The 60,948-nt window shown below is 46.0% G+C and overlaps 4 protein-coding genes and 1 pseudogene across 5 annotated transcripts; 2 read left to right on the top strand and 3 right to left on the bottom strand.

Annotated features, from left to right (window-relative positions):
* Nucleotides 1-420: 420 nt before the first annotated feature.
* On the top strand, nt 421-13,974 carry LOC134406789 (ras-related protein Rab-35-like). The gene is made up of 6 exons (XM_063138364.1): nt 421-1,867; nt 8,335-8,385; nt 9,539-9,662; nt 9,983-10,107; nt 12,277-12,401; nt 12,557-13,974. Exons 1-6 carry the CDS (start codon nt 1,813-1,815, stop codon nt 12,683-12,685), a joined length of 609 nt encoding a protein of 202 aa, XP_062994434.1. The 5' UTR covers nt 421-1,812; the 3' UTR covers nt 12,686-13,974.
* Nucleotides 13,975-14,033: 59 nt separating this feature from the next.
* Nucleotides 14,034-21,561, bottom strand: HCFC1R1 (host cell factor C1 regulator 1). The gene is made up of 6 exons (XM_063138361.1): nt 21,502-21,561; nt 18,931-19,124; nt 18,076-18,126; nt 15,997-16,161; nt 14,954-15,130; nt 14,034-14,861 (listed from the first exon to the last, which is right to left on the bottom strand). Exons 2-6 carry the CDS (start codon nt 19,122-19,124, stop codon nt 14,711-14,713), a joined length of 738 nt encoding a protein of 245 aa, XP_062994431.1. The 5' UTR covers nt 21,502-21,561; the 3' UTR covers nt 14,034-14,710.
* THOC6 (THO complex subunit 6) lies at nt 21,303-31,678 on the top strand. The gene is made up of 14 exons (XM_063138357.1): nt 21,303-21,379; nt 22,726-22,809; nt 24,471-24,586; nt 24,677-24,741; nt 25,161-25,264; nt 25,351-25,388; nt 25,486-25,534; nt 25,625-25,696; nt 26,444-26,546; nt 28,434-28,483; nt 28,910-28,972; nt 29,357-29,467; nt 30,099-30,227; nt 31,056-31,678. Exons 2-14 carry the CDS (start codon nt 22,804-22,806, stop codon nt 31,137-31,139), a joined length of 990 nt encoding a protein of 329 aa, XP_062994427.1. The 5' UTR covers nt 21,303-21,379; nt 22,726-22,803; the 3' UTR covers nt 31,140-31,678.
* Nucleotides 31,679-32,203: 525 nt separating this feature from the next.
* LOC134406184 (uncharacterized) lies at nt 32,204-40,188 on the bottom strand. Of its 2 annotated transcripts, XM_063137477.1 has the most exons (9): nt 40,117-40,179; nt 39,027-39,113; nt 37,348-38,154; nt 36,858-36,939; nt 36,585-36,608; nt 36,354-36,416; nt 35,054-35,318; nt 33,752-33,902; nt 32,204-33,118 (listed from the first exon to the last, which is right to left on the bottom strand). In XM_063137477.1, exons 3-9 carry the CDS (start codon nt 37,858-37,860, stop codon nt 32,687-32,689), a joined length of 1,530 nt encoding a protein of 509 aa, XP_062993547.1. In that variant the 5' UTR covers nt 37,861-38,154; nt 39,027-39,113; nt 40,117-40,179; the 3' UTR covers nt 32,204-32,686. The 2 variants fall into 2 exon arrangements, with proteins under 2 accessions (XP_062993547.1, XP_062993548.1); XM_063137478.1 differs by lacking the exon at nt 39,027-39,113 and having other exon boundaries at nt 40,117-40,188.
* Nucleotides 40,189-43,669: 3,481 nt separating this feature from the next.
* On the bottom strand, nt 43,670-45,688 carry LOC134405661 (zymogen granule membrane protein 16-like; annotated as a pseudogene).
* Nucleotides 45,689-60,948: the final 15,260 nt, after the last annotated feature.

Below are 60,948 nucleotides of genomic sequence, written 5' to 3'. Positions count from 1 at the left end.
TAAGGTCTATAGTATACAGTGTACCTAGACGACAATTGCCAAAGGACATGAATGTTTGCTCTCCGCCCGATCCTGCCCTCGGATCGCTCCCCTAACGAGCCCTTTCCCACCCTAAGCCCCGCCCCGCCTTTATTCGCCTCCCCTGCCCCCGGAGGCCCCGCCCACTCCGCGCCAAGCACCGCCCATGATAAAGCAAGCCCCGCCCCTTCGGGCTCCCTTTCCAGCTGGTTCGGATTGTACTTTCGCGTTCCGCCAGCAGCAGGAGCAGGAGCCTGAGCGGCCGGGAGAGGCGGTGGCCGCAGCCGGGGAGGAAGGCGGGAGGGCGGAGCAGGAGAAGCCGCCGCCGAATGGGAGAGGCAGGAAGGAAGCAGCCGCCTGCAGCGAGCTCCGTGGTCATCTGATCCCAGCCCAGCCAGCGTCCGGCAGGCAGAGAGAGGGCAGCCGACAGCGTCGCCGTCCGCCTGGCCGTTAAAACTCCCCCTTCGCTTCCCTCGTTCCTCCTTTCTCCCCTTTGCAATGTCCTCCCTTAAGCCGCGCTCTCCCCTTCCCGCGATCCTTCATTGATTCCTAAAGGCCGGCGCCCCCTTGGCACAACTCCCCTCTGCCGCCTGCCTGCCTTCCCTTCCTCCCTCCCTCCCTCCGTCCCCGCCCCCGCCCCCCTTCCTCCATTTCTGGAAGAAAGACTGCCAGGTATTTGGGGAAACTTTCAGAGATTCTTCCTGTTAGCGTAGATCTCTTTGGCGGAGGGGAAACTCCCAGATTTCCTGAGCTGCAATCTCCTCTTTCTCTCCCCCCCACCCCCCGCAATCTAGTCTTTCTTTCTTGCCTTCCTCCCAGACCTTATATTGTCCTCCTTTTCCACCATTGAAAATATCTCCCAATTTCTGACGGCTATCACCCCCCCCCCCCCTTTTTAAGCATTTGTTTTTGAAGCCAGTCAGACTTTTGGAATAAGGAGCTGAGTTCCTGACCACTACACCTTCCTGCTTCTGTGGATAATCTTTTTGTGGTCCTTAATATTCACTTCACGTTTTGGTGGGGCAGAATCAAGACTTTTGGTTTGGGGATTTGAGTTTTGTTTTGCCTCCTTGGATGCTGGAATTACAAACATCACCCCCCCACTTTTTTTTTGGAAGAAGTCGATGTTCGTCTACCAGTTCCAAATTTGTCTTGTTCCAAATTGGATTCATTGGGGGAGTTCATCTTGGATTTCTTTGTAAATTGCAACATCCGTTGGCATCTCGCTTCTGAATTTGGGAAAAACTACCCCGCTTGGAAAGAAACACCATATTATTTTCTACTGCTGTTTTTCTCGTTTTCTTTCCCCTGTTCCATCCCAGCAGAGAAGAGGCCAATATCTTAATAAACTGTGGATCTGTGCATGACATCTGCACATTCTTTAAATTAAATCACACCCACCCTATAACGGCCAACATGCCTTCTACAGATCGCTGACATAGGAAGAAACACACTCCGCCGTCTGAGCTGTGTTCCTCTTTGACATTTGACTTTAAGGAAGTAACGCTTAGGAAGAAGAAGTGAATAACTCTGTCCCGAAACCTGTAGGAAACCTGGCTTTGCAGAAATAAAGACGTAAAAGTTGCATGATCTAGAAGAATCTCCTCCTGGAGGAAGACGGTGCCCCCTTGTTGTGGAGAAGACAGCTGGCGTGCTCAACCTCATGTCCCGACTAGGTGCCATGGGGCTTTGAGGTAGAACAGATTTCCCACTGGAAAGCGTGGGAGTAAGTGGAGAATCCCTTCGAGGAGGAAGTAGTGTGCGAGGAGGAGGAGGAGTTGACCTAGCACATGAATGGCTGCCAAGGATTATGACCACTTGTTCAAGCTACTCATTATCGGGGACTCGGGTAAGAATTGGTCCCCTCGGCTGTTCACCTCTATTCTTCTCTCTTATTGTATTCGATTATTCTCTTTTGTTGTTCTTTCATTCCTCTTTAAACTATTTTTCTTTCTTTTTTTAAAAAAAAATGTTTTGGATCTTACCATAGAATCATCCCCTTATTCTTTTCCTTCTCTCCACATTCTTCTTTTAACACCCCTTTCCTGTTTCTTATCTGTATTTATCACGTTTGTCTTGGTTCCTTCCTTCTTTTCTCCTCCTTTAATCTTCAACTCGCGATCGCAGGGAGACTTGGTTGTTGTATGGAAAGCTAACTGAAAATGCACTAAGCTGAATTTTGGCTACATGGCAGCTCGCAACTGCAGTTTTTCCACAAGCCTCTGTTGTGCTAACTTGTAGTGTTCCCAGCATCCTTTGGGCCCAGTTGTGCCAACCTGTGACGCTGCCACCTCAGAACATTCACACATATGCTCATATAGGCTGCTGCTTTGTAAACTGGCGTCAAATGAATTTAGATTACAGACAGCCAAGAACAATGCTTCTCAAAACAGCTTTTAAAAATGTTTCATACAATTGCCAAAGACAAGCCCCCTCCTGAATAAGTGTGATTAGAGTACGCATTCATTCATAGCTATATTCATCTCTGGCCCTTTAATGCTTTTAAGGGCCTGGTCAGCAACTAGTTGCTTTAGCAACTTGGGTCTAGGACACAGTTTAAAGCTGAGCCATAGTTTAAATCCAGGATGGGGGACCCATGGCCCTCCAGATGTGTTGGACTACAACTCCCATCAGCCCCAGCCAGCATGGCCAGTAGTCAGGGATGATGGGGACTGGCTCTCCAGATGGGGTCAGACTCTAGGTTCTCCACCTCTGTTTAAAACACCTCTGGTTTAAATTGTGGTGAGAAGTATCTGGTCAGTGAAGCCTCTCACCAAGGTTAAGAAGGACCTTTCAGGCTGCAAACCTGCGCCTACCTGTCCAAGAATAAGCCCGATTGATCCCAGTGGGACTTACTTCTGAGTAGACCAGTATTGGATTGTGTTACATCCTTTAAACCTGTCTTCCTCAACCTGATGCTCTCCAGATGGGTAGCATTACAACTCCCAGCAGTTCCAACACACCTGAAGGGCACTGGTGGGTTTGTTTCTTGGAAGGCTGCTTTATACATCTCTTTCGGCTGCTGAAAGAACCCTGCAGACTTCTCAGTTCGACCCTTTAAGCAGGCGTGCTCCTATCTCTCTTTCTCTCTGTCCTGTTGCGAAATTTTGCTACTCTGTGGCGTTTGGAGCCCTGATACCCTGTCCTCAGTCTGTGACCAAAAACGTTGGAACGAGCATTCAAAATTCTCCTACCAGAGGAGGGAGTTGTGCAAATGGCTGGCGTGCCTGCCATCAGATCCGAGGTGTCTGTGTGAATGCAGAGTTCTCCAGTAGAACTGGAAACTGCGGCTAACCCTTATTAATAAGTATTTTTTAAATCCCCCTCCCCCTGCCCCCAATTTCAGGCACAGGTTGGCTTGCCGGGATTGGAGTTCAGTCCTCACCAGGCTAGCCTCCTGGGTGTTTGTGTATACAAATGGGAAAATGAGACAGCAGCCCTGCCCTGGGGCTTACAAATGAAGAGACACAAAGACACCCCAGGGAAGGGAAGGGGAAGGGAAAAGGTCGAGGAGGAGGGAGAGCGGTTTGACAAGGCCCAGAACTGAGGGAGGAGTTTGCAAGCATTGATATCTGAGTTTGGGCCCAAACTGGTTTCCCATTGCTGGTGTTCTGGCAGGGATAGAAGTAAGGTAAAATCACCCAGCAGCCCTTGTTCCCCTGGCCAAGGATGGGGCCAAGGGATAAAGACGTGAAGGCCTGGAAACCCCCACAGAACAAATTGAGAGGGGGGGGGAACCGAGGGACTTTTTTGTCCCTGGGGAAATAAAGGGGTTCCCCCCTCTCCGCCAGCCTTTATATCTCTAGCTGCCTCTTTCCAACAGTCACAAGGCCACTGACATAGCTGGAGTACACAGTTCCCTGTCGGAGAAAGGGGGGGGGGAGAAGCACGTTTCCTGCAGCTGCTCATTCCGATGGCTTCCCATTGCGGTGGTCTTCCTGGAAAGCTCTCTCTCTGTGTGTGTGTGTGTATAAACTCTCCCAATGGCTCTTGTTCCTCTTGCTGGTTGAAGTCCAGAGTCCCTTCCTCTTATGATCTCATCTCCTAGCCTTCTCTCCGGGCCGTTGATGACTAGCTCTGTCAGTCCTTCCTGTGTAGCTTCTTGGCACTTGAAAGCATTTATTGCTTCCTTTGCTTTTCGTTGGAGGCCTCATCTAGTTTCATGTCTACCCCTTTTAAACACACACACACACACACCCCTATAGCTCCAAACTGGCTGTGAATAGAATTGAAGTTTAAAACACTTCAAAGTGTTGTATTTGGAAAACTAATACAACCAAAATGTAAAAATAGTAAATTACGTTGAAGCAGCCGCAGTAGTTTTTGGTGTGTTCATGCGTGACACTGCCTCTACTAGAACCAAAAACAGTGGTGTGTTTACCTCAGCCTTCCCTGACCTGGTGCCTTTGAGATGTTTTGGAACTCTGCTCCCATCAGCCCCAGCCAGCATGGGCAGTGATCAGGAATCCTGGGAGTTGTAGTCCAAAATGTCTGAAGAAAGGGCACTGTATTAGAGAAGGCTGGCTTACATGCTACACAGAGAGAAAAGCATGGCATAGTCCCCTGCCCCGGAGTGCTTACAATGTACAGTGGAGATGTGACACAGGGCAAAGGGTGGTTGCAATTAAATGGTCGCTGCTGGCAAGGTAATTCCTTCCCTACGTCTCCCTTTTAATCTGAAAGAGTTACTGCAACCTGCCCCAACCTGCCGCCCTCTAGCTGTGTTGGACTACAACCCCCATCACTGGCCATGCTAGCTGGGAATGATTGGAGTTGTAATGCAACACATCTGGTGGGCAACAGCTTAAGCTATTCGCTCTTTAGGCTTAGAAAGAGATAGAGAATCCAACACTAGCAGCATCGAACTGTGAGCCATTTATTTTTATTATTATTATTATTATTATTATTATTATTATTATTATTATTATTATTATATCCCACTTTTTTTCCTGTAAGGAACCCAAGGTGGTGTACATCCTCCTCCTTCTCTCTACTTTATCCCCACAACAATAACCCTGTGAGGTGGGTTGGGCTGAGAGTCTGTAACTGGCCAAAGTCACCCAGTGGGTTTCCTTTGCCGTGTGGGGACTAGAACTCGGATCTCCCGAATCCCAGTCTGACACTCTAGCCACTACACCACACCACACCGGCTCTTTTGGAGCCTGGTAAAATTCTCAGACTGGGAAATGAGTTTAAAAGGACCAAGATGGCCTTGCAATCCTTGGGACGTTTAGATCTCTTCCCTCCTTAACCCTTCCTGGCTTATTGGGTTGGGAAGCAAAGGGCCCGATTAGGTCAGGAGGGGCAAAGGTTATTTGCTAGGCCTAGGATGTTCCTGTCTTTGGCTAATACCTCTGAAGTGGCAGGCCTTTGAGAATTAAAGCTCCCATGAACCAATGATGTAACCAGTGAAACTGCCCAATTTGATTTACGTTGCAGCCATTTATTAAGTTAATAGTTAATTTTATGAAACAATTTATTTTTAGAACTGGGGAAAATATGCCATGGGGAAAATATAGTGTTGGAAAATGTTTTACCCCACATCCTGTCCCCTGTCGATGCTTAGCCACCTGGGATATGCTCCTTTCACCTCTGCTAAAAACCTGGCTATATGTTACACGAACAGTAACCAAAAGTAAGCAAGCCACTTGGTGACTGCATTCGCACACAGCAATAAGCCTGGAATCCTGGCTTAATAAACCATGATGGGAACGAGCTGCATCTTGCACATATTTGCTCCCGCTTTGCTTCTCCCCTCATGTGAGCGGGTAAACAAACCTAGAAAGTGGGAGGAGAGCTATGTGACATCTAAACATGGGATTAGGGTTAAATGTGGCCAAGTATGCCAGAATTTGTAAGCTTGTGTGTATGTACAACTCTGAGAGTATGTTGGTAGTAGGTAGACCAACTTTTCCCAACCTGGTGTCCTTTGCTTGTGTTGGACTGCGATTCCCAGCCAGCAGGAAGGTGGATGTAGACCGAGGAGGCCTCATTTCATCCTGGAATGGTGCAGGGAGCAGAGACGCCCCACCCGCTGCACCTCTTCAAGGGCCCCAAGATGTCACTGGGTGCAGGGAAGGGCCTAGCCCACACAACTCTGCCCAGGTTTAACACCTTTGGTGGAAGCCTTTCTCTAGGGTGGCAATATGAAAAGGAGGACAGGGCTCCTGTAGTTGCATAGAAAAGGAAATTTCAGCAGGTGTCATTTGTATATATGGAGAACCTGGTGAAACTCCCTCTTCATCACAACAGTTAAAGGTGCAGGAGCTATACTAGAGTGACCAGATTTAAAAGAGGGCAGGGCACCTGCAGCTTTCACTGTTGTGATGAAGAGGAAATTTCACCAGGGTTCCCCATATATACAAATGACACCTGCTGAAATCCCCTTTTCAATACTACTGTTAAAGATACAGGAGCCCTGTCCTCATTTTCGTATGGACACCCTATCTTCTCTCAGTCCTGCTGCCCTCAGAGGCATGTTTAGTGGGATTGGGAGAAAGGGCCTTGTCAGGGGCCACTCCCTAGCTCTGGCACTCCCCACTGAGGGAGGCTAAATTGGCTCCTTTTCTGTTGTCCTTCCACCCACAGGCAAATATGTTTTTAGTCAGGCAGGCCTTTGGCATACAAGATGGCCTGTTGCTGGATGTGGTTTTTTTTAATTCATAGAATCATAGAATAGTAGAGTTGGAAGGTGCATATAAGGCCATCAAGTCCAACTCCCCACTCAATGCTCCTGAATGTATCTTTAATTACATTTTTAATTGATTTGTTTTTATGTTACGTTCTTGTTCTTAATCCTGGTTTTGTTAGCTGCTTTGAGTGCAGGGGCAGCACTAGAAGCGAGGGTGCGGAGGGACAAGCATTTCCCCACCTCCACCCCCGAATTGCTGGACTCCTGTCATTACTTGCAGAAAAGGCACTTTTCACATATACAAGTGCATTCGTCTATAATCTCTGCAGTTCCACAGTTCAGACGCAGCTCCTGAGCCAACAAAGGCTGTGCATTTTGCAGCTGCTGACATAGTCTTCAAGTTGCCAAAAGACCAGCGACGATCCACTGAGGGGAAACATCTGACACGCAGGAGAGAGAATTAACTTAATTTATATACAGAGTGTTTAACAGTAAAAAAGAAAGAAAAGTTCTAACCATAAATTAATATTTTTCCAAAATTAAAATCAATTTCCAGTTCTGTGGTGTAGGCCTAAAGTAATATTTCCCCCCATTTATTTCAGAAATAATATGTTTAGGATGGAAGTTTTAATGTGAAATATACCATTATTTTTCCAGAGGACACAACTCACCAACCTAGAACTGTACTTTGCCCCTTTTGTGACCTCCCCAGAATTTTTTTGTTCTGGTGCCACTATTGCTTGAGTGCTGTTGCTTGGTTTCGTGTTTTGCAGTAAGCGAAGATATAAATTAATTAAATAACAGTTGCTTTGCAGCTGGTCTGGAGAGGCAAAACTCCCCAGATTTATGTATGTGTGTGTGTCTGCTCAGCGCACAGCCAAGACAAATACATGCGCGGCTTTCATTCAGTCTTGCTGTGCTGTGGAGACTGAGCATTGGCTGGGCTCCCGCTGCAGCTGCAGAGCTAGCGGGCTTGAAAGCTGCAGAGAGACCGTGTCTGTGTATAATTCCCAGCCTTCATGGGAAAGGCTTTTTTTTTTTAAAGAAGCGATGGCGGAGAGGTAGGCTTCATGAGCACAGAGGACTGGACTCATTTTTCCAGGGTTATGCCAACGGGCGACATCACATGTAGGCGGACAGGATTTGTGACACGTGGGCGTTTGGGGATGTGGTCCCCACCCTGTTACCTGAACCGATACCTTCATGATGTAGTGTGCACGTGGCCATAGCTGTGCTTATCCCTCTTCCTACTTGTAAGATACACAAATCCTATCTGTGTGCTTGTTGCCTATTCAGCGTAAAGATAACACGGTTTGCTTCTGCAATACCCCATCTTATCTTCTCTGGCACCCCCTCCCTACCCCCGGTCTACCATTCAGTGGAGTCATGTGAGGTAATCCACAATCCTCAGTGGTTTCCCCATAATCCCTTGCAAGGTTCCGTTGTCACTCTCTCTGCCTCCCTCCATGGGACACAATAGCTTTGGATGGGAAGGGCCATCTTGAGTCAATACGCCAGGGCAGGCGTGTTTGCTCTGGGTGGGGCGCCTGCCTGCCGCAACCTTTGCTGAAATTATCGTGCTTCCGTCAGAGACTGTTTTAAAAAATGAGAGGGGAGGGATGATAAGGGCTTGAATTGTTTGTACATTTTGTGTGACCTGTTCTTTTTCTCTCCCTCCCATTCAGGGGTTGGAAAAAGTAGCCTCCTGCTCCGCTTTGCAGACAATACCTTCTCTGGTAAGTAGCTGCTTGTCTGTGTTGGGGGTCTCAGCTTCTACCTTATACTCAGCATGCTGCAACATTGTTGCAGCACAGTCTATTTAAAGCATCCCTGGACCATGCGAACAGTTGCTTGTAACCCATTTTTATTTTTAAATTGAATTATAGGATCATGCATGATAGGAAACATGGTTCAATTCAGACAGTGCTCCTTGTGGCTACAGAATAAGCAAATAGCCCGTTCCAATCTAATTAAACCCTTTCATCCCTTGGTTGTATTTGCATTGGTGACAACGTTGCAGCTAAGTCCTTGACAGTTGCAGATTGGTGACAAAGTTGCAGCTGAGTCCTTGACAATTGCAGATTGTGTTTCCTTTCAAAGTGTTGCAGCATGAACATTTTTCTTTTCTTTTTGGAATGAATCCCTCCTCTCTCTCCCCCCCCCCTTTTGAATGTAGCTGCTTTTGTTGAGTCACCTCTTTCCACTTTATTTGGTTTCATTTCACTGGGCAAACCGATAATAATTTATGTAATGCCAGTTAACCAAATGGTCTATAAAATGGCCACACCAAAGTGTGTTTTGTGTACACAAGTTACACAGCGGTTGCTGCTATTTCCCCTGCTACAGATGGAGCTGAGGGACTTGCCCAAGGTCATCAAGTGAATCCATGGCTGAGGTCAGGGTTGGACCCAGGGCCTTTAGAATCCTAACTGTATCTCATCCTAGTTTCTTCCATCTTGCCCTTTGAAGTTTCAAGCATAGGAACAGAGGAAGCTGTCTTAGACTGAGTCAGACTTTGGTCCATCTAGCTCAGTATTGTCGACACTGACTGGCAGCAAGGTCTCTCCAAGGTTTCAGGTGGGAGGTTTTCCAGCCCTACATGGATACACGCCCCCTCACTGTGGCACCACTGTGCAAGCATCGTTTGGCCCCAAGGATTGTGGGTGGCGTTCATTGATTACACCTCTACCTTCATGTTCCTGATATTTCTTTATTTTTGGTCCACCTGTTTATCTCCTGTAGTTTTTACAGTAGTGTATCCTGTCCCTTCTATTTGTAAATCTCACTTACGTTTGTTCATTCTCATTGCTGGCCCATTTATCTTTCCTCTCCTCCGATTCCGTGCTCTGACGCTTCTTCCTCTTTCCCCTTCCTGATCATCTCCCCCAGGCAGCTATATCACAACGATTGGGGTAGATTTCAAAATCCGGACTCTGGTGATCAATGGCGAGCGAGTGAAATTGCAGATCTGGGACACGGCTGGGCAGGAGCGGTTCCGGACCATCACCTCCACGTGAGCCTGGGCCGGAAATGGGGGATAACTGCGTATTCTGAAAACAGAGAAGGAGTTAATTTGGGACACTCTGAGTTCTGTGGAAGGGATCCAGATCTTAAGGTGCAGCTCCGTGGGTGGGGGGTGGGTGGGGAGCCACCTTTTAACTTTGTAAAAAGAGCAAGATATAAATCCATTAAGAAAACATGGAATAGTTGGGATTTCTGGATTCGGAGAAAAATTCAGACTCCCAGACGTGGGGATTGGCTTTCCAGACAAGATGGAGAGGTTTGTTCCAGAATTTTGGTTCCCGTCTTAAGTCTCTTGTTTTTCTGGGACAGGTATTACCGTAACACTCACGGCGTCATCATTGTGTATGATGTGACGAACGCCGAGTCCTTTGTTAATGTCAAGCGTTGGCTTCACGAGATTGGGCAAAACTGTGACAGTGTCTGCAAGATTTTGGGTGAGTGACTCTCCGTTTGTAATCCTACCTTCCCATGCTCAATCTTCTGGTGTTTAATGGACATGGGGCGTTCCTAGCCTGATTTCAGCTGCTTCTATCGCAGTATATTGGCAAGCCAGTCATGTTCAGCTGTGAGACAAAAGATTTTCCCAAGATGCACTGCTGACATCCACACCAGGTTAGGTGGAAGCATCATATCTTTGCAGTGACTGGCTTATATATGACTTTGGGGTGTGTGAGAGGTGTTGTTAGATCTTAAGTCTTAGCAAACCTGGGATAGTGTTCCCAAATGCAATGAGGCAGCCTTTTGCAAGCTGGTGCCCTCAAGGTGATGGATGATGGACTACAATTTCCATAATCCCCAGCCAGCATAGCCACGAAGGCTGCAGTGAGGCGAGGGCCTGTTCACAGGATTGGAATCGTATGTTTCCCAGTTGCGCTAGGGATACATTAGCATGGAAGATGCAGCTCCATGGCCATCCCGTCCAAAAGTAGTTATGGAAATCTGGCAGTAGTGAGCACAGTGGCTTGGAAAAAGTTCATTTGCAATTGTGGATGTTACTTTGGGTTTGCTGTGGCTTTATATGTGCACAAGATGGCTGCATCCTTGGGGGAGAATTCCGAGGAGTTCCCAACCTTTTTTGGTTGGTGGACGCATTTGGAACTGAATGTCATACGAGCTCTCATAAAATGGCTGCCATGGTAGACATGATGGGTCACAAAACACTCATTTCCCAGGAGGCAAGCTGGTGAGGCTAAAAGAAAAGGAAGTTGTCCAAGAACCTAAATACAAGGCAGAGGTGGATCTAAACTCCAAAATGCAAAACCATTCTTTTGATGGCACTGGAGAACAGAATGTTGCTTTACAGCATAGCAGCCTCCCAGTTGGAAAATAATTTTTAAAATCTTGAGAAATAAAATAAAAACCAGGAGGGCAGGAAGCCTAGCAGATGCCAAGAATCCATGGGCACCATGTTGGAATCAAGAGGTTCAGACCATGCCTCCTGGAGCTGACTTTGACCATCTGAACCAGCCTTGTGAACCGGCCTACACAGCCTGGTGTGCTGTGTAGGCCGGAGCCATTTCAAGTAATGGGAAGAACACCAAGTAGATTGGCAGGTTGCTAATACCAGTTTGTAGAAAGTGACTTCGGGGAATTCATAACGTCAGCTGGATATGGGGACATAGCCAAGATGCAATGGAATTTAGCTACATCCACTTGTGGGAACTTTTTGTGGGATGTCTTATACCTTAACGGTAGGGAAGGTATCTCCCAAGAAGCTTTGCAGCTTGTGGGGGATGGCTCTTGGATCAAGCAAGAGATAACGCCATATCCTCTGAATGTTTTCAAATTCCTGGAAAACAGAAACCTCAAGAGCACCAACTGTCTTAAAGCCAGAGGTGGACAACTTGCAGCCCTCCAGATGTTTTGGTTTACAGTTCCAACGGCCCTTCACCTTCGGCTGTGCTAAGGCTGATGGGAATTGTAGGCCAAAACGACTGGAGGGCCTCAAGTTGCCCACCCCGGTGTGAACAAAACGTACTGAATTTCTGAAATGTTACAGGTCATCAGAAACGGCCTTCTGCTACGGCAGGCCATGTAAGTCGTGGCTCTCCAGAGTCTTGAGCAAGAGAGTGGCCCTGATTCATACCATTAGCCAGCTGACCCTTCTTTAAAAAAAACTGTCGGTACCAGGGATTGATTTGGGACGTCCTACCAACAAAACCTGAGCTCTGCTCTCTCTCCATTTCAAACTTAAAATTGCCTCAAGGGGAAATCGCTTCATAAGTTGTCAGGTCAACTCTGCACAGCTGCTCAAGACAGTGAATGGCAAAGTGGTCTGAGTTGAGCAGCTGTGCTGGCTTGATTTGGTAAATTAAGGGTGCAATCCTATGCGTCTTTAGACAAAAAATAATAATCCTGCAATTCCCAGCCACCTGGCTGGGGTGTGCTGGGAGAAAGATGTAGGGCATCTTTCTGTCTAAACACACACAGGATTATGCCCTTAAGAATACTGGAGCTTGAAACACATCAGGAATTAGGTAGTTTTGCCTGGACAGCTGTTGCTACTCGCAGTATTTTTTTTTGCTGTAATTTTGAAGGTTGTTGGGTGGTCCCTCTCATTATTGCTTCCATCTCCTCTCCCCCCCTGCCCCAAATTGTGTCAGTGGGTAACAAATGTGAAGACCCGTCCCGGAAGCAAGTGGACGCAGCGGACGCCCGGCGGTTCAGCGAACAGATGGGGGTGCGGCTCTTTGAGACCAGCGCCAAGGAGAACTTCAACGTTGAAGAGGTATCGGGCAAGATGGTTAGGAGGGGACGAGATGGTGGGGTTGACGCGGCACAGATCTTTGTGCCTTAAGGGGGAAGCCTCTGTAACTGCGGCGAGGGGAAACGTGGTGGCCGGCGAAAGGTTCAGCCCCTTGTCTTGGGTTTCCCCTCCTCTAGATGTTCAACGCCATCACGGCCATGGTGCTCCGGACCAAGCAGGACAACCTGGCGCGCCTCCAACAGCAGAACGAGGTCGTCAAAATCAACAAGCCCAAAAAGAAACCGTCTGTCAGGAAATGTTGCTGAAAGGATGCCTGTAATTTTTTTTCTCCCCTCCCCGCTCCACCCGGATTCTAAGGAGGACTGAACTGTGGAGGGGCTGAGCGGGTGAAAATCGTGGCTGTATGTGTTTGTGTGGCGTGTGCATGTGGTGGGCGCTGGAATCGTGGCGGGAGAATCTGTGTGAATACGCTCAGTGCTGGCATTGCACTCCCCCCAGCCATCCCAGCCTTGGGAAGGTCGAGTTGCTGCGGTGGAAAAATCCAAATAAGCACTGAAACGCCTCCTTGCTGGAGTGGTGGGAGGTAGTGTTTGAAGAAGTGGGAGATGGTAGGGCATACTGAGAAGTATTAAACACAAAACAAAAAACTACTGAAAAATGTATAACAAGGTGATGAATTGAAAGATGTAGGACACGGCTGAATTAGAGGGCATAGTCCTTTCTCCTCCAAATCCCCCCTCCCCTCTGTAGCGTTGCCTATAAACTCTTCTCATTTCATTCCTCCTCTACCCCAAAATATCCCCACCCTGGGTTGCTACGCTGGTGCAATAAAAAATATCCATGGTTGGGACACTGTAAGGAACAGCGGAAGGGAAAACGTGGTGGGCATAATGCCGTTTGGGAGGATAAATTCCCCGCTCTATAGCTGTGCCTGTGGGTAATAGGCTGAAATAGGGAAAATTCAGCAGAACCACTCACTGTGCCCCACCTGGCCATACTGAGAATTGTGACCCATTTTTTTCTTTTTGCGTTTGCTCAGAAAAGGGGCCAGGATGCTATCTTTAGACATGGGTTGCTTTTCCTCCCCCACCAAGGTCTGGAATAGGATAGGCCATTTCTTCCCCACTTACCCTTAGGCCTTTGAGAGAATAGCTACCCATGTTCATGTTCAAAGAGGGTTGGGGTTGAAAAAGCAACTTTTGATCACATCCCCTCGCTGTACTTGATGCTGTGGGTGGGGTGCCATCCTATCTGCCCAGCCCCCCCTCCTGAAACCAAGGAACCAATCAGAAGGGGAGGTGTCAAGTCCGAACTAGGAATAAGAAGTTTACAGCTGGATGTGGTAGTAGGTGGTCTCCACCCGGACAGCTCCCAAGCTGCGGGTACAACAGGAGTGGAATCCCATCTGCCCTCCCTCTGTTGTCTTTAAATGTGGGGACCCTCTTGACTGTGCAATATGTCTGCTTCATGGATTATTTTATATACACAAAAATGATTATGTACATAATTGAAACATCTTGTTTTAACCCACTCTTAATGGCATTAAACTTGTTAAGGAGACACCACTATTCAATAAAGAAATTTAGATATGAAACCAACTCTGTGACTTTTTATCTCTCCACGTTATTACGGTCGCCCCTCCTTAGGTACCAACAGGAAGGATTTGTCACAGTGCCCCCTGTTGATGCTATATGGAGTAACACTTGGATATCAGGCCATATGGAGATGCAGTGGGAATAAAAGGTTTGGAAGGCTTTGTCTTGAGAGAGGTCATGAGAAAACGAAGTTGAATTTCCTCTCTTTTTGGATGGAAGTTGAAATCTCGCTTCTGTGATAATATATAAAAGAGGAGATTAGAAAGGCCATTCTGAAAATTCTACTTTAAATGTACATATTGCAAGTTGAGTCCTAGCACCTCATGACACCCGTTGGACTTTTAGAGCAACCCTATGCATATTTAGACAAAACGAATTCCTACAAATCCCAACATTCCCCTGCTAGCAATGCTGGCTGGGGAATGCTGGGAGTTGTAGGACTTTTGTCTAAATATCCATCGGATTGTGCCCTTAGTACGGGCTAGTATATTGGAAGAGGAAATAGCAAAACACGACAATACATACACCAGAAACCATTGCTTATATGCTTTACATCTAGTGGAGAAAAGAGAATTATTGCAGTCGATCGAAAATGTGGAGTGCAGCTCTACTGCCATGAAATGTTTGCGCCCAAACTTGTGAGGCTGGTTAATGGCGCCAGTTGTTGAAAGTCTGATGGGAGACTGGAAGAGTGAGTTTTGCTTCAAAGGGAAGTTGGACAAGATGGACGAAAGCTCATATTTCCATTTCCTCTAGTATTGCCACCGTGTCTTGCTGAGGCTGTGCAGAAGAGCTCAAGGAAGATGGGAGAGCCATCAATGTCCGGATGGTTTGCAGGCTGGAGTTACTGTGGGGACTCCACAAGACAACCTCTGTACAAGGGTTCCTAGGGAACATGAGGAAGGAAGGTGGCTGTTCAGACCAGCGATCTCATTTTCTCTGCCCCTCCTTCTCTCCCCCTACCACTGCTATACTTACAGAGCGAGAAACACCTCTTCAGGTATGATGCTGACTCCTCCAAGCCCCCCTTGCAACAGGGAAGGAGGCGTCAGCATGGGGCAATCTCCCATGATGAATTCCCCATCCACAATGACATTGTTGAGCTCATTCTCCTCGGCTGAGCTGGTTTCTTCACCTGCTCCCTCTTGGGACAGCCTGGGATAGAGAAGATCATCTCACATAAGTCTTACATAGGCGGCTGACTTATACCGGATCATATAGCCCAGCATTGTCATAGATTTACTTCTCCAAATGATTTCTAAAAACTTTTTATGGGTATGGGTGCTTGACACTGTGGAGGACTAGCAGAGACATAAATATTTTTCTTTGTTATTAATGTTGGTTTCTTCTGGGTTTTTTTTTAAAAAATTGTGTTTTGCTTGCTCCTCAGGAACTGGAAAACCAAAGAGGTCCCTTATAATTAAGGAGCTTGTAGCTCCATTGCAAAAAAGAAAAGTAAACATTTAAAAAAAGTAAATTCAATTTGTAATGTTTAAATGCACTGTACTTTTAATATACCAAATGTGATAAACCAACTTGCACATAATTACATTTTATGTTCCTAAAGTAACTAAGTGACTTTCAAACTGTAAAAAATGGTAATATTGCATTTTTTCAATTTTTCCGGAAATTACCAATTTTTTCCCAGGGTTTCAAAATTTCCAGACATTTTACATCTCTAGTCCGAAGTGCTTCGACCTGACCCGGACTCCCCCACCACATGAGCCTCCTGCTCCTTACCTGAACCTGTCGTGAACACCTGCAGCCGCCCCCACCTCTTCAAGGGAGTGGCCATTTTTGAAGTGGTGACTCCCTTGAAGAGGTGCGTACGGCTACAGGCGTTCATGGCGGGTCCAGGTAAGGCGGCGGAGGCTCGTGTGGCTCAGTGCCCACTGAGCAGCTGCCCCTGCTTCAGAGGCTGATTCGGAACCCCCGGAACGGCCTTCGAAGCAGGGGCCTGTGCGCAGCCCGTGTTCTTTTCTGATCCCACTTTCTAAAAGCGCCTAGCGGCCTCCCAGTACCTCTGCTGCAGCTCTTTCAATCGTGTGTAGGCCTGCTGCCATTGGGGGTCGTCATCGTGAACAGGGAAGCCGTTGGAACTGTAGACGTGGTCGTTGTCCAGGCTCAGGGAGTTAAAGCGGGCGGCCATCTTGTCCTCTGAGAGGAAGTGCTTGGAATTGGGCTCCCTGTTGGGGTGCAGAAAAATGACACTGTCCGGCTCCAATCTTGCCTAATATAAATTTGTGCCAAGCTCAATTGCCCCCGGATGCCTCTCTGCACTTTATTTTTTGAATAAATAGATGACTGGAGCCCAATCTTAAAAGTATTATTTTAAAACGATGCAAACACGAGGGCTTCCAAAATGCAGGGTGGCACCTGATGCAATATTGGTTGTCTCTTATACTGCTGCTTTGTAGCCAGGTATGCTGAGCTGTCAAGGGAACTTTCAGCGCTGATGCCCTCCAACATAAGAGCACAAGATGTTCCTAGCACAGTAGTAAGATATAATACCAACATGCACACTTAACTTGAGGCCACGGTTCGTTAACGTTAACACTGAACAGCTTGCTCTCTGAGCATTAAGTTATGGAGAGTTTTCAAAATTCAGTGCCCAGGAAAGCTCTAAAAATCCACTTCTCCACTCCCTGCCAAACTCAATTATTTATCCTTTTGCTATTAAAGAGGAAATTCCCAACAGATAAAGGAAAACATTTCATCTTTCACTGATTCATAATTGCAAATAATAACAAGAGTTATAAACCTAATCAAATTCATACCAGTTAAATTGCCCGTTACAGTAAATAAGGTTGTACTGAATCCTGAACTTTATCATTCCAATATAAAATACGGAGAATCCATTTTTCTATGAAGAAACTATGTTCTGTTCGTTCCTCTCTGACTCTAATATTATATTTCATCATCTAGGTCAGCCTTCCTCAACCTGGGGTGCTCCAGATGTGTTGGACTGCATCTCCCAGAATGCCCCAGCCAGCTGGGGCATTCTGGGAGATGCAGTCCAACACATCTGGAGCACCCCAGGTTGAGGAAGGCTGATTGATCTAGGTAATATCCCAAAACCTCTCATACATCTATTGTTGGACAATTAACTGTCTTCTACCTATACCTTTTTTGCCATACATGCAGCTATCAGTAAGCGAATAGTAAGTTCCATATCAATTGGGACTATATCATTAACATATCCAAATAAAAATATCAGTGGGTCCTAAAAGAGCTCAACACCTGCAATTTTCATAATTTTATCCCTTACCATCCTCCAAGAATTTACTATTTTGGGGTCAGACCGAAAGAACATGTTATACTCCGCTAGAACCACTTCTCCTCTACCTGCCTATAGATTTTACTAAGCCCGAGTGGTGGTAAGTAGCATCTAAAGTGCAATTTGTAAAGGTTCTCTCTGAAGTTCATTCACAGTGTACTATTTGGGTTATATTCTTTAATCCAATTTCAAACATCTTGAATGGTTTGCCTCCCTAAATCACTTTCCCATTTAGTCAAGGAGATGTTCCTTATCATATTAAGGTTAACCATAATTTTATAAAATTGACTTAGAGTTCCCTTATGTACCCCATTTAATATTATTGCTTCCAAGCTAAAGCGATCTCTTAGTGACCTATATTTAGATATTAAATTGATTATTATATGCTGAATCTGCATTATTTATTTATTTATTTAAAACATTTATATCCCGCCCTATATCAATAAGATCTCAGGGTGGCGTACAGATAAAAGCACATAACATAAAACAGTAAATATGCACAGCTAAAAACAAATTAAACCACGAACCAAGTTAAAACAATATATAATTGTTTTATGTTTGATTATGTTCTATTTGATTATGTTCTATTTCCCCAAGAACGTCTTGATAACTTTTAACACGGCCATTTTAAAACAAATGTTTGAGCTCTATCAGATCGTATTTCTGCCAAAAACCCAGTTCTGAGAAAAAAGATGGGCTGTATTTTGCCAGCCCAAAAAAATTCCGGAGGAAAGCAGAGTATGAAGATGAGCTGGGCTGACTCCTGTCAGCAGGGCTCCCATCCCCACCCCAGCCATATTCCCTCATCTTCCTCCACACTTACTGATCTCTGTTCTCCAGATGCCGCTTGAAAGCAAGGGAGGCTGACCGGCACCTAAATGAAGAAGCGAGAGTTGCAGTCAAGAGCCAGCAATTTCCTACATCTTTGTTCTTTTCTCTCATTCACATACCTTTCCTTTTAGTTGAAATTATAACAGCTATTTCTTCTCCCCCTTGCAGCCCAAAAGCCATGGGCCTGCCTGTCTCTTTATATGTCTTCAGACCTATGGGCCCTCTCCCTCCTATGGGCAAGGCAGGTGCTTCTCAGAAAGGAGGCCGCCTCTGTGGTGCCCCAATTATGGTTTGCCTGCCTAGTTCCAAGTTGTCATTTTGGTGGCGTGCAAAGACCCTTTTATTTTCCCAAGCTTGAAAATCTTTTATGGACTTAACACCCCACCCCCAACACCTCTTTTACACTGCTGGCTTCTGAAGTCTTAGTAGTAGTTTGGTGGATATTTCAGCTAAATTGTGCGGTGTGTTTTTTTAAAAAAACACCCAACAACACTGGTTTTTATTGTAAAGTACCTAGGGAATCTTAAGAGCAGTATATCAATTGCCACAGTAAATACATCTGCAGTGTTTGAAGATAGCCCACTGTCTCTCCTTTCCCCTCTTCCACTTTTGTCATTCTCCTTTAGAGCAGGGGTTACTCAAACAACAAAGTGGGAATATAGGAAAGTGAACAAAGATGGCTGTCACTTCCCTTGGCATTATTTTGAAAGCCTCCAACAGGCAGCTGCCATATGTCTGTGAATAAATACCAGATGGGTGAGTGGTACTCTTGAAAATCTATTCTTCTCTCCTGAATCAACCACAAAATGTTTGCCCAAGGGAAGAGCATCACAGCGCACATGCTTACCGGGGACGCTGCACCTCACTGAAGTTCGCCCATCTCTGGCCTGGCTTTATCCATGGTATTCTGTGTGTCGCAGCCCGTTGCCAGCCAGAGACAACGTTGCGGCTCCAGCCCATGTTCCCAGACAAGAGAGAGCAGGGCAGGGATGGGCTGGACGGAACGGCCATTGGCGCTTGCTGGGCAACTGTGGGATCCATCTGCGAGGCAAAATGTGGAAAGGGTGAGGCCGGGTGTTAAACGGAGTTTCTCTTCTCCCACACAGCCCTGATCACACCAATCTTGGCTTGGATCAGCTGAACCCGAGGGCAGGCCTGCAAATGGAAGGATGCAGACTACAATCTTATAACGTTGTGGGAAGGCTGCTAGTGCAGAACATGAAGCTAGTATCTTCATATAAGTGGGTCGCTGGGAGTGTGAATGTTGGACCAGTTGTTTTCCAGCTTTGAGTTCTATTAAATAGTGTGCATTTAATAGAACCCTTGTGACTTAGAGCTTTGACTTCAACTCCCAGCATTCCTGACCATTGGCCATGCTGGCAGGGGGCTCTGGTAATTGAAGCCCAGAACATAGGGGAACTACCTTCTGCCCAACTGTCTTTGGAAAAGTGTACCTTGGGGTCACACTCAGTTCTTGCAGGATATTGACCATGTCTACAGGGTCTCTCTGTTACACCATGCAGACAGGGTGTTCTCTTCTGAAGCTGTGTACTGCAGGGCAATTGATTGTGGTGGGTAAGGCAGTGCCCCCTGGACAATCTTTTTTTAGTAAGGAAACCCAGGGCTCCTTGGAACAGAGTTTGAAAAGCCAGTGCTTTAAGACAATGTCTCGGCATCTCCACCAGCTCTCTGTTGTCGTCTGGGCACAATTCAAGATATTGGTTTCGATCTGCCAAGGCAGAACCCAACATCTTCTTTGTCTGTCTCCCACTTTGGTCTCTGCCTCTACCTGCTGTAGCTGCTCTCCAGATTCAAAATACCACAACAAAAACTCCCAGCCAGTATCTCCTTGGGAATGACAAAAGGCATTTTTATTCAAGCAGCCATTTTTAGCCACATATTAGGTGCAGTGTTCCTTGTAGCGGGTAGTGTTTTTACAATAACGGACAATCCTAGCATAAGAACTGAAGAAACAGGCAAGATCGGCCCAAAGGCCTATCTAGTTCAGCAGTCTGTTCATACGGTGGCCAAACCGATGTTCATGAGAAATCCAGGACATGAGTGCAATAGCACCTTCCCCCTTGTGTTCCCCATCAACTGGTATGCAGAAACATACCGCCTGTGTTAATGCAGATAATATATAGTCATCATGACTGGTAGCCAGACAGCCTTATCTTCCATGAGTTACTTTAACCCATTTTTAAAGCCATCCAAGCCACTACATCTTTGATAGCAAATTCCATAGCTTGACTATGCGCTGTGTTAAGAAGTCCTCGTTTTTATTGGTCCTGAATCTCCAATCAAGCAGCTTCATGCAATGACCTACAGGGTTATATTAGGGTGACCATATGGAAAAGAGGACAGGGCTCCTGTATCTTTAACAGTTGTATAGAAAAGATAATTTCAGCAGGTGTCATTTGTATGCAGCACCTGGTGAATCCCTCTTCATCACAACAGTTCAAGCTGCAGGAGCCCTGCCCTCTGTTGCAGAGTGACCAGGTACGAAAGAAAGCAGAGTTCCTGAAGCTTTAATTATATATATATATATATATATATATATATATATATATTCCATTTATTCCCCACCGTTTTTCCTCTAAGGAATCCAAGGCATAATCCTCCTCCTCTACATTTTATCCTCACAACAACCCTGCGAGGTAGGTTGGGCTGAGTGGGGTGGGGACTAGAACCCAGTTCTCCCAGTCCGACACTTTAGCCATGACGCCACACTGGCTGTTGTGAAGAGGGTATTTCACCAGGTGCTGCATGTATACAAATGGCACCTACTGAAATCCCTTTTTCTATGCAACTGTTAAAAGATGCAGGAGCCCTGCCTTCCTTTCCATACGGTCAGCCTACTGAGCAGGTGAAAAATGTCTCGAATGTTATGCCCTAACTGTACGATTGCCACTTCTGGTCCCAAAGCCTCCTGCCTCTCAAAAGATGACATGTGGTTTACCACGATCATTATTATTGCTTGTCAGGCCAATTCAGGACAGCCCAAGATCGCCTTGTCCTGACTTGAGCCGGCTAAATCCAGCCAACGCCCACATCATGTCAGGGAGCGCAGTGGGCATCCCAGCAGGCTTCGCGCCCGCCTGCCTGCAGCCATTTTGAGGGCGCTCCCATGATACCAAGGTAATAGACTCCCAGCATGCTTCGCGCTCGCTTGAGCCCTGGTAGGCAGGTCCAGTCTCTACAGGAAAGGGCGTGGCTACCTCTAAAGGCGGGGCCAGGACGCCGGTTAATTCTATGCACGTGCGTCCTGCTGCGGAGGGAACGCGACGCCACTAACGGTTAGTGCCGGCACGCGCAGCCGCGGGGGCTGGTGGGAGGAACGGGTAAGAATGCGGGTCGGGAAGTAGCGTTTGCGCATGCGCCATAAGATAATAGACAACTATTTAATATTGTCTCTTACCGCTCGGGGATTATTTCTCAAGCTCTTCTCTACCAGAGTTCCTAGGTTCTTCTCACCAACAATCCGGAGAACTAGCCGGGGTGTAGAGCGCCGACAGATTCTCTTGTCACGTGATGTGGGGAAAAATGGTACCGCGAGGTGTGCTGGGAAATGTAGTCCGCTTTTCTGTTCATTTTGGGAGCCCTCCGCCGATATTTTGGCTGTGGAGCCTACGGATCCCGTCGCGCTTTGCGTTTTCTTCCGCCGCTCTCTCTTCTCGTAACCATAGAGAATGGAGAGCTGAGAGTTGACGCGCTCCGCCTGGCGTCGGGTTTTGTTTTGGCATCTCTGTGGGTGGGGAAAACGCCAGGTTTCTTCATGCCTTTGAATGGGCTGGAGTGCGATGCGGGGTAGGTGGGGTGGGGTGGGGTGAGATTTGCCTGTTTTATTTATTAAGGGCGCAATCCAATGCACAATTCCCAGCATTACCGCCCCTCCAAAGTCCCACAATTCCCACCATTGTGGGAGTTTTGTAGGACTTCTTTCAGTCTGGAAATGCATAGAATCGCGCCTTTATTCATTCATTTATTTGTACTGTGCTTTTCCCCTCCAAAAAAGGAGCCGTGCGAAAGTGCTTATAGAACATAAAAAGTATAAAAACAGTAGTTAAAACACATTTGCAGCTAGCCGCGCAGCAGCAGCAGAGACAAAAACACAAAGGGCAACATCCAATAAATCCTACTTAGAGTAGACCTGTTGAAATAAATGGTACTTAAATCCTATTCATGTCAATGGGTTTGCTCTAAATAGGACTTCTGTTGGATTTTGCCCAAAGATCCAAATCTAGCACTCTGTAAATAAAGTTAAATAGCAACAGAGGCAAATGCTTGTTTTAAATTTAAACAATGCAATGCTATGTGTGCTTACTCAGAAGTAAGTCCCCTGGGTAAGTCTGTATGATTGGTTTGCGCTGCAAGTAGATGGACCCTTTTACTCTTGTCTGTCCTCAAAAAGGTCTGCAATGGAGTGGTTATAGTTATTTATTTTTAAACACGTGCCTCTCCCTTTTGATGGCAAAATCAAACCTGGGGGGGGGGGCTTGTTATAAACAAATTATCACATTAAAATTAAAAACAAACAGCAGTAGAATAATCAGCAGTAATAAAATCGTGATGTAGTGAAATGAGCTCACTTAATGTCTCTCTGTATCCTAAGAAACGGATCTATTTGCTTGTCTTCATCCAGGTTAAAGAGGTGTGTGTACCAGAAGTATTGCATTGAAAACCTGTTATTTGTGATACTTGTTGCATTTCACCAATAAAGATGGAGGTGGGTGACCATTCTTAAAGTCGTTTTGAGAGAGTTGTGAGTTACTAGCGGGGGGTGGGGGGAGAGTGGGGTCACATCCTCCCCCTGCCAACATGCATACTAGCTGCATATTTGCCCAGAGGCTCTGTGTGCATGGAATTTTTATTATAAGTATTGTTATCCCACTCTCACAAAGAGGTTTACAATCTAAGAGACATGACACAAAAGGAACAGGGGCTGGGAAGGAGGAGGAAAAAGTGCAAACTTGTGTATAGACACTTAACATGTGTAGGGTCACTTTGTATGCTGGCTGGTGCATCCAGTGGCAGTGTATATGTTTGGGGTGGATGCCATGTATAGCCCTGTTTCCTACACACACTTCAGAGATGCTCATATCTATTTTCTATGAACCTTTGCCCACCATCTGAAATATGGAGAACATAATCATAGAATCATAAAATACTAGAGTTGGAACAGGCCTACAAGGCTATCGGCTCCAACAGCCTGCTCAATGCAGGAATCCATATCAAAACATACCTGACATGTGGCTGTCTGGCTGCATCTGAAATGCCTCTAGTGTGGGAGAGCCCACCACCTCCCTAAGTCATTGGTTCCATTGTCGTACTGCTCTACAGTCAGGAAGTTTTTCCTGATGTCCACCTGGAATCTGGCTTCCTGTAATTTGAGCCCATTATTCTGTGTCCTGCACTCTGGGATGATCAATAAGAAATCCTGGCCCTCCTGTGTGAGACAACCTATCAAGTAGAGTGCTATCATGTCTCCCCTCAGTCTTCTCTTCTCAAGGCTACACATGCCCAGTTCTTTCAGTCTCTCCTCATAGGGCTTTGTTTCCAGACCCCTAATCATCCTTGTTGCCCTCCTCCAGCTTGTCTACATCCATAATACAACATGGTTTCAACATCTCTTCCTCTGCTTCTGCCTGCACATCTACATTATTGGAATATTAACAGTGTGGTACCTTAGTTTACAGAAAACATGGCATAACCCACCCAATCCAATTCCTTCTTTCGACACTTCATGTCTTGTGCTTTTGACTGGCTGTTGAAGTGACTGAGTGGTGTTATGTGTATGTGTGAATGATGTAAATGTCACCATGACGTGAGCAGAAGTGTAGCGAAGAAAAGTAGGGGTGTGTGTGTCCTGATACTCCCATAATGCACTGCACCCACATAGGTCAATAGGAGAGTTCTCAGCAATTTATTAGCCCCAGCTTAAAGAGCTGCATTCGTCTCGTCTCCCTTGGCAGAGCTCCTATACCTTCAGTAGCTACACAACAGGTAGAAATCCAGCGGAAGAAGCTTTTCTCATGTTAGATTAACAGCTGCCTGGCATGAGCCAAACAAAGACAATAAGCCCCCTGTCAAGAAAAGAAGGTGGCAACTCTGTCATAACATGAGGTGCTCCAGGGTTTGTGCTTTCTGACTGTGTCCGTTGGTTGTTACCCAGCATGCAATGCAGCAAGTTGTACCAGTCTGGAAGGGATAATCCAGATTATGTTTCTACCCAGTTGGGGCTCTTCCTTGTGTAGGATGGTTGGGTCACAGCATGGCGTCAGACGCCTAGGAAATAGGGCAATTCAAAACAGAATAGACTAGATGGAGCCTTGATTCATCGAGGTAGTTCTTGTTGGCTTTACCTTTCCTGTTGGCTCCTTTTGTCAGATGGATATCCAGCGATCCCTCGAGCTCCTGCATATGACCATCTACTCCCAGAGCGTCTCGCCTTGCGGCAAGTATTTAGCAGCCGGGAACAACTATGGAGAGATTGCCATATTCAGGTAGTCATGCCTCTCCTGATACGAAGTGTGGTTTTTGGGGATGGGGCATGCCTCTGAATTATCTGACGCTTCGTGTTTCTTTATGTGTAGCCTCTCGGCAGCGCTGAGCTCAGAGGCCAAGGAGGAGAGCAAGAAGCCAGTGGTGACTTTTGTAGGTAGGTGTCTTAGGTCAGCTGGAGAACTCCCAAGGTGCCTTGTGCTTGCTCATGCCAACGTGGTTGTTTATTTAGGACAGTTGGCCATTTATGGCAATGCCAGGAGCTGCCATAAAGTATATTCCTAGGTCTGGTGTTGGCATGCAGCGTGGTTGGGCAAGTGTCAGGACCCCAGCGGGCCCTCTGTGGCTTAGAACAGAGGCCCAGTGCCCAGGCAGAGGCAGTAGCCACCCTTTTCCCCATCTTCCAATATTTTGGAGAAATGCTTGGGTTGAGCATAGCTCAGCTTGAGAACTCAACAACTTGGCTTCTTGAGGAACCCATTTTGTAACGCTCGTTGAGGCTCAGCCAAACATTTCCCAGGATGCACTTCGCCCTGTCATGCCCAGTCCTTGTACCGTGCTGCTTTCTTTCCGTAGCTCATGATGGCCCCATCTACGCCATGGTATCCACGGACCGGCAACTGTTAAGTGCTGGCAACGGTGAAGTCAAGGCCTGGAACTGGAGCGAGATTGTGAAGAAGGTACGGATGGGTTACTTATCAGTCCCACTGCAGTGTTTCTCCTGGCTGCTGTGTCGTTCTTAACATCCTTTTGCCTTCCACCTCAGGGTTGCAAAGAAGCCTGGAGTAGAAGGCCGCCTTACGGGTATGACTCAGTTTCCCTTTCCGTTTTCACCACCGTCTTCTACCTTCCCCTTTACGTGTGATACAGATGCATCATTCGTCTTTCCTTTTCTCTTCAGGAGCAGCCTGGAGGTGCCAGAAATCAACAGCCTTCAGCTGAACCTCAAGGTACAACTGCAGTGCACCATAGGAAGGTTTCAACTTGGCTCGTTTGGCAATGCCTCATGCGTGTCGTATATATATATTTTCTCCTTTCAGGATAATAGTCTTTTAATGGCTGGAGGAGACTGTGCTATTCACATGATGGATCTGGAGTCTGGAACCTTTACTGTGAGTCCTTGGGGTATGGGGCAGAGGAGATGTGGGGACGTATCCCAGGTTTAGCGTAGGAGTCTGGAACCTCTTTCAGCCTGAGGGCCAAATTCAACTTTGGAGAAGCTCTTGAGGGCCATATTCCAGTGGTGGGTGGCACTGAAGGCATAGTGGGTGGGGCCAGGGGAAGGGGTGTGGCCACCTGCGGAACTCTGGACTGCTGGTCCCTCACCCCTGATGTAGTGCAGCCCAGCAGCTTCTTATTATATTATCCTTGTATCATTATTAAAATCTGAATAAATGCTCCTTACCTGTCCATTGTCTCCACTTCCAAGCTTTTAGTGTGCAGTCAGGTTCCCCTTCTGCCCACAAGGGCTAAAAGCTATTAGCATCTCAGCATTTGACATTGTATCACAATATTAACATCATTTCTCAGAGGTTGTTCCTTCCACAAAGTGCCGTATCTCTCCATCCATCAGAACTGAGACCCCCTCCACCCCTTTTTAATGTAATTGTTCCTGCACAGGTTACCCCTGCGTTCAGGGGTGGGATATCTCTGAGTTAATGGAAGCTGGTGGCTAATAATGGTAGGGGGAAATGGATGTCAGAATCTACACATGAACCCCCTCTGGTGAACCCCCTTCATCTGGTTTCCTGTGGTCTGGAGCCAGAATGAGGATCTTTGTGGGGCATTTATATTGGACACACGCTCCCAAGCATGGTGGATCTTAAGTCTCTCCCCATTTTTATTGGTCTCCCTCACAGCATGAATATCAGGGCCACACTGATTACATCCACTGTCTAGCCCTTCGGGAGCAGCTCAGAGAGTGCCTATCGGGGAGTGAGGATGGCACCGTGCGCCTTTGGGGTAAGGACTTGTAGTCTAGTGCAGAAGGTAGATCTCTAGATGTTTTGGACTTCAGCTCCCAGAAGGAATGCTGGGAGTTGAATCCAGCCCCCCCCCTCCCCCCCGGCCAAAGCTGAAGATTACTTTTTGCCCATCACTGGCTAGAATTTCTTTTCCTCCTGCTCCTGTGTCAGACTCTGGTTACCTGCCTCTGTGTCTCAGAGAAGTCATCTCCCAATGTGCCCCCCACTGACCCCTTCAAAATCAGTTGGGGAGTTCCTGCTGCATGTCTCATCTCCTTATCAGCAGCAGCCCCGCTATTGTGGAACAAGCTCCCCAATCAAACCTGTGAAAGAATGATCCTCCAGGGAATTTAGGCCCACATGCCAGGCCTTGAAGAATGTCTTCTGTACTCCTCTGTTACCTGGTTAATTGTTGTTAGGTTTATACATACTGCATTTATTACTCTTTCAAGATGATGTCTTAGGAGCCATCTTTATTATCTTATCAGCTGCTTTGGAATTTCTTAAAAGGCAGGACACATTTTTATTTTAGATCTGAATTTGCAGAACACTCCCAGAATATTAACACCTGCACTTGTTACTTTCATGTTGCTGGGTCAGGTTTAAGGTTTTGGTACTTGTTTACACAGCCCTAAGTCACTCAGGACCAGGATATGTAAACGGTCCCCAGACCTCTTACTGGTCTACTTGGTTGCTATGCTCATTGGGAGACACCCCAATAGAGACTGGTGACTCTGATGTCAGTGGGGCTGAGAATCTGTTCTGGGTTTCAGTAAGAATTCTAAAGGAACTATCCAAGACGCTGAACCTATTTTGGGGATTGAGTTCAGCACCTTGGATAGCTCCATTCGAGTTCTGGCTGAAACCCAACATGGCTCGGTAAAGGGCCTTTTGTGTCGTAAAGCCCAGAGTCTGGGCCTCCGTACCACTATAAATGGTGCAAACCCTTCTGGGTTCTCAGCACCTCCTAAAAACATAACTTTTCTAATAGGAATTCCTAGGACAGCAATCTTCCCCTCTTTATGAAGACTTGGTTGTTGTTGTTTTGTACATTGCTTTGAAATTCCATTTATTTGATTTCTATACTACCCAAGCTCCCTGGAGCAGTCCACAAAATTAAAACCATAAAGTACAACTTAAAGAATAACACTTAAACCACAATATAAAAGTACAACCAGAAGAAAACCAAGCAGCAATGCAGAGATTTAAAATACAGATTTAAACCAGCAAAGTTAAAAGGCTAGAATGGTAAAATGTTAATATTCTGGGAAAATAAAAAGGCCTTCACCTGGTGTCGGAAAGAGTATATTGTAGGTGCTAAGCAAACCTCTCTAGGGAGCTCATTCCACAGCCAGGGTGCCACAGCAGAAAAGGCCCTCCTCCTGGTAGCCCCTGCCTCACTTCCTTTGCCAAGAGCTCACAGAGAAGGACCCCTGAAGATGATCTTAGGGTCCAGGCAAGTACATATGGGAGGAAGCCATGTGTACTTGGGTTGGGAAGACCCAACCCATTTAGGACTTTAAATGTTAATACCAGCACTTTGAATTAAGCCTGAACCTGGACTGTAAATGTAATGTAAATGCAAATGTAACTGATTCATAAATATTGTTAAATAAATAAACCTGAAGCCACGTGGATCTCACCATGACATACTCTACCAACTTTCAGGGTTTGTTTATTTATTTATTTATTACATTTATATACCGCCCCCATAGCTAGAGCTCTCTGGGCGGTTTACAGAAATTCTAAAACGAGATACATTTGGGAGATGGTTCTTACAGTCCGCTGGCCCTGTATCCTGGGTCTGGGACGATGGGAGATGGCTGAATAGACTAGAGGTTTGGAAAGAAAAGGCTGGTCTCAACCAAGGTTCTCTGTTCTGCAGATTTACGTACTGGAGGTCAAGTTCAGTCCATTGAAGTGCATAAATATGAGGTACGGCCTTCGTAAGTCTTATCTTCCTCCAACCCAGAGAAATCACAAAGTTTTCCTGCCTCTCACCATTATTCATTCTACCCCTGTCCAGGTGCCCACTGTAATTAAAAAAAAAATGACATAGAACAGCGTGACTTTGAAATCAAACAGCTGCTAAGAACAAAGAATAAAAGGAGTTTGCAACTCATCAGAGCAATTCCTAATCAAAACTTAGACACCTACTTTAACATTGTTACCTCACATATATAATCTCGTATTTTACCGAAACAAGATAAGCCTTTTGGGAAAACACACAATTACTCATTTCCAATAAGAGGGTGGTTTTGTTTTGTTTTTTTTAATATAGTGGGCCTAACATTGCTATTTAAACCATCAATCTTAAACAGCCTTTGGCTGTTCCCCTAATGCTCGCCTCAACTCCCTTAGGAATGCAACCGGCCGCAGAATGGGAAGTGGATCCGTTGCCTGGCAACTGACTCTGACTGGATGGTGAGTGCATCGACTTTTTTGCTGCTGGAAGAGAATGGCTGGATATCCCAGCATGCACTGGGCCCGTGTTCAACTGGGTTCAATGGCCATTCTTGGGTGTCTCCTGGCTCCGGCGTCACATTAGCTCCCGCTTCTTTGGAGCGCCCCATTTCGCTTATCTTTTCCTCAAACTGATAACTTAAAGCAAGGGGCTGTGGACATTTTCAGCCTCTGAGGAGTTTGTGTGAGGAGCAATGGATGAGTGTTCCTTTGGGGTGTGTCCCCTCCCCCCCCCCCCTTCAGTATTGCTAATGTGATCAAAAGGGCTCAGGGGAGAGCTCCTGTCATCAGCAGGTTGTGGGTTCCCTGATGTCTCCAATCCGTTCCATGTTTCTCCTCCCTCAGGTGTGTGGTGGGGGCCCCGCACTCACTCTGTGGCACCTACGGTCGGTCACACCCACCACTATATTTCCCGTGCCTCAGTGCCAGCAGCAAGTCATGTTCTACCAGGACCTGGTAAGCCTTCGACCCTATGGCTTGAGGCCCGTAGAGGTTCCACTTTTTATGTTCAGGCCCCTTTTATTTCTTTACCTTGATTTCTGCATTCTCCCCACTCCTTCGCTTGCGTTTGGTTTCTTCGGTGTTATTATTCATTCAGCCATTCTTTTCTATTCTGTTCTCTTTCTTGTTCTTCTCCATCATGCTTGGGATTTTTTTTAATTGCTTCAGTTCCCCCCTTCCCTTCCGCTAGGGATGGAGAACCCAGTTCTTTTTTGGCTTGACAGAGTTCGGCGTGTGCGACTTGCCTGCGAGCCAAGCCGTGGGGTGTTCCCTGAACTCGGGGGACTGTTTTGCACTGTTTTATGTGGGAGGTTCTGCAATTTGTGCAAATTTCTGAGCAAGTTGTGCAAATTCACCTATAATTCGTGCAATTTCTGCAAATTTGCTGAACCGCCCTCCCCCCATGTGCAAAATTCCCAGGAAAACCGCAAACTGGCCTGACTCGCTGCGAATAGAGTTGGTGCTGCAGCAGAAAAGTCAGGAGGTGGATGAGCTTAAGAAAACCTGTCAAACTTCACCTCACCAAACGGATTTCATCAACATCTCTACCTTCCATTAAGCGTCTGCCCCAATCTGTCTTCCATAGATTCTCTCTGCTGGCCACAGCCCGACCATTAACCATTTACAGATCAGTGGGGAAGTGAAGGCTCAAATCCCTTGCATCCCACGTTGCGTCCACTCGCTTTCCATCAACGAACACTCGCCAGAGCACAAGGTACCTTGTGGGTTGGGAATGGCAGAGAGGGCAGCAAGCATTGCGGCCTGCAAAATGGAAGCCTGTAATGTTAGAGGTTTCCAGAATGGAGGTGGGAGGGCCTTGCCTGTAGAGGGGGCGGGGCTTAGCTGTAGTAGGCGGGACTCTGGACTGAAGATGATGTCGCTGAGGAGGAAGGGATTTGGCGAATGGGAGGCAGTTGTTCACTTTTCCGTGAGGGCGTGCCCAAGTTGGAGCTAGGGCTTTGGCTGGAAGAAACCGAAAATCTGGGGCAAACAAATGGGAAGCTTTGGGGCATGGGAGTTCCTCTTTTCGTTAAGCTGAGTCAGAAAGAAAACAATGGTTCTGTCGTTCTAAGCCTCAAAATTATACTGCTTATGAAAAAAAAAGAAGATGTATGTTGCGCTAATAATTTGAAACATGACATCTCTGATCTGCCTGATGAGGTCTACATCTGTGGAAAATTTCAGACTGATCTGATAAAGAAACAGAACAGGTTAGGAAGAAGTTAAAACGTGCTGAACGTCGACACCTTTGTATTTTTCTCTCCCTTTCCTTTGCCCTTCAGTAGGGCTCAGGACTTTGCTAAGGAAAGGCTTCGTGCTGTGTGTGTGTTGGACATTTGCAGTTTTCCGATGGGGCGAGCGCAACGTATTTTGGAACACTAGTGTTCTTGTGTAGGGAAGGGGCAGAACTGGAATTTACCGTGAGAGAGAGGTAGGGGGCAGGATGGGGATAGAAGCAGAGTGGGGGGGCTGGCGGATGGGCATTCAGCTGCCTCTAGCCCCACGGCCTTTACCTGCGTCATCCTTTGCTTTCCTCCCTCAGGTGCTGACAGCGGCCGGAAGCAGCCACCGCATCGATGTCTTCACCAACTTTGGTTACCGGGCCTTTTCCCTCACCTTCACCTAGTGCTCGGCCCTGTTCCGTCTCTCTCTCTCTCTCTCTCTTGTAAATAATTCTGTTTTTTAACTCCAGTATCAGGCAGGGAGGACCCGTGTCAAAACGGGCAGACCTGTCTACAGGCAGCTATCTTGGGTGATAAGTAAACGGCTCCTGTGTGCTGTCTGCATGGGAGTGCGGCGTTCCCCTCCCCACAAAGGAGACTTGAAATTCAGAACTTTCGAATGTGGGAGAAAACTGAAATGGACCAATTTCTCCATCCAGCCCTGGGACTTTGAGCGCTTAGCTTATTAAAAGGCTAGGTTCAAATCCCTTCTTATTCAGCCCTCTTGGTGCTTAATTTGGGTTGCCACCTCTTTTTGTTTTTCCTCAAAGGCTCCTTATGTTATGGTACCAGTTGTAGTATAAATGAAGGGAACTGGGAACGCTGCCCGTATTGGCTGCAACCAGAAGCCCCTGGTTCCAGAATGTGAATAGATGCTGCACTACAGGAAAGAATCTGCAGAAACCTATTTCAGACAAAGTGCATTAAAACAATAATTTTTTTTAGACTGAAAAGTTGACAAGTTTTGACTGCGTCTTCTTATGCCTTTTATCCTGTCCTTCCTTCGAGGGGCTCAAGGCAGCATAGATGGCTAGGGTGACCATATGAAAAGGGCTCCTGTATCTTTAACAGTTGTATTGAAAAGGGAATTTCAGCAGGTGTCATTTGTATATGGGGAACCTAGTGAAATTTCCTCATCATCACAACAGTTAAAGTTGCAGCTGCCCTGCCCTCTTTTAAATCTGGTCACTCTAGTAAAGCCTCCGGCAGCTTTAACTGCTGTGATGAAGAGGGAATTTCACCAGGTTCTCCATATATACAAATGACACCTGCTGAAATTCCCTTTTCTTTGCAACTGTTAAAGATACAGGGGTCCTGTCCACCTTTTCATATGGTCACCTATAAATCACAGTTGGACAACTTGTCCAACCTGATGTTTTGGCCTACAACTCCCATCATAATTTTATTAATTTTATTGATTTGTAACATTTATATACTGCTCTACATCTAGACAGATTTCGGAGTGATGAACAATAAAAGATAAAAAGATAAGATAAAGAACAACATTCTTTGTTTAAAATGATTGTTTTTAAAAATAGAATTCTGATAAAAACATGGCTGGTCAGCCAAGGAAGGCTTTCTGAAATAAAGATGTTTTCAGGGGGTGCTGAAAACAACAGTGTCGACATGTGCCTGACCTCCAGAGGCAGGGAGTCTCATAGAAAGGGGGCCACCACATTGAAGGTTGTTCTCTGGGTAGATTCCTCTTGGGCTGAAGATCCATGTGGAACCACCATAAGCATCCCATCTGATGACCTCTGTGACTGGGCAGGTTGATAAGGGAGAAGGTGCTCTCTCAGGTATCCTGGTCCCAAGTTGTTTAGGGCTTTATACACCATTGGCTAGGGCCAAAACGTCTGGAGGGCCACAAGTTCCCCACCCCTGCTTTAAATTGTGGGAATTCTGTGGCAGAATGGCCAATTGCAGGGAACAACAGTGTTCAGGTGGATTTCTAGCTCTTCACACAGGACTCGGCCCCATCACCCTCATACATTTCCACCTCCTCATACATCTGTTCATCCTCCATCTTCTTCAGTTCTTCCTGACGCCTTCCCTTAAAGTCCCGCAGAGCCTCCCACTTCTCCTCAAAGTCTTCGCTGACGCAACGGCCCTGTGACTCATGATCTGGCAGGAGGTATCCCACTGGATCAGCCAGCATCGCTTCGACCTCAAGGCGGAGGACCTCCAAGGCCAAGGGCCTGTAGGTGGCGCTGCTGGATTTGTAGCGCCTGTTGAAGAGGTTGACGGGCACGAGGAAGTAGTGAGGGAGCTTCTGCCTGGCCAGGGTGTGCTTCAGGATCCCCAGGAGGGCCTGCAGCGAGGACAGCAGAGTTCCCCACTGCGCCTTTTGAGGATAGATTTCACAGCACCACAGCAAAATGGTCTGCAAGAGATGAAGAGGGGGAAACGTTAGCCAGATCTTCTCGCAATCTGGTGCCCTCCAGCTGTTTTGGACTTCAACTCCCAGAAGCCCCCAACCAGCATGGGCAATGGACAGGAATTGTGGGAGTTGTAGTTCAAAACAACTGGAGGGCACCAGGTTGGGGCAGGCTGGTGTGGCTAGTTTTGGTGTGCTGGGGGTAGGTCAACAGGAGGTTGGGGAGGGGAGGGAAGGCATTGGGACAGCTTTGCCAACAGTGCAATAATTTGAGGAGGTTTGAGAGTATGATAACAGCAGAGGTCTGCAATGGATGCCTTTCAGGCCACATCTTAGTCCCTGGCCCACACCAGGGCAGCAGAGAAAGAAATGTGCAGAGCAAGAGGGGAGGGAACAGGCAGTGGCACCAGGTGGAGGGAGGTTGCCTTCTAGCATCTATCAACAAATGCTGACAGCACACACTCCTGCTCTTTTACAATGCCATGTGGGCTGGAAACTTCTTTAAAAGTGCCCGATACTAGATTGGGCAGGAGGCCTCCAAGCAGTGGGGCAAGGGCCACCTTGGCTACAGCAGTGTTAGCATTTTGCTCTCATTGCCCTGGTGCCCCAGTGGCGTGTGCGTTCGCTTGCCAGGTTTACCTTGAGATGGTAGGAGGTCAGGATTTTGCCATACTCTGGCATCCATCTTGTCACGTTGACAAACTTCAGCAGTCTCAATGCTGCCCGCCTGTGGCCCTGATCAGCGTCGACACCCTCCAGAATCGCAGCTTCGGCACGGCTGAAAGAGAGCCTAGACCCAGGGAGAGACTGGTTGTAAGGACAGCGGCGTTCACGGTGGTATTTGGACAAACAGTGATTTAGTCTGATGAGCCCTTGAATAGTCAATAATGGCACAATTCTATGCAGGTTTATCCAGTGGAGGCTGGTGGTTCCAATGTCAGTGGGGCGGTGAATCCGCTCCGGGTTCCAGTCAGAACCAGTCAGAATTCTAAAGGCTCCACATCTTTGAAAGTTCTTTTAGAGTTCTGACTGAAGCCCGGAGCGGATTCTCCGCCCCACTGACATCGGAGCCACCATCCGCCACTGGGCTTACCCCAAAGGGTTTATCCCAATATGCTCAGTGGGTTTTTGAGCCAGCTAAGCTAGTGAGTCTAAGCTTGTAGCTTTATCTTGGGAGGAAAAAGGAAGTGCAAAGACACATCCTAGAACAGCCTTCCTCATTCCCTTCGGACAGCTTGGACTACCAACTCCCATAAGCCCCAGCCAGCATAATGATCAGGGATAATGGGAATTGTAGCCCAAACCCCTGGAAGGCACCAAGAAACGACTGCCCCAGAAAAGCAGATCATGAGCAGCAGTCGCTTTAAAGCAGCGTCCAGCTGTGCTGGTCCACAATCTGCCATCATGGCTATTGAGATCTATAAAGCAGCCTGCCCCAACCTGGCGCCCTCCAGATGTGACAGGCCACAACTCACCATCATCTCCCCAGCCATTGGCTCTGCTGGCTCAGGAAGATGGGGGTTGTAATCCAAAATGTCCAGAGGGTGTCAGGCTGGGGAAGGCAGCTTCAAAAGATACTTTAAGGTGGATCAGCCTGGGGAATATCACACACAGTTGCAGCATACTCTTCCTACGGCTAGGAATATGCACATATATCTCCCTTCATGGGGTGAAGAACTGTATTAAAAGCAAGGCTTTGGGTGTTTGAAACTAGCAAATGGATGCTTAACGTGTCTTGCCTTAAGGAGCTAAAAAGCCCATTTTGAAAAGGAATCCTGTTTAAACCTCTGACACAAAACCCGAAGATGGGTCTACATCGAAAGGTCAGCTTTGGATTCTGAAATTGCTGCTGGGTCCTAAACATGTGCAAAGTTCTGCCTTGCCTCCTGAACATGACACTTCCTGTGCTCATTCCTTGCTAGCTAGACTGTTGTTTTTTACCTCCAAAATCCTCCCTTGGCGACCAGCTCCGGCCCAACTTCCTGAAGCACCGCTGCTTTCCGGAGGAAGCTTTTCTTTTCGTTGGCCAGGTCCCCCTCCCACCAGTCGGAAAGGTGGGTGAGGTCTTCCCTCACCCACTGGTTGGAGAGCTGGAAGGCTCCCTGAATAGCAGGTGCCAAATTCACTGGGACCGTTTCAATTCCTTCATCGAAAGTCAGCTGGACGGCTGGGCTGTCCGAATCCAAGGCCTCTAATTTGATGTTCTCTACAAAGGGATCAGAAAGGAAAAAAGCATTATTACCCTGGGGACTAAGGAACAGGGTGGGGAAGGATGACTGGTTTCTTTGGCCACATCCCTTCTTGGAATAGGGATACCCAAGGTGACGTGCAGCCTCTATGTCGCAACAATAAAGCAGCGGTGTTGAACCTTAGGCCCGAGGGCTGAATCAGGCCGGCCTGGCATTCCAATCTGGCCCTCTAGAGTTTTCAAAATGGCCAAGTCCCTTCCCCAATAGTTTGGTTTTTCCTGGCTTTTTGCACCCCCCAACCTCGCCACCTTTCCCCAAGGCTGAGTTACTGGCAGTAAGAACTTTGAACTAAAATACGATGGTGCTTTGGGTCATTTTAGCTCCACCGCTTTTGCCTTCGACCACACCCACCACTGGACTGCAACCCTAGAGAGTTACTCCATGACTAGGGTGACCATATGAAAAGGAGGACAGGGCTCCTGTATCTTTAACAGCTGTATTGAAAAGGGAATTTCAGCAGGTGTCATTTGTATGCATCCAGCACCTGGTGGAATCCCCTCTTCATCACAAAGCTGCAAGAGCCCTGCCTTCTTTTGTATCTGATCACGCTACGCAGGGCTCCTGCAGCTTTAACCGTTGTGATGAAGAGGGAATTTCACCAGGTGCTGCATGCATACAAATGACACCTGCTGAAATTCCCCTTTTCTATTCAACTGTTAAAGATACAGGAGCCCTGTCCTCCTTTCCATATGGTCACCCTAGGTTTACCACCCCACAAAAGTCACAGTGGGAGAGCGGCTGCCAGGGCTCTCCAGAGCACCCATTGCAAGTGGCGGGGAGGCAGCAGTGGGCCCTCCGGGGGACGACAACAGGGCGAGAATGGTATGATTTGCTGCTCTTCCCGCTCTGCTGTCTGATGCGAGCAGATGAGCCCGCGTAATGGTAGGGCCGGCCCTGCTGAGACCACACCAGAGCACCCTCAGCTGCTTGCTCTGGATATTTCCTGCATCTGATCAGCAATAAAAATACCTCTTGACAATAAATATACTCACTTCTTATCCTCTCGTCTATCCTGGGTACTCGGGAGGGGAACAGTCTTCGTTGGAAAACAGGATCTAATTGTTGAAATGAGGAGGAAACCCAGGAACAATTAAAGGAATGCAGATTAGTTTAATGAAGAGAGAGAGAGAGACAGAAAGAGAAAGAGAGAGAGAGAGAGATTTCCACAGGCTTCTTATCTCAATGATGATATTTTTTTTTCAAATGTTACTCTTTGACCTTACCATTTTGTAGAGGATGGGTGTACGCTGGGAAAACAGGAAATAAAAAATAGAAGAAAATTAGTTAAGGTAGAATTGGTTGTAGACTGAAATAACCACCTGCTCTTTCCTCCTCCTTTTCTTGACATGAGTCTTGTGTCTTTAAGAACTGCACGACAGCCCAAAATTCCTTTCGAGAGATGTAGAGAGAGGGCTGTTTAATTTCTGTTTGTTGCCCAGCACTTAAAGATAGGAACCCTTTCAGAATGAGCGTCCCCTCCATCATCCCGACTATACCTGGATCCAAGGTGATTTCCATATAATGGTGAAAGTCCTTCGTGATTTGAACTGGGTCCAGGTTGTGGTGTCCAAGGCTCTCCTAGAAAAGAGAAGCAAAGTGGGTCCATAGGTTGAGAGAAAATCCAAAGAGAGAGGGAGGGAAGGAAGGAAGGAAGAAGCCACCCCATAAACCAATAGTGATCTGAGGTTTACAACTGGGTTTTTCGGGCCTTTTCACACATTACATTACATCTTCCAGTGCATCTGCAGACCGCGATGTCGGTTTCATTTTTTAAATCTCACTTGAAAATGTTTCTTTTTTCAAAAGCTTATCAACCGTAGCGTGATGATACCAGCCTATATTTTAATTTTAAGGTCCCCCACCCCAGCTGGCTTTTCCCCTCCCTGTCCTGTCTGTTACTGTGTGTCACATGCGACCCCTGAGATGGAGGCCCAGGAAAGGGATGCTATGCTACACAGGGGCAAAGTTTCCCCCAACTGCACCCACCTTAAACTCATCTAATCTATCCAAAACGATATCCTCCTCATCCTCCTCTTCTTTCTTCTTATCACAGTGGACTTCCACATAGGTCTCTCCCAGAGCCTCGAGGTCCAGGAGGACTTTGGTGCCCCAGCGAACGACAGGCACCCCTTTGTCACGGAACATGTAGGTGGGCAGCTTCCGTTCACAATCGCTGCTGGCGTCCTGGGCGACGGTGCTGCCGCTGACGAGGGTCAGCTTGGGGTTATACCTCAGCGGGACAAGGAAGTCAAAACCGTTGGAACTCCCCTCTGCTTGGAGGTGGAGCTGTTCCGTGTAGCTTCCCACCAGGACGGGGGCCTCGGGGTATAATCTGCTGCTGGATTCGCAGGCCCATTTCACCATTTTTTCCACCGTGCTCTTCACCAGGAAAAAGTTCTTTCCCACCCTCCACTCCTTGTCCCCTGAGAGGAAGACTTTGTCCGCACAGAACTGCTGCAGGAACTTCTCTTGCCCGCCTGGGTCCTCCATCTTGGTCATTTTAATCTGTCCCTCACTTCTGCGCTCTGTGGTGATTCTTTATAGCTCTCTTCCCTTCTCAGCTTTCACTTTCCCCTTCAGCCAAGCCTTCCTGCAGGCGGTTCGTTCCTTGTTGACTTTTGTACTGGAGGGCTCAGAGAATATAATGGGGTAGCGGGGCGGGGAAATGACACATTAGGAACTGGTTTGCCATTGTTGGTTCTCAAAGGGCAGACCTTCCTTGCTCCTCCACCTTGGACGTTTAAAAAGAGCAGCCCACACCCCAAGTTGAACCAGCCGTGATTGGAGCTTTTCCTAAAAAGAAGGGAAAACAAGGGAAAGGGGGGGGGAAGGGTTAATTTTGAGCCATTCCAACTCCCCACTTGCTGTGGGGGATAGTCCTGGGAGGGGGTGGGATCCTCAGGGCCAAAGCATAGGGTGAACATATAAAAAGAAGGACAGGGCTCCAGTATCTTTAACAGTTGCATAGAAAAGGGAATTTCAGCAGGTGTCATTTGTATATATGGAGAACCTGGTGAAATTCCCTCTTCATCACAACAGTTAAAGCTGCAGGAGCTATACTAGAGTGACCAGATTTAAAAGAGGGCAGGGCACCTGCAACTTTAACTGTTGTGATGATAAGGAAATTTCACCAGGTTCCCCATATATACAAATGACACCTGCTGAAATTCCCTTTTCAATACAATTGTTAAGATACAGGAGCCCTGTCCTCCTTTTCATATGGTCACCCTACGAAACAGACAATATTGTACATCTGTATCTAGCAGCTACCTCTCAGAGTGCATGAAGTGGTACATGTTACTTTTGAACCCACCCACCCCTTTAAAACAACAAGAATAAATAAAATGGCATTTGTTTCCACTGTCCTGGTGCTAAACATATTTATTTGGGGGAAAGCATTTTCCTGTAGAAAAGGATACTATATTTTAAAATTTTGTGCATCTCTCTCTGTGTGTGGTGTCTGCTTATATGTTTGCATGTAAATGGTTTTTTATACTATATAGAATGTCTTTTTAAGGCTTGTAATCTTTGCAACTGCAAAGTAAACGTTTTCATAAATAGAGAACAACAAGCACATTTGGGGGCAAAGGTTGCAGCTCAGCCCCTTTCTGAACTTCCTTTCTGTTCACAGGGAGCATCCAGACATGTCCTCATCCTCCACCTACAATTTAAAGGGCCAGACTCGGTCCCATCATCTCAATCTGCTGCGTACGTAGGGACAGTGTAAAAGTCGGAATGGAACAGGCTGGAACCTGTAATATAATTTAATATAATTAATTATATTACATTTAATATAATTAATATGGAATTATATTTTTTAAAAATACCAAAAACAGTGGCATGTGTTAGCAACATTTTAGAACAATATTTTAGGATTAAAACCATTGCAATATTATATCACTATTAACCCCAGAATTCCCAAAACAACGTCCTGAACAGAATGGGATGGGCGGTACGGCCACTTCTGAACGAGTAATATCAACCAAACTCACCAGTCACACACAACTCCATGGCAGGGATGCAATAAGCCACAAAACGTCCAAAGAAACAGTGTTCCGATACCCATTCCGCGCTTAGCGCATACTGCGCAAAACGGGCTGGAACAGCAGCTTCCAGGTGAGGTATGTTAACCAAACTCACTAGACACATATTACTAGGTGGAACAGATATAAAAAGCGCCAAACGCTGCCCTGAAACCATGTTCTGATACCCGTTCCGGGCAAAAGTCCTTATTGTGCAAATCGGGCCATAACGGCAGCTTCCAAATGGGGTAAGTCAACCAAACTCACCGGGGGCATATTACTAGGTGGGACAGATATAAAAAGCTCCAAATGTTGCCACGAAACCGCGTTCCGATACCCATTCCTGGCAAAAGTCCATATTGCACAAAATATAACTTATAAAGCGCTTTATAACTGTTACAACTGTTATAAAGCGCTTTAAAGCAGTAAAGCCCTAGAGAGGAAGCTGCTCGTAGGAGGAAGTGAAGATTCCTAACCATGATCAAGTTGAGGCTGGCGGCTCCGATGTCAGTGGGGCGGTGGATCCGCTCTGGCCTTCAGCCCCTTGGACAGCCCCTCTAGAGTTCTGACTGAAATCCAGAATGGTGGATTCATCACCCCGCTGATATCGGAGCCACCAGCCTCCACTAGACCCATTCTAAATCCCTCGCAGGAGGACGCCCACCCGCTTCCCAGCCTCCGCGGTGGGTGGCCTTCTCTTCTCAGGACGAGGAGGTCGTTGTCGTTTGCTCACCCGACGTTGCTCTTGACAGACCCTGAAGAGCCCTGAACACCTTGGCTAGACAGGGTGCGGCATCTACGCAGGGGCGGAGCCGGAGGGACTAAGCCACTTCGGAAACAAGTCAGGACTGCGAGGAAATGCTCTTCTCAGAATGGGTACGGAACGGCCCTTGTTTCTTACTGCTGCCTGAATTCTACAAGGAACGCTAAAGAGCTTATCTCTTTCTACTGAGTACAGTGTAGGCTGGTGGTTCCGATTTCGGAGGGGCTGTGAAGGCACTCTGGGTTTCAGTAAGAACCAGACTTTAGTAAGAACTAAAGGACATCGCCAAGGTGCAGAGCCTATTTTGGGGATAGGGCTTTGCACCTTGGATAGCTCCATGAGAGTTCTGGTTGAAATTCAGAATGGAGTCAGAATTGGAGCCAACAGCCTCCTCTGACTGAAAAATAGTTCCCAAGATTTTTTGCTGAGCTGTTTCTAACTCACTGGGCTCCTTCCTTATGTCTTTTTTTAAAATGGAGTTTAAGGACTTCTGGACTCTCTGTCATTATACTGAGAACAGAAGAGGACCCCTGCTGGGTCAGACCAAGGGTCCATCTAGTCCAGCATTCCGTTCACACTGTGGCCAACCAACTGTGGACCAGGGACCCACAAGCAGGATATGAATGCAACAGCACCTTGCTGCCCATGTTCCCCAGCAACTGGTGTACCTAGGCTTACTGCCTCTGATACTGAGGCAGCATAGAGGGATCAAGACTAGTAGCCCTTAATAGCTTTCTCCTTCGGGAGTTTGTCTAACCCCCTTTTAAAGCCATCCAAATTCCATAGTGCTGTGTGAAGAAGTCCTTTCTTTCATCTGCCCTGAATCTGCCACCAATCAGCTTTATGGGATGATCCCATTGGGTTCTAGTTATGTCACCTTATCCACTTTCACCACACCATACATAACTGTGTTCACCTCTATAATGTCCCTCCCTACTCGCTTTTTTTTTCTTTCTAAGCTAACCAGTCCCAGATGTTTCTTTGGAGAGGAATCATCTTTAAGCAACACACTATTACTTGTTAGGGTTGTTGTACACCGCGAATCTGAATCCAAAACTGAAGCAGGGTGATCCAGAGGATGGTGAACTGCTGGCCCTGCCCACTGAGCCATGCAAGCGGGCCGGACCTACTGGACCCATCCGCTTGCACCTTATTATTATTATTATTATTTATTTATTTATTTATTTATTTATATAGCACCATCAATGTACATGGTGCTGTACAGATAACACAGTAAATAGCAAGACCCTGCCGCATAGGCTTACAATCTAATAAGTTGTAGTAAACAATAAAGAGGGAAGGAGAATGCAAACAGGCACAGGGAAGTGTAAACAGGCACCGGGTAGGGTGAAGCTAACAGTATAGAGTCAGAACAAACTCAATATTTGAAGGCTATAGGGAAAAGAAAAGTGTTTAGCTGAGTTTTAAAAGCAGTGATTGAGTTTGTAGTTCTCAAGTGTTCTGGAAGAGCGTTCCAGGCGTAAGGGGCAGCAGAAGAAAAAGGACGAAGCCGAGTAAGGGAAGTGGAGGTCCTGGGGCAGGCGAGAAGCATGGCATCAGAGGAGCGGAGAGTACAAGCGGGGCAATAGTGTGAGATGAGAGAGGAGAGATAGGCAGGAGCTAGACCGTGAAGAGCTTTGAAGGTCAGCAGGAGAAGTTTATATTGGATTCTGGAGTGAATTGGAAGCCAATGAAGAGATTTCAGAAGTGGAGTGACCTGGTCAGAGCGGCGGGCCAAGAAGATGATCTTAGCGGCAGAGTGGTGGACAGAGACCAGCGGACTGATGTGAGACGAAGGAAGGCCAGAGAGTAGAAGGTTGCAGTAGTCCAACCGAGAGATAACCAGTGCGTGAACGAGAGTCTTGGCAGAAGAGACAGACAAAAATGGTCGAATCCTGGCAATATTATACAGGAAGAAGCGGCAGGATTTAGCTACTGCCTCGATGTGAGGAGTAAAGGAGAGCGAGGAGTCAAATATAAAGCCAGTCCTCCCTGAAAATCACAATTTTTACAGTAGATGGGGGTTCTGGATTTTTGTAGAGCTACTGTTGTGCATAACAGTGGCCGTAAAGGGCCATTTCCAGGTTTGGGGGAGAGTCTGATGGACTCTTGGTTAGTCTTGCACCCAGATTTCCCACGTGTCTGTCAAGCAGCTGCTGAGTGGGCACCTGGGAAACTGCAACATCTGATCCACTTTGGATGTCTGAATCTCACTTCGGATATGGTTCTGAAGCCGGTGGGACTGGGTCCGAAGTGGGTTGAATCGGTCTCTGAAGTGGGTTGGGGAGTCCATGCACAACCCCATTATTTATCCCAAAATTGTTTTGTCTTGCCACTTCTATCTCTCTTTTTCTCCTCCCCTCTGCACCGCTCCCTCACTTATTTCTCATTCTCTCTCTTTTATATGGGGTTATTTGAACATTGACCAAGTTGTCAAAAAGTGAGACAAATGAATGGTTACTGCTTTGTTTTGCTTTTGCTTCTGCTTCCCTTATTTCAGACTTGATCAGCATTTGTCATTACTCTAAGTTTCCCTCTTATATATATACAAACACAGACACACCTGGATTAATTGTTTATTATAATCAATTATATCACTTTATTAAGTGTTAACTATTCATTGAGGAAGTCATTATACTGTTGATATTAATATCAGGAATTAACTATTAGGTAATATTTCTATACACATTTAAAGCTGAATGAATGTATTGCATCAAGAATTGATTTGATCTGTTTATAAGTCGGTGGTCACCCAGTTGTTAGAGAGCACTAGTGAGCTAGGAGCGTATTGATCAAGAAAATAAGCAATAATTGGGCATGCCCCACATGTAATTTTCGTGGTGTTTTGGCCTATCAGTGTTTCATAAGAGCTGAGAGAGTGGCCACCCTCACCCTTTCCAGAAGCTTTGAGTTACAACTGATCATGGGTTGTGGCGCAAAAGCTGTCTTTCAGGGGTGGTTTTCTGCTATTATTGTGGACCCCTTGGTAAGCCCCCCACCCCCGAAACACCAGACTTTCCCCATACATAATTTGTTTGCAGTGCGGAGTTTATTATAGGTAGTGCTTCCAGTCAGTAGATGGTGCTATACTATTTGGCTCATAGCCAAATGTTTTCAGAATAGCCTTCCTATTTTTTTTACATCATTACCCTATTTCTTCGATTCTAAGACATATTTCCCCCCCCCCATATAAACATCTCTAAAAATGGGGTGCGTCTTAGAATCACGGGTGTGTCTTAGGTGGTTTTTTTCCTGTTGGTGGTACTGAAATTAGTGTGCATCTTACAATCGATGGCGTCTTACAATCGAAGAAATACGGTATTATTATTATTATTATTATTATTATTATTATTATTAAATGAAGGGGCTGACAAGACACAGCATGAAACTTCCTATTGCTTCATTTCCTTCTCCCATAACCTTTTTCATCTCCAAGAAAGACAAAAAGAGGCAGCCCTGGTTTATCTTTGGGTGCTTTTACTAATTGCCAAGATGTCTCCATGAAGGCAGATGGATCACAGTTTTATACATGGGACATTTCTGGTGGGGGTGTGGAATGGGAGGATTGGTTCCCCTCTTTAACCCATTACTCTTCGTCCCAGTGGAACCCGATAGCGCTGACGAAAGGCTCTGCCCGTCCGCTGATGGAACGCAGGACCGTCACTGGGAATAAAGGCTCCGCGTCGAAGCTCGTCCCGGAACCAGAGCTGGACCCGAAGGCAAAGACGCGGCCTAGGTTGGTGCGGAAGGCGAGGTACTCCACGTAGCTTCCGAAACGGCCCAGGACCTGCACAAATCCCTCTCCGGGAAACAGCTGCTGGTCAGACGTGCTACCTATGGCACTCCCTTCGGTGCTGGACCATGAGTTTCCATAGCGAACTTGGATGCTGTGTTGACAAGGGGGAGGCAATGTTAGTTCAGGCCTGCCGCCTTTCAATGGACAGAGGCCCTATTTCTTTTAGCACTGGCATCTGAGGTAGAAATCAACAGATGACACATTTCCCACAGGGTGGCCACGTATAGGGTGACCATATGAAGACAGGGCTCCTGTATCTTTAACAGTTGCATAGAAAAGGGCATTTCAGCAGGGGTCATTTATATATATGGAGAACCTGGTGAAATCCCCTCTTCATCACACCAGTTAAAGGGCCGGAGCTATACTAGAGTGACCAGATTTAAAAGAGGGCAGGGCACCTGCAGCTTTAACTGCTGTGATGAAGAGGAAATTTCACCAGATTCCCCATATATACAAATGACACCTGCTGAAATGTCTTTTTCAGTACAACTGTTAAAGATACAGGAGCCTTGTCCTCTTTTTCATATGGTCACCCTAGCCACCACCAAAAAGGAGGAACTGCATCACCAAAAAGAGGGCAGTGATTTGCATGACATTTGCACATGCAAATTTGTGTGCATGCAAATTTAGAAATGATTGTTGTAATTTTAACAGAAATACAGCTCTTCTCACAGCACTTAGTGCAGAAGACTAAGAAACAGGCACAGAGCTGTGCGGGGTAGTCCGGGAGTGTTGGGGAGAGCATTTGGAATTCTTCCTTTCAGTGTTTCGGTATGTAGGGTGGCCATTGTCCTACATAGGACAGTCCTCTATTTAAAGGTGTCCTCCAGTCGAACTCTAAGATAAAGAGCCATAAGAAGAGAGACGCACGGACCTTGAAAGTGCCCATCTACAGTTAGCACCCAAAAAGCAGACTGAGGGGGCATGCCGCACGGGTCACCTGGTCCACAGTCTTCTCTCCACGAAGGTGAGATGGATTTTATTTCTATGTAAATTACAGCCATTATTTCTAAACGTGCATCAATACCTACAAATGACGAGATGCAAATACGATGCAAATCTTTACGCAAAGGTCTCCCTTTGTCTTCTTTTGGGGTGATGCATTTGTTCTTTTTTTGGTGATGTGGCAGTGGCCACCCTAGGTGTTTGGCTTCCAGAAAAAGGAAAAAAGCAACAACCCCACCCCCAACCCTGCATTCAGTGATCTGGGTACACGCTGATCCTAAACCTCTTCCTGAACACGCACACTCTGGGCATATTCACAAGTTCAAAAGTCCTTTTAATGATCACCCGTGCATCTTCATAGTCATTTCATATTTCCTCTGTTCTCTGTCACCTGCAGCAAAAATTCCTTTCAGCTAACACCGCTGGAGACCCGCATATCTGATGTCCAAAGAAACAGGTGGTGTGTCCAGTGGAAGCTGGTGGCTCAGATGTCAGTGGGGTAATGATTCTGTTCTGGATTTCAGTCAGAACTTGAAAGGAGCTAGAACCACTCTGAAGACTTCTGATTGGTTCTGACTGAAATCCAGAGTGGAATCACAGCCCCACTGACATCGGAGCCACCAGCCTCCACTGGTTGCATCCAAGAAGATAGACGTACCTTAATATATACCGGTCATTTGCCCTTACTCTTAGGGCCGTTATGGGGCCGTCCAGCTCATTGCTCAGTTGGTCAAAATGGTCCCCGCTGCTGCTGCCGTATTCTCCAGAGTAAGAAGAGAGACTCTCCTGGGCTGGATTCATAATGAGCAATCGGTTCATTAATTAAACAGTTGAATGACTTAATTACTCCATTCTTTACCCTTCTGTGCCACCTTCGGAGTAGCTTCAGAGGCCATGGCTATATATAGCTTACCCTTTTGACAGCCTTGTATTTAAGCCAAAGGTAGAGAATGTGTGCTCTCCCAGATGGTGTTGGACTACAACTTCTATCAGCCCCAGCTAACGTAGTCAAGGCTGAGGACTCGTGGAAATTGCAGTCAAGCAACTTCTGGAGCCCTACATGTCCTCCACCCCTGCTGTAAACACTAGTCTTGTAGCTGTGGGCTGGGCAACCGGGAATTCCAGGCAGGCAAGTGAGCGGGCTGGAGAAGGTGGGATGGAACCCCCTGGCCCTCCTCCATGCCTAGCATAGAAACCAAGCGGGCTACTATGGGGCAGAAGCTCCCTCCTCCACACCTAGCCTACAAATGCAGCTCTCCATCCCTCCTCTGCTAGGACAATTTTGCAGGCCAGTAACTTGTATGGGCTTATTTACAAGGATGCTGTACAATAAGAACAGTCTTCGGGCCATTTCGGAATCTGTTGCTTTACTACAGACCATATGGAATGGAGGGCAAGGTTCCTGCAGCTTTAACTGGTGTGATGAAGAGGGAATTTCAACAGGTGACATTTGTATGCATGCAGCACCTGGTGAAATTCCCTCTTCATCACAACAGTTAAAGCTGCAGAAGCTATCCTAGAGTGATCAGATACAAAAGAGGACAGGGCTCCTGCAGCTTTAACTGTTGTGATGAAGAGGGAACTTCATCAGGTGCTGCATGCATACAAACGACACCTGCTGAAATTCCCTTTTAATACAACTGTTAGACACAGGAGCCCTGTCCTCTTTTCCATATGGTCCCCCTACTATACACACCCAAGACACCAGGCCCAGAACTTGCTTTCAGTGGCAGAGTTCAGGGCCCTAAAGTAGCCAAGTGTCCTCTTTCGTAGAGGACAGTCCTCTCTTTGAAGGGCTAACTGAAGAAGAACATTGCCCATCACCAGTCAGCAGACTGAGCAAGGCACGCAGGTGACCTGGTCTCAATCTTCCACACTAGGGGGAGAACCCACAGTATTTCTATTTGAATTCTAATAATTATTTCTGAATTTGCATCTCTACATATCAGTTGGCAAACAGTAATGTTATGCACATTGGTATCCTCATTTGGTCCTCTCTTTTGGTGATGCATTTCCTTTTAGAAGCAGCCACTGAAATGCCTCAAGAAAGAGTGCGTGGTGGGGATTTCCTATGCCGATTCTAGATAGAAAAAAGGTTAAACACACACGCCTTTAAAAATTAAAGTCATGGATTAACTTCTTTCAAAACTATTATTTATGTAGATCAAATTTATAAATTCATTTTTTATTCAAAAAATGTTTAAAAAGAGTCCATTGCCAAAGGGCAATATATAAACGATGATAGATTAAACACCTATATAATTAACGGGTGTCTGTTCCAGTGCACAATAAGTGGAGATTAAAGGATTATAGTTCATTTCCCCCCCAAGTTCAACCCAGGAGCCAGATCTGTATCTTCTGTGATTCTTGTCAGTTAATTTGCTCATTTGGGCAATTTCCAGAACTTTGATTAAGCATTCTTTAATCGCTGAGATTAGAGGATTTTCCCAGGAGGTACAATCTCGGCAGCTAACAAAAGATTAAAAAAGAAGAAGCCTAGAAGTAGAAGGATAATTTTCATCTAAGACATTCCCATTTTAATGATTTAATCCAGGGCATGTCATTTAGTGATCCAATGACTCAAAATGCTATCCACAAACTGCCTTTTAATAATGGGATTAGGGATGTCAATTTATCAACCAGGCCCTGCAGTTTTCTTTTTAACAGCACTCTGATCAACAGTAAACTGAACAGGCAGGCATAGAGGTTACCTGTCCACACTGTAGTGAGAGGTACAGTATTCCTATTTAAATTATAATAATTGTTTCTAAATTTGGATCTATACCTACAAATTCACATATGCTTTTTTCACTCTTTTTTTTTGCAAATTTATGTTCCTTTTTTGCCTCTTTTTGGCTGATGCGTTTCCTCTTTTTTTGATGATTTGGTCACCCTAACCTCGTAGGTCAGAGCTGCCTGTCGGCTTTAAGACTGAAGCACACACAAGCAGTGGGGGAAGGTGACTCCAATGTCATTGGGGCAGCGAATCCACTCCAGGTTTTAATCAGAACTTTAAAGGAGCTACCCAAGGTGCCAATTTATTAACTTGCACCAAAATGTCTTGGGATTTAGTTTGGTCCGTTGTATAAGAGGAAATGTTCAGCATTTTCCCGCAAAAGCCTGATTCCCAGAATTCTTTGGTAGTAGCTGGCATGAAGTGTCAGGTCAACTGGATGCTGTCATGTTAATATATACTTAATATATTAATCTGGTTAAGGCAAGGAGGTAGAACCAGTGGAGGCTGGTGGCTCCAACATCAATGGGCTGGTAAATCCACTCCAGGTTTTACTCAGAACCACTCAGAACTCTAAAGGTTTCCAACACCTTGGACAGATCCTTTAGAGTTCCGTCTGAAACCCTGACCAGATTCAACACCCCATTGACATCGGAACCACCAGCTTCCATGGCAAACAAGCTTTATTGCAAATCCTTACAACTGTTCTATAATTCCCATTCTCCAGATGTAGGGAAAACTTCAATGATGGCAGCCCCCTTTCTTGTTCTTACCTGGATTACCAGATGTTTTGGCATGGAGGAGGGAAACGAGAATGAACACCAGCATTTTGGAAGGTGAAAAGTGGTATGTCAGAAAGCTGCAAAACAGATGAAAATCAAAGCTAACAGGGCGTTTTTCATTTCTTGCTCAATCCTATACATATTGATCTGGGGCTAAGTCCCATGGAACCCAGTGGGACTGACTTCTGAGTAGGCCTGCATAGACTTGCAGTGTCAGATAGCAAATATGACTGGGCTATCATCTCTTCATCCGTCAATCAGTGAAGGTCATTCAGTAGGTGAAGGCCATAGAGAGGTCCGCCTGGCGCCTACACTGTACTCCTTTCGTCGCCAGCTGAAGACCTTTTTATTCACTCAGTATTTTAACACTTAATTTTAACTTAAATTTAAATTATACTGTTTTAACTCTGTATTTTAACCTTATATCAATTTTGCTGTGTGGTTTTATCCTGGTTGTGCTTTTTATATTGTATTTTGTATTTGTGTTTTTAACTTGGTTGTTTTATGATGGTTTTAATTTTTGTGAACCGCCCAGAGAGCTTCGGCTATTGGGCGGTATAAAAATGTAATAAATAAATAAATAAATAAATAGAATCAGAAGCTCTCAAAAATAAGGGTGGGAAAGGGGGAGTACTTTGCTGCAGTGAGATGTGTAGAATGCATGCAGGCTCTCTTCAAATCCAGATTGTGTGTCTCTGTGTGTAATTGGAAGAGAGAACAGTTGGCTCCAAAAATGGCATTATTCTCCAAGCTGATTTTTAAAGATCACAAACCATGCTGTTATTTTAAAATAAAATCCCTTTGTCAAGAAACTCATTTTCTTTTTGTGTTTTAGCTTCCTGTAAAAAATCCATTTTGGGAAGATAGGCCTGCACACGCTCCTTAAACCACCTGCGTCAGTTACCTTGTGCGATTCTAGTCTCAAGGCCCTTCAAGGCCAGAGCGGAAGTCTTGCCAATTAGCCTGAATGATTTCTGCTGGGCTACTGTGAGAACTTCCCACCCCACAGAAAGCCTGCTGCTGCTAGGCTAAGGAGGTTAAACCCACCGTTGTCAAAGGCTTTTGAATATAAAACATGGTGGGGATACTAGAGCCCTTTGACTTTGCATTAGACTAAGTATCTTTGGTTCTGGCCTACCTGAAGACCCATGCTTAGGTGTGTGGAGGCACATTAGGTAAGCTTTGTTGTTTTCTACCTTGAAGCATTGTTTCCAAATGCTACTCTGATTTTTATATGCCTTTTTTAATCTAGGGTGACCATATGAAAAGGAGGACAAGGCTCCTGTATCTTTAACAGTTGAATAGAAAAGGGAATTTCAGCAGGAGACATTTGTATGCATGCAGCTAAAGCTGCATAAGCTACACTAGAGTGACCAGATAAAAAAGAGGGCAGGGCTCCTGCAGCTTTAACTGTTGTGATGAAGAGGGCATTTCACCAGGTGATGCATGCATAAAATGACCCCTGCTGGAATTCCCCCTTTCTATGCAACTGTTAAAGATACAGGAGCCCTGTCCTCCTTTCCACATGGTCACCCTAACTTTTAGCCCTGTTGGGAAAGAAGAAGTGAGGGAGATAGGCGCAGGCAAAGGGAATTTCAGGGCATGTTCCATTTGGATCACTCACACACTCACACACACACACACAGCCCCTGGGCTAACTAACGTCAACTGACAAGTGGGACTACATTGTCCCCCAGGAAATGAGAGGGGAAGCAAGGCCATTCCACCAGTCCAGCTCACAGTCCGCTCTTTTTTCCCCCCTTTCCCCTCCCCATCTCTTTTTCCTTGTGTGCCATGTCTTTTAGTCCTTCTGGCAGGACTACAATCTTTTTTGGTGAGGAAGACTGTTGCAAAAAAGAAAACAGAGAAGCTACGATTCTATACACTACACACTTTTTTGCTCATTGTAAGCTGCTCTGAGTGCCTTTTTTTGCCCCCCCCCCGCCGAAGAGTGGGATATAAATAAAATAATGTTTAGCACCAGTGAGCCCACTTAGCTACCGTATTGCTAGTTTCCCCAGCACAACTTTGCACAATTTACCTTGCTTGGTGGTGCCTGCGAATGGCGTCAGATTGTGGCGTTCCCCTTGTATGTCTGGTGTTGTAGGTGCCCAGGGAGGCATTTCAAGTTATCCAAAGGTTTCCTTTCAATCTCGGTCGCCCCTGAGGGAAAGATGGCCTTATCTTTGAGAGAGTCATTCCCATTGGTTTGGCAGCAGTGTGTGATTTTTTTGGGGGGGGGGGGGAGATCAGTTTACCTGTTCTTGGCAATGGAGAAGACTAACAGTCCTTCTATTGTGGTGACTGTGGTCTAATATTTCTTGCTCCTTTTCACCATTCAGGGAAAGGGGCATCCAGTTCTAGAAAACATTATTTGGGTGAGTAAATGCCTCAACAATTGTAGTTCGCCTGATCTCTCAAACCTTTAGGACAAATCAAAATGCGGGCAGCTCCTATGATTCATCGCTGCCTGGGATTAAAAAAAAATCTATTGATGTGAAGTATTAGAAATTAACTGGGCTGACATTTCTGCATACGTAACTTAGGAACCAAGGATGCTCTGGAAAGGGAGAAATAGCTGGCAGTTGATACTTCACAAGTGCAATCTGCAACAAAATGTTGCAGTATGGAGTTCTCTTGTTCCCACCTGGTTTTCCAGTTTCCTCCCAACACTCAGTCAGCATTCTGTAACCAGTCCTCACTGGGTTTTCCTCCTGCCGCTTTTCCTCCTGCCTTCCTTAGTTTCCCCCCCTACAGATATAGATAGATAAATAGATAGATAGATACGTGTAAACCTCAGGGTTCCCTCAAGTTTGCCAATAGCTTGCTCTCTTCTGGGTTGGTGCTGCTGTTTTAACTACATCAAGATAGGCACTCCTCTCTGAACTTTGGAAATGGAGGGAATGAATTGCAGATCTAGGGGGAGGGGAAATCCTGGCCCGGCCAGCTCCTGTGCTTTTAACAGCAGCTCGATTTACAGGAACCAGCAGATAAAGACTTTTAGGGAACCATCAGCTAATGTCTGCAGATCAAGTTATCCATAACTATTACCAAGGCTCGTTTAAAAATTGGCAACTGGAGAGGATTTGGAAAACTAGCATCAGAGCACTCTCCTACAAACAAAGGAGGACAATAAAAGCCTTCTTCAGCTGTTTAATGTCTGTGTGTCAGTCTGCTGTTAAAGACACAGAAACAAGACCAATAAAAAAGAAGAGAAAGATGTCAACTTTTCTTCAGAGTCTGGCCAATCAGCGCTAATCCTGGGTGACATTTACCATTTTTTTGTTTTTGTTTTTTACAGGCCCCATTTCAATTAAGTGTCTTTAGCAGGGTTGGGGAACCTTTGAACCAAAGGTGAGAGAGGGCCTTGGGCTGAAAAAAAAAGTTCCCCACCTTTAGTGTATAGGAGCTTCTCTACATGAGCGATTTATTGCATAGCCACGATTGGCCACTCAGGGAAATTTGCAGGTCCTTTACATGATGCCGCCAATTTTCAGGATGTCTCTGGCACGTTTCCCCTGTAATTTTGCTTTTAAAAAGATGAGAGATTAATGCACTATTTAAAATTATAGTGGGATATTGTGGGTCACTAGATGGTGCTGTTTCATTTAGCTTTTTGGAGCATTGCTAAGTTTGCAATTACAAATCATGTGGTTGCCATCTAAAGGAGCTGGAGTCAAGACCCCAGAAGACTAAAAAATGGTAATGTTGTGGATCCCCCGCCCTTAATTTAGAGATGATAGACTGTTGCCATAGCAGATTTTTCTGGATGGAGATAAAGTGACAGGAAAAAGTTAGTACCTTAATTTCTGAGTAAAGCAAGCAAAAAAGAAAGAAAGAAAGAAGAAAAGAAAAAGAAAGAATTAGAAAAGGAAAAAAGAAAGAAAAGAATTAGAAAAGGAAAATAAAAGAAATGAATTAGAAGAAAGAAAGACTTAGAAAGGAAAATGAAAGACATGAATTAGGAGAGAGAGAGAAAGAAAAGAACTAGAAAAGAAAAAGAAAGAAATTAGAAAAGAAAAAGAAAGAAAGAAAAGGCCACGAATCAACCTGATGTCATCCAGATGTGTTGGACTATACCCCCATCATCCCCAGCATGGCCATTGGCTGTAGACATTGGGAGCTGTAATCCAACACATCTGGAGGGGATCAGGTTGGAGGTTTCCAAAACAAGACTCTCCTTTTTCCTCTCTCAGATATTGATAGGTACATGAAGCAATTCACCCCCGGGTGGGGAACTCTCTGAATGGGGAAGGAGTCGAGGAAAAGGAGGAGTCAGCCAGGAAGCAACACGACTGGATTTGCTCACACTTCTGTACACATATGAGGTGACTGTGATCCCACCTATGGGGTTTCTTATTTTTCTAGCAAATACTTCTGTTTCAGGGCCTCAGGAACTCCCTGCCATTATAACTCAGAGTTCTGCAAACAGACCCTTAGAATATTTTAAAACATCGCTGTGGCCCTAGTATCAGAGGCTTTAGCGTGCGATTGCATCCTTACGCGTTCACCCAATTCTGCAGTGTGAGAAGCAGAGGTCAGACGTTAGCCTCCATCCAAGCAGGTAGAATTTACAGCCCTGTAACCATCTTTTCAAGAAATTTACCAGGGAGACAGTGCAGAGCGTTTGTAGGTTATATATGAAAAGCAGATTATATACAGTGTTTAAAGTTCCATCAGATGGGGGAAATCACAGTTCCCTACCATCACTTCTCCACCCCCACTCCTGTCCCACAATACTTCCTCCCTCTTCCCAGAGAAGAAAGAGGAAGTAAACAAAGACCACAAGGCCCATTCAGGGGCTGTTTTTATTGGGCCACTTTCCCTGCACACAGCATGAAATGGCGACACATTCCGTTTCACCCCCCCCCCCAAAGTAGGATTTTGGGGGTCTGTTTTCTCATGGGAAGTAGGCAAGAAGAAGTGTGTGGGAGGCAGATGGCATCGTCTAAAGGACGCCCGAAAAAACCGTGAGTGGGCCATAGGGAGTGTGCAATAAAACGCTAATCTGAGGAACCTCATAGAATAGAACAGGCAGGAGCAACTTCTGTGAATTCTGCAGAGGCAGAGAGCTGCCACAAGGTGGCAAGAGATGCCATAAAACTGGGCCATATGCCTGTGGGTGGCACGGATCTCGATCATGTCTGTATTAGCTACTTAATATGGGAAGAGCAGCCTTTTAAGGGCTTGGAGGGTGACTTGATCACCACTCAAACGGACTTGGATAAGCTTGTCCACAAATAAGGTTGCTAGAGTCCCCTCCTGCTAACGGATGCAGAACAGATCCAGGTGTATTTATTTCTTGTCAATGCCACTCACCCTTGGGTTTTTTTTGGGGGGGGGCGTTTCTGGCCTGGATCTCCCAGCAGAAGCAGGCCACTGAATCAAGCAGCCATTTTAATTTCCCACAATGCTCCTATCACCTAGTGTTGTCCTCGGGCATTGTAGGAAACTGGCTACAACCATCACAACCAAGGCCTGCTAGGGCTCACTGACAGAAGAGATGGTCCAGCAGATGGGCCTCCCCCAATCTTGAGCGTAGAATGACTTCATGGTTGAGTAGGAATTTGAACCCAGGTCTCTCTGGTCATAATCCGACACTCAGAGCTCCATCACACCTACTATTCTACTATTCTATTTAGGGTGGATTCCTGCATTGAGTGGGGGGTTGAACTCGGTGGCCTTATAGGCCCCCTTCCAACTCTACTATTCTATGATTCTTTCCTGATATGCACCCGTGATTTTGACCTCTGTTTCATTAGCGCAGCAAGTGCTCGTCACTTTCACGTGCATGCATTGCTGCGCTATTTAATCTCATGGCTTATTTGCTCCCCCACTACACCGTGCCCACCCCACCCCTTTTCCTTTCCCCTCCAGTTCATTGGTTCTTGTCCTTGATGGATGTTGTGATGGACGTGGTGTGGTTGCCTCTGTTCCGTTTTCAGATAACCACTTCATTATAGCCTATAAAATAGTTTTATTTCTTTTCTTTTCATCAGCAAGCAACGTTCAAAGCACACCCACCCCACAACAAAAGATAAAACGCGAGGACGGCAATACATGTGGGTGGAAGGGTGCTTTAATCCTGCATGGAAGAAATAAACCAGACTTTCCCTGCTCCAAAATAAGATGCAAAAGGGAGGAGAAGAGGCAAGGACAGTGATGACATCATGTGAGTACCACACTGCAAAACCACAGACCAGGCATGACAAGAGTGCGATAAAACACTGGTGTGATGGAGCCCTCAGTGTAATCCGATTTCCTCCCCTGGAACCTACCAGGGGCCGCGACGTCCTCACTTCCCGCCCGCCAAAATTGGTGCCACACTGCCGAATTTGCTGCCAAAATTCATCTGCAGGTGAAGCATCTGTTAAAGGCGCCAGAGCAAGGTGCAGTTAAAATGTAAGCCTATGCGGCAGGGTTTTGCTATTTTATTGTTTTACTCTGTACAGCACCATGTACATTGATGGTGCTATATAAATAAATAAATAAATAAATAAATAAATAAATAAATAAATAAATAAATAAATAATAAGAAGTTGATAACCCTAGTGGAAAAGTTCTCAGAAACAAAAATCATTCAGGAGAGCCAGCCCGTACTCTTTTAAACTGTGTGTTCACATACCTGAGGGCTGTCTATATGCAGGGAAAGCCCCGTGGTGGCTGTGGATCTGTGCTGCGTCAGTTAGTCAACGCAGGCGCAACTTCACAGCCACCTTGGGGTTTTCCTGCGAAGCTGTGGATTGAAGAAATTGGGGATTTACCCCGACTTTTTCAATTGGAGCAACGTCGGTACGGCTCTTCTGCCGTCTGACATCACTCCGGGGCCAGTGCCTAGTGGAAGACGACTGGCGATTGGTTGCCCTCTGCCAGGAAGAGGCAGGGGCAGCTCCAGTACCCGGATGACCGCCCAGAAGCCCTGCACTCCCACCTCGGCATCCAGATTACCCGACGCCACTTCAGGAGAGGGAAACCGCGGGGTTTCGGAGGGAGGCGGTGCCAACCTGGCCCCGTGAAGACATCCCCCTGGTCCCCTTGACTTTTTACCCCTGAAACAGAAGCCTAGTTAAAAGCATGATTTTTGTTTTGTTACATTAGTTGTTTAAGAAAAGTACCATTGCCACCATTTCCTTCAAGAAGGCTCCTGCACCTCCAGCACTTATACAACAGGTGGAAACGTTTATATTTTAAATAAATAGATAAAATTGAAATGTGCTGACTTTCCTTGTGATATAAAGATCAAAAGCGCTTCATCTGTTGAATGTTTTGCCCTTTCAGGCAACTGCTTGAAGGCTCAGGAGCCGTGCCAGAAAAAGAAAAGGATGCCAATCTTCGTAGCTTTGGGAACTTCCAAGAAGACAACAAAATGGAATCATACAGGTAAAATAGTATTGTTATATAGCGCCTAACCAAAGGTCTCAAAATGCCTCAGGTACGTTATCACCATTGTTCGTACAACGACGGTCCTGTAAGGTAGGCCAGGATTTTTAACAGAATGGAAGAGGTGAAGCTGAGAGACAGTGGCTTGCCGAAGGTGAATGCATGGCTGCTGAGATAGGCCTTCCACCTGAGAGCCCTGGCATGGAAAAAAACTTCACTTGTTCAATTTCTGACTGCCATGCAACTGTTAATTAAAGACACACACGCTTTAATAGAGTTAAAGTGGTGATTTTTCTCCCCACCACCACCACTTCCGGAACTGGCCCATAGACCACCCCCTTTTCTTCCTTTCTGACTCATTCTGCCTTTTGAACAATCCTCGGTCCCCTTTTTCTTTCTTTCTTTTTGGCTCAAAGCCTTTGGAATGGCTGAAATGAGTTATTTTGACTAACAAGTGGTGTGGGTGAGGGGAAGAGGGAGCCAGGAACTGTTGAGCTCCCTAGAGGGTTGCCAAGGTGCCGGTGTTGGGAGTCTAATCTCTGAGGTGGCACTTGGCAAAGCGTGGGCCGTGTGAAGAGCCAGTGCAGACACGCCTTGAGCCAGGACTCCAGGGTTCTCTCTCTCTCTCTCTCTCTCCCTCTTTCTGTCTGTCTGTCTGACTCTTGAGTTCTTTTTCTTCAGAGTCTCCTCCACAATCTGTGATTCATTCTCTTGTTCCGGCTGGGTAGCTCCAACCTTCCAGCGTGCGCACAAACAGCCCCGCACATTCCTTCCCTATGAGTTTATCCGTCTGGGCTTCCTCGTCTTCTAGTTTCCGTCTCTTTAATCTTCTCCTTGCAGCCTTCTCCATATTTTAATTTGAAAAATGGGGGAGAGGGAGGGGAATTGAATTCAAACAATGTCCATCCTTTTATGTTTTTATTTATGAAAGACAACTTTGCGCTCTCTCTCTCTCTCTCTCTCTCTCTCTCTCTCTCTCTCTCTCAGACCAGACACCCCATAATAACAATCTTCCAGCACAATTCCTCGGGGTGTTTACACAGAAGAAAGTCCCCTTGTATTAGGGTGACCATATGAAAAGGAGGACCGGGCTCCTGTATCTTTAACAGTTGCATAGAAAAGGGAATTTTAGCAGGTGTCATTTGTATAAATGGGGAACCTGGTGAAATTCCCTCTTCATCACAACAGTTAAAGGTGCAGGAGCTTTACTAGAGTGACCAGATTTAAAAGAGGGCAGGGCACCTGCAGCTTTAACTGTGGTGATGAAGAGGAAATTTCACCAGGTTCCCCATATATACCCGTTTTCTTCGATTCTAAGACACACTTTCCCCCCCATATAAACATCTCTAAAAATGGGGTGCGTCTTAGAATCGCGGGTTTTCTTTCTGTTGGTGGTACTGAAATTAGTGTGTGTCTTACAATTGATGGTGTCTTACAATCAAAGAAATACGGTACAAATGACACCTGCTGAAATTTCCTTTTCAGTACAACTGTTAAAGATACAGGAGCCCTGTCCTTCTTTTCATATGGTCACCCTACCTTGTATTCAATAGGGCTTGCTCCCTAGTAAATGAGATTAGGGTTTTCAACCTGTGATTTGTGGATTGGGCCTGATCTACACATACAGAGGAAAAAGGTGGCAAAGTTGTAAAATGGGATTGGTAGTGGGGATAGTCACATTTCACGCAGAATAAAATACTAACAAGGTGAGTTTCAGGTGAGCTGACAGAACCATTCTCCTCAAGATGTTAAGATTTTTACTTGCTGGAAGATTTTTTTTTACACATGTGACAATTCAAAAATAGCCTTTCCCCATTTGCAGTCTGACATGGCATTTCTAGCACCTCGGAATTCAACCACCTCATTCCTGTACACAGCATGTATATCACGGTTCCCTACCGTCACTTCTCCACCCCTGCTCCTGTCCCACAATACTTCCTCTTTCTTCCTGGAGAAGAGGAAATAAACAAAGACCAGGTGGCCCATTCAGGGGGTGTTTTTATTGTGCCGCTTTTCCTGCACACAGCAGGAAATGGCAGCACATTCCATTTCCCCCCCAAAAGTCAGATTTTTGGGGCCTATTTTGTGATGAAAAGAAGGCAAGAAGGAGTGGGAGGCACATGAGAGGCAGACGGTGGTGTCTAAAGGACGCGTGAAAAAACGTGAATGGGCAGTAGCAAGCGTGCAATAAAACGCTTGTATGATGAACCCATGATGTGCATCTTTTGGTTCCGCAGAAGACATTTGATCTGGCCGTCGGGGCCAAAATGTTTGTGTTTTCTTGCCCTACAGGTACAGTCCAGGTTTTAGCTATGCCAACACTGGCTTGAAAATAGCTACTCATCTGTTCATCTATGATGAGTAGAAATTAGCTCCAGTTAACCAAGTAGCAAGGAGTTTCCAAACTTAGCACACTTTAGCTCATCCTTTGGTACTAAATATCTATATTAGGATGGCTTAAATTTTAAAATTCAAAGCACTTGTCTTTAATTGGTAAGTTACACCAACCAGCACCACCACTTCTAAGGGTGGGGTTTAAAGAAAGAGAAGCAGATGGGAGAGAGGAGGAGGAGGAGGAGGAGGATGAGAAAGAGATGGAGAAAGACAGACATGAGCCATTAAAGCTCAAATCAAAACAATGCAAGCAATCTCTAAAAATTAAAAGTGTGGTGTCGCTTTCCAGTAGTGAAGTCTTTCCTAACCTGATGTCCTCCGGATGTGACCGGACTACAGTTACTATCCTCCCCAGCCAATATGCCCAGTGGGGTGATGGGACTTGTAGTCCAACACATTTGGAAAGCTAGTTTAAAGGGGTTTAAACGGCTGGGCCAGAGCATGGCCCTAATGAAGGAAGACTCCTTCTTCCACCCTTAAACATGTACTGACCAGGTATGACCTAGCTTTGCAGTAAACCAGTGATGAAAACCATCCCAGGTTAATGCAGCCGAAATAAAAGGATGCAAGCCTGGGTTTGTAAATCAGGGGTGTCTAATCTCTTCCAGCTGGAAGTCTGAGTTGAATTTCAAAGAAGCCTTTGGAGGCCACATTCCAGTGGTGGGTGGGGCTAAAGGAAAAGGGGTGCCCCCAAAATATCTGCCTATTGTAGCCTAAAGCTATCAGTGCCAATAACTAAGCTTTAAGAGAGGCATTTCAGTCTTTTAGAATGGGGGGGAAATTGTGTAAAAGCTGGGGAAACGCCCAATAATCTGTGGGTGGGGACAGGGGAAGGGAGCTGGATTTACGCACCCTTGATGTAAGATGCTGAATAATGTCTCCTTGGATTCTGCTGGGAGCAGATCCTGTGCTGCTTTGTTTCATGAGTAGAGGCTGGTGGCTCTGATTTTCAGTGGGGTGGTGAATCCGTTCCGGTTTTCCGTCAGAACTCTAGAGGGGCTGTCAAAGTTGCTGGCAGCCTTTAGAGTTCTGACTGGTTCTGAGCAAAACCCGGAGCGGATTTATTGCCCCACTGACATTGGAGCCATCAGCCTTCACTGGTTCCACCTCCTTGCCTTGACCATATTAATATATTAAGTATTTCCCAGGCAGGAGATGACAGAACCCAGCTGACCTGACACTTCATGCTGGCTTCGGCCAAAGAATTCTGGGAATTAGGCTTTTGTGGGAGAATGTTGAACATTCCCTCTTATGCAACTGACCAAGCTATAAATCCCAAGACATTTTGGTGCAAGCTGCAGTAGTTAAATGGGTTTCAGCTTTATAGCAAGGGGGAGGGGGTTGAGTGTGGGCCAACATGTCGCCCTTCAGATGTTTTGGCCTACACCTCCCAGCAATACTAGCCAACGCAGTGAGGGCTGAGGGATCATGGGAGCTTTGGCTATTGGGCGGTATAGAAAAATGTAATAAATAAATAATCATTCATGTGAAGAAGTGCAAATCACATGGCTAGAGCTGAGAATGAAACCATATTTTTCCATCCTGCCTGACAGAACGCTTCCGTGTAACCCATAAACCTGCATACCTGGTACTCTAAACTAAACAGGTGCTGTTTAGTCAAGCCCACCTGGAAGGCAAATTGTGGAAACCTTGCATCTGAGTGGTCATCGGTTTTACAGACCTTGCTTCTATGAATATAAGAGCAACTTCATACATAACCTGGAGCAGTTGAAACTTGCTCCATGACTTGGTCCTCACGTCAGGAAAAGCTACACCTGTTAAATTTCTATATGCCACCCTCTTAAAAGCACAGGAGCAGCTCCAGTAAAATGCATAAGGTGGCAATTTTGTGTGGATTACATGCTTAGAACTGAGAATCAAGCAATATTTTTCATCCAACTCAGTGAAAAAAAGTGTCTTGTTTAATTCAGCAAATTGCATACTTCATGCTCTAAACTAAATGGCGACAAAGCTACTTACCTCCTAATCACAGACCTGCTGGGGCTACTTATGGTCAACTGTGAACTTTAAAAAGCACTCTGCACATGATCTGGGTCCATTTTTAAAAAATCATGTCTTTGAACGTTCCAGATCTCTCCTCCCACCCCAAAGACAAAGTTTCATGTTTTGAGGGCCTTCTCGGTGGCTGCTCCAGTGCTTTGGAACTCTCTTCCCGGGGAAGCTAGACTGGCTCCCTCCTTGATATGCTTTCGGAAGCAGGCAAAAACTTCTTTGTTCCGGCAGGCCTTTGGAAAATAATCTGGTCCTCCATCTATGTTAAGGATTTGTAAAATTGTTGTGTATTTTAAACGTTTAATGTTTTAATATTGTATTTTTTTTACAAAAAAATTGTAGATTTCTTTTCCAAGGTTTTAAAATGTATATGTTTTAAATTTTGTAAGGCCATCTTGAGGCCCAGTATTGGGCAAAAGGCAGGATACAAATAAATAATAATAATAATAATAATAATAATAATAATAATAATAACAATAATAATAATAATAATAATAATAATAATAATAAATTAATCCCTACCTTACACATGGAAATCTTAGAATTTACAGAGGGTTAGCTTGATCTGCCTCATAGGCAATAGCATAGGGTGACCATATGAAAAGGAGGACAGGGCTCCTGTATCTTTAACAGTTGTACTGAAAAGGAGATTTCAACAGGTGTCATTTGTATATATGGGGAACCTGGTGAAATTTCCTCTTCATCACAACAGTTAAAGCTGCAGGTGCCCTGCCCTCTTTTAAATCTGGTCACTCTAG

The sequence above is a fragment of the Elgaria multicarinata genome, chromosome 11, assembly GCF_023053635.1.
Source record: "Elgaria multicarinata webbii isolate HBS135686 ecotype San Diego chromosome 11, rElgMul1.1.pri, whole genome shotgun sequence".
Classification (NCBI taxonomy): Eukaryota; Metazoa; Chordata; class Lepidosauria; order Squamata; family Anguidae; genus Elgaria; species Elgaria multicarinata.
The sequence above is the reverse complement of the archived record's forward strand: the minus strand, read 5'-3'. Positions and strand labels throughout refer to the sequence as shown.

Bases quoted from the DNA above. Each gene is read 5' to 3' on its own strand.
- HCFC1R1 (XM_063138361.1), bottom strand. From the start codon at position 19,124: ATGGATCCCACAGTTGCCCAGCAAGCGCCAATGGCCGTTCCGTCCAGC. The intron at 18,127-18,930 runs GTAAGCATGTGC...TTCTTCATTTAG, and splicing joins AGTGAGGTGCAGCGTCCCCG to GTGCCGGTCAGCCTCCCTTG. The intron at 16,162-18,075 runs GTAAGTGTGGAG...GCACCCCAACAG, and splicing joins CATCTGGAGAACAGAGATCA to GGAGCCCAATTCCAAGCACT.
- LOC134406184 (XM_063137478.1), bottom strand. From the start codon at position 37,860: ATGACCAAGATGGAGGACCCAGGCGGGCAAGAGAAGTTCCTGCAGCAG. The intron at 35,319-36,353 runs GTGAGTATATTT...ATCCCTTTGTAG, and splicing joins GATAGACGAGAGGATAAGAA to AGAACATCAAATTAGAGGCC. The intron at 33,903-35,053 runs GTAAAAAACAAC...CCCTGGGTCTAG, and splicing joins GCCAAGGGAGGATTTTGGAG to GCTCTCTTTCAGCCGTGCCG.
- LOC134406789 (XM_063138364.1), top strand. From the start codon at position 1,813: ATGGCTGCCAAGGATTATGACCACTTGTTCAAGCTACTCATTATCGGG. The intron at 9,663-9,982 runs GTGAGCCTGGGC...TTTCTGGGACAG, and splicing joins TTCCGGACCATCACCTCCAC to GTATTACCGTAACACTCACG. The intron at 10,108-12,276 runs GTGAGTGACTCT...AAATTGTGTCAG, and splicing joins CAGTGTCTGCAAGATTTTGG to TGGGTAACAAATGTGAAGAC.
- THOC6 (XM_063138357.1), top strand. The intron at 25,535-25,624 runs GTACAACTGCAG...TTCTCCTTTCAG, and splicing joins GCCTTCAGCTGAACCTCAAG to GATAATAGTCTTTTAATGGC. The intron at 28,484-28,909 runs GTACGGCCTTCG...CAACTCCCTTAG, and splicing joins TTGAAGTGCATAAATATGAG to GAATGCAACCGGCCGCAGAA.